Consider the following 72,089-nt stretch of genomic DNA (forward strand, 5'->3'; position numbering starts at 1 on the left):
CTCGCCAAGAAGTTCCTCACCAGGTTCTCCATTCAAAAGGATAAGACCAAACATGCTCTAAGCCTTCTAAGAATAAAACAAGGAGACCGGGAAAGCCTCCGCAACTACATGGAAAGATTCAATAAAGCATGTCTCGACATACAGAACCTCCAAACAGAAGCGGCCATTATGGGACTCATCAACGGACTACAAGAAGGACCCTTTAGCCACTCCATATCTAAGAAGCATCCGACATCTCTAAACGAGGTACAAGAACGAGCCCAAAAGTACATCAATATGGAGGAGAACTCCCGATTAGGAGAAACCTCCAAAACCGGATTCTCCTATCCACCTCAGGATAAGGATAAAGAGTGTAGGAAAAAAGAAGATCAATCCGCAGAGAAGCTCAGAAAATACCACAACTACACCCCTCTTCGGGTATCCCTAGTAGAAGTCTACCGGAAAATATGCAACACAGAAAAGATCCCACCTCCTCGCCCAATTAAACACAAGAGAGGAGGAAATCAGACCGAGTACTGCGAATGCCACCGAGCGTACAAACACCCCACTAATGAATGCTACGACTTGAAGAACGTCATAGAAAAACTGGCCTGAGAAGGAAAGCTAGACCGATTCCTAGCCAACAGAACGGACGAGCCAAAGAAGAGAAGAAGGGATGAAGAAGAGGGACGAGCTGAACGACCTCCTCACACCCCCACAAAGGCACGTTCATATGATCAACGGAGGATTCACGGGAGGAGGAATCTCCAAATCATCCTGGAAAAGACATCTTAAAGAAGTATACCACCTCGGGGAAGGGAATAGGTCATCCAACCTCTCCACCGTCGCCTTCACCAAAGAAGACGCCGCCGGCATCATCCCCGGGCATTATGACCCCGTGGTCATTACCATCATACTCGCCAATGCCAATCTCCACCGAACACTGATCGACCAAGGAAGCTCTACGGATATCCTATTCAAATCCGCCTTCGACAAACTCGGACTACAAGAAAAGGAACTCAGAGCATATCCCAACAACCTGTTCGGACTGGGAGATGCCCCAATCCAACCACTCGGGTACATCCCACTGCACACGACCTTCGAAAAAGGAACGCGGTCCAGAACGCTGAGTATAGACTACATCATAATCGACGTGAGCTCCGCATATAACGCCCTCATAGGTCGGACCACACTAAATTAGCTCACGGCGATAGTCTCCACTCCACACCTATGCATGAAGTTCCCAACTCCAGAAGGAATAGCCACCATCAAAGGAGACCAAAAGCTCGCGCGGTGCTACTATAATGAAAGCCTAAACCTAAAAGGCGACCCCAGAGGAAAATAATCCAATGCCATTGAACTCGGAGGAGCCCGAGCTCGAGAAGAACTTCGTATGCAACCAGAAGGCGAAGCAGAGGAGGTCCAAATCGGAGACTCCCAAGACAAAACAACAAATATAGGTGCAAACTTTAAGGAAGGTCTAAAGGAGCAGCTAATAAAGTTCCTAAAGGATAATTTCAACCTTTTTGCATGGAAAGCAGCGGACATGCCTGGCATAGACCCCGGATTAATGTGTCACAAACTGGCAGTGTACCCTGGATCTCGGCCAATACAACAAAAGCTCAGGAAGCTCGGTCCAGAAAGATCCCAAGTCGTGGAAGAGCAAGTACAAGCCTTACTAGAGGCAGGGTTCATAAGGGAAGTCAAATACCCGCTATGGCTAGCCAATGTCGTATTGGTCAAAAATCCAAACGAAAAGTGGCGGATGTGTGTCGACTACATCGACCTCAACAAAGCCTGCCCAAAAGACCCCTACCCCCTCTCGAATATTGACACCCTAGTCGACGCCTCATCGGGATACAAGTACCTTTCCTTCATGGACGCCTACTCGGGATACAACCAGATCCCGATGCATCAACCTGACCAAGAGAAGACCTCATTCCTAACCTTGAAAACAAACTACTGCTACGTAGTCATGCTGTTTGGACTCAAGAATGCGGGGGTTACATATCAGAGGTTGATGAACAAAGTATTCGCCAACCACATTGGGAAAATGATGGAGGTCTACGTAGACGACATACTGGTAAAAACACAAAAGAAAGAAATGCTATAACCCAACCTCGTTGAAGTATTCGGCACCATAAGAAAGCACAGGATGAGACTAAATCCCACAAAGTGCACTTTCGCGGTGGAAGCTGGCAAATTCCGAGGGTTCATGCTCACCCAGAGAGGGATTGAGGCAAACCCAGACAAATGCCAGGCTATACTCAACATGAAAATCCTGACCTACATTAAGGAGGTATAGTAGCTAAACGGAAGGCTAGCGGCCCTATCTAGGTTCCTAGCCGGATCAGCCAAAAGATCTCTCCCTTTCTATGCAACCCTGAGGAAAGGAAAAAAGTTTGAATGGACCCCAGAATGTGAACAAGCCTTTCAAGACTTCAAAACATTCCAGGGGCAACCACCTATCCTGAACCGACCAAGACAAGGAGAAGAACTAATCCTATATCTCGCCATGGGGAGTCGGGCGATAGCCTCAGCCCTAGTCAGAGAAGATGAGAACAGACAACAACCCATCTACTTTATCAGTAAAGCTTTACAAGGGGCCAAACTAAACTATCAAAAAATAGAAAAGTTTGCCTACGCCCTCATGCTTACTTCCCGACGACTTCGACCATATTTTCAAAGCCATACCATCAGAATACGGACCAACCAACCCATAAAAGGTATCCTGCAGAAAATCGACTTAGCTGAAAAAATCCTACAATAGGCGGTCGAGTTGTCCGAATTTGACCTTAAGTATGAAGCTCGGACAGCCATCAAGTCTCAATACCTGGCCGACTTCGTCGCAGAGTACACCGACACCCCAGGAACCCCCATTGACTGGAACCTCTACGTTGACGGCTCATCAAACAAAGCCGGAAGCGGAGCAGGCGTTATTCTAGAAAGTGATCAGGGAACCCAGCTCGAACTCTCCTTAAGGTTCAAGTTTCCTACTTCAAATAACCAAGCTGAGTACGAAGCCCTACTGGATGGTTTGAAGCTGACTAGGGAAGTCGGAGCCCAAAAGTTTACCATCTTCAGCGATTCACAAATAGTCACCTCACAAATAGAAGAAAGCTACCAGGCAAAGGATCCCACCATGAAAAAGTACCTAGACAAGACCAGAGAACAGCTCGAAAAATTCATAGGATATGTAATCTGACATATACCTCGGGAATAAAATGCCCGAGTTGATACACTTTTGAAACTAGCCAGCACCAAACCAGGGGGCAACAATAGAAGCCTCATCCAAGAAACACTACAAAACCCGTCAACCTTGGAAGAAGAGAAGGTCTTAAACATATCGGACCAGGACCAGGGGTGAATGACTCCCATAATCAACTACCTCAAGTCCAAAACACTCCCCACAAATAAAAAGGAGGCAAAAAGGCTTGTACGAGAAGCACAGTATTACACCATAGTGCGCGACATCCTATACAGAAGAGGGATCTCAACACCCCTCCTAAAATGCGTCTCGACCTCTGCCACAAAAGAAGTCCTAGAAGAAGTCCACAGTGGCATGTGTGGCAACCACCTCGGGGTGCGAGCTCTTTCTGAAAAGCTACTACGAGCTGGTTTTTACTAGCCGACCTTGCAAAAGGAAGCAACAGAGTTCGTCAAGACATGCCCCCCATGCCAGAAGCACGCCAACTTTCATATCGCCCCACCCGAAGAGCTCATCTGCGTCACTTCACCCTGGCCGTTCGCAAAGTGGGGGCTCGACCTCCTTCGACCATTCCCCCAAGGATCAGGGCAAGTCAAGTTTCTCATTGTAGGAATAGACTACTTCACAAAGTGGATTGAGGCAGAGCCATTGGCCGCCGCCACCGCCCAAAGAAGTTGGAAGTTCCTATACAGAAACATCGTCACAAGGTTTGGGGTCCCATACTCCATCACCATGGACAATGGTACTCAGTTCACCGACACGGGCTTCAGAAACCTGGTAGCTGATCTAAAAATCAAGCACCAGTTCACCTCAGTGGAACACCCACAAGCCAACGGACAGGCAGAAGCTGCCAACAAAGTCATATTGGCAGGGTTAAAATGCAGACTTCGGGATGCAAAAGAAGCCTGGGCTGAAGAGCTCCCACAAGTCTTATGGGCATACCGGACGACGCCACACCCCACCACCTAAGAATCACCCTTTCGACTTGCTTACGGAACGGAGGCAATGATTCCCGTAGAGGTAAATGAAAGATCCCCTAGAATGATCTTCTATAATGAGGATACCAACTCCCAAGGAAAAAAGGGAAGAGCTCGACCTACTTCCAGAAGTCCGAGAAAAAGTTTGGATTAGAGAGGAAGCGCTAAAGCATCGAATGGCTTCAAGGTATAACCGGAAGGTAATCCAACGAAGCTTTGCTACCGACGACCTCATTCTAATCCGAAATGATATCGGAGCAGGTCGGTCAGGAGAAGGGAAGCTAGCAGCTAACTGGAAAGGGTCATACCGAGTCACAGAAGTACTAGGAAAATGTTACTATAGGGTGGACGACCTCCAAGGGCGGGAGCTCCCGAGGTCATGGCATGCCTATAACCTAAGAAGGTACTACGGCTAGAAAAAAAGTCTCAGGCCAAGGCGCGCTCTTTTTCCCCCTAAAGGTTTTTTTTAATGAGGCACCAGGCCGAGACCTAAAAGCTGCCCGACTAGTAGGGCAAGCCCTCATATGTACATACTCTTATTTACATTTTTCATTTTGCTACTTGAATAAAAATTTAAGATTTCCTAAAAAGTTTCCTACCAAGACGCATTAATTTACACTCAAAATAAACGCAAAATTCATCGCCTGACCAGGAAAGGTCGGCAAGGTGAAGCGATAAAGCCCAAGTTAATGCAAGAAGTTATAAGAAGTAACCCATATAAAGCGGCCTGACGAGGTCAAACTAAAATGGGATTACTAAAGGCCAAAAAGGTTGAAAAACCTAGGACCGAAATGCTTAGCTAAAGGGTACAAGTCCTAAAAATGGACGCTACTTAAAAAGCAAAAGCGCGACCTCGAAACAGGGCTAAAAAGTCACCCAAATAAACTAAAAAGAAAAGGTTCCACATGAGAACACTACCTAAAAAGTTATTGGAAATCGACTAAAAAGCCCGGAACGAGCCGTGAGGATGACGTCGCCAAAGCAGAAGGTTGTTAACACAACTAAGACAAGGCGTAGTCCAAAAGGCAAAGGCAGAAGTTCATAGAGTGAACACTACCTCAGAAGATGTCGGACCAGAGAGCTCCGACCATCTAAATCCCAAAGGCATAAGAACCCGCAAAGGGATGCCATCCCCAAACGTAAGGTCGTACGAAGGTAGAAGAAAAAATAACATAAAGACAGAGGTACTTCGCCAAAACCGGATACCCACAGTCAAACACAAAAAGATTTTGAAACATTAAAGACTCAAGGGCTACCCCACGGTAACCCATGAGTAAAAAAGTGTTTTGATTAAAGCAAAAAGTTGCTAAGAAGAAACTATAGAGTGTCAGGAAACCATCTAAACAAAATTACCAAACCAGGAGTTCAAAAGGTCTACAGGTCAGACCATATCAATACATAGTGAGAGAGAGAGATAAAAGAAGTCACAAAGGATCCAGCTTTGCCCCAGTCGCTGCGTCCTGAGGGCCAGGAGGGATGACAGAGATCGGGACAACACCGACCACACCGTCAGGTCCATTCAAGATCTCCAAATCATGCTCCATCTCGGGCTGGGACGTCTCGGCAGGAGGGGCTATAGAAGCTTTAGTCGTCGACACGGAAGGAGGGGCCTCGTCATCATCAGGGGCAGGCACAATCTTGCCATCCTCCACAACATTATCCATGCTAAACAGACTGAGGTTGACGTCACGAGCAATAACTCGGACATGGGCCTTCAGATTCTCATATAAAGTAAACCTACCATTCACCTCATGGCCCTGAAGCTCGGCATAATCATCATAAGCAGACTGAAGCCTCTCCTTAGTCTCCAACAGCTCGCCATAGATCCGAATATAGCTCTCCTTAGCCTTCTTGGCCATATCCTCAGCAAGGTTAGCAGCAGCCTCCGCGACAGTAGCCCAAGCCTTCTCCTTCTCTACATCAAGCTCCAGCCCGACGTTCTTCGCCTCCAGCTCAAGTCTCAACCCCTCTACCCTATCATACTCAGCCTTGGCCTTCTCAAGAAAAGCACTGGTAGCATGGATAGGAGACTTCCAAAGATCCCGAGACAAAGCGGCACTAAAATTAGCTATTCGGATGCTATTGCTGGCTATGAAGTCGAGGTGATGGAGGAAAGACACATCATCAGTCGGAACCTTGCTATAAGGAGCGATAAGCTATGAAGCGAAAGCCACGCCATCAAAGTCTTTATCATTCAAATCATAAGTCCCGAAAGTCCTCGGCTTCTTCGGAAGAGGGCCTGATGAAGTCGGAGAGGAGGCAGCACCAGAAGTCGTCAAAGGTAGGTCTACGGACGCTGCCCGAACTCTCGGGGTCGGGATGACCTTTCTCGGACCACAAGGATCAGATTTCGGCTTCTTCGGCAGGACCTGAGAAGAACCCTCCCCCGAAGCCTTCTTCTGAATATTCTGGGCCGCCACCATCTTCTTAGTCTTCCTAAGAAACCTCATGGAATCAGAACTGGCAACCATCTTTGAAAAAGAAAAAGGAGACCACAAAAACAGTTATGCAATGGATGGATACAAAAAATGCAAACAAATAAACAAAAAAGACTGCCTTATAAAGAAGTCGGGCGCTACCTAATTCGGAACGAAGGAGAGCAGGATCTCCTAAAAACTTTTTCGTATCCAGATGAGGAGGCTCTCCCCAGTGCTCCCCCAAGACACCTACAAAGGCCCTATCTACCTCATTTAGACTCTTCCACGAATACTTAAGGACTACAGTATCTTTTTGCCACCAAAGGGGAAAGGTCGGTTCATTGTTCTCGTCTAGAAAAAATGGGTGAACATCCTCAACAGCCCGAACTTTGAAATAAAAGTTTTTAAAATCTCAGAAAGAGTCATCAAACATAGAAAAGACTTTCTTTTCCTGAGCATCCCGGAAAGAGATCCAAGAATCCTTCTTCTTGGCCGCCCCCGACTTGGTTATCACAAACAGATAAAGGAAAAGAGAAAGGGTAGGTCAGACACCAAACTCTTGACATAACAGCTGAAAAATCTTCATAAAAGCCCAAGAGTTTGGGTAAAGCTGAGAAAGGGCCATGTTACAGTTCCACAGAATATCGGTCTCAAACACGGTAAAAGGAAAGGTAATACCTAATTGGCTAAAGAAGCAATCATAAGCATAAAAGAAGGGATGTTCTGCCCGACTTAAGGGAGGAAAACTAACCCTCTCCTCGGGATCGGGCGACACCAGGTCATAGTTCTTTTCATCATCCCTACTACCACAGATCCTATGAAACCTCCTAAACTTCTCACAATACTCTGCGTCGGCCACAGTAACACACATTAACACTATAGAATCTAACCAGTCAACCATACCAGGGGAGACCTTCGTAGACATCTCAACAATATTCTTACGTGAAGACATAGAAAACTACACCTATAGCAAGAAAACGGAAGAAGGGTCACTTCCAAGTAACTCGGACAGAATCAGAATGCAAAAGCAAACTAGCAACCAACAAAGTACAAACAGCAAAAAGGGCACCCCAAGGCTCGAAGATCACGATTAAAAGCCCAGGGACACCCTTTGGAGGCAACAATACAGAAAGGAAAAAATCAAAACCCTAACCCCTTCACAAGAAAAACACAAAGAAAAAAAAACCAAGGCTCCAGTATTTCCCCAAAGATACAGTAAAACAAAAGAACAAAACTTTTTCAGAAAAACAAGCATGCAAACAGGAGCCAACGCAAAGAGGAGCGCAGCCATCAACAAACCATAAAAATAAAGGAACTTATGAAACAAAGCACCAACCTGCGACGAAGAAAGAAGAAACCGCAACAAGAGGTGCAAGAACACAAACGATCCACGCCGAAAGCTTCAGGGAGAGAAGAAAAGCTTGGGGGAAATTGAAAAAACCAGATGAAAGGGTTTGTTGCAGAGAAACAAGGAACAAAGACGAAGCAGGAAGAAGCAAAGGAAACTGAAAACCCTTTCTTTGATTTCAAACAAAGTTTAAAGAGGGAAAATGAAACGGCAAAGCAAATAGAAGCCCAATTAATAGGCTTTAAAGACGCACGCATAGTCCCAAGGAACTAACGTCCTCAAAAGCAATGCCACAATTAAGGAGCTAAAAACACCTCGCATTAATCAAAATGGTGCAAAACTTACGCGAGAAGGAGCTAATCAAAACGCGATCGGACTGATGCTTGAACACGACTTCTCCAAAAATGAAAGGGGTCGAAGCTTGAAAGCACGACCTCGGGGGAAGGCCGAAGCTCAAGCAGGGACACTGTTGATACCCTGGACTAAACTGTAAGGTCCGGGTTGGACAAAAGACAAAGTTGACCGACCTCTTTAAAGGTTGGGCAACTGGCCGACCTCTAAAGGTTGGCCCGTGTCACGATCTCTTCATACAAAGCTCGGAAAGAGCACCCCAGAGGCCCGCAGAGGCCCAAAATAGAAGGACCGCCGACTGCTACAAGGTGGCTGGCCCAAAAAAGATTATCCCACTCAAAAGATAAAGATAAGATAGCGAACTTATCTCAAAAAACGATCGTCGAACACCAATATAAATACACTGGAGTACCAGGGTATAACTCATACTCTAATTCTACAAAAAATCTGCCTAAAGCCCGTACTGACTTAAGCATCAGAGTCTCTTGCAGGTACCACCACTCCCCGGCGAGCGAGGATCAGCAGCACCCTCCACTCCAACAAGTCGTGCGCGGCTATCTTGACCTAATCAAAAGATCTCGTTCGAGATCGATTTCCCTGTTTCAAATAACCCCTCGGAATAATAATAATAATAATAAATCAAAGCAGCAGAATAAAAGAATACAAATAATAATAATAATAAGAAATATCAGAACATAATAATAATAATATTAATAATAATAATAATAATAATAATAATAATAATAATAATAATAATATTATTATTATTATTAATATTATTATTATTACAATAATTATAATAATAATTATAATAACAAATCACCTTATCAAAATAAATATATATTAAATTAATAACATTAGAGTGATTTAAATAAAGGACAAGCACGTATATACTTTAAAATTTTAACATAATAAGAGTGATTTTATTTATAATTATTTAATTTAAAACTAATATGAATATATTGACTTTTTTCTTAAAATTACCGATTTTAAATAATTAATTTTTTAATAAACCGAGTAATATAATTAATGGTACAAGTATAATAATGCGATTATAATAATTTTGAGCAAAATAAATTAAGTCATTAATTTAAATTATGCTAATTTTAAATTTTAGGTTAAAAATTCTATACGTAATGATAAATCTGTGTTCTATATCATACCTAAAATTTATGCATGTCTTTTAATTAATCAATGTTATCTCAACGATGTAGTAATTATGATAATAGACAACACTTCTTTGAGCAGTTTTACTATTTGGGGATATATATTTATATTCTTTATACCATAATTACATATTTAGAAAAAAAAAATGTAAAAGCCTTGTATTCATTGGAATCATGTCTTCAAACCATTCTAAGTTACAAAATACTAACTAGGGTAACTTAAGTTAATTTGAGTTCAATCTCCAATAAGTTCATTGTTACTTCATTAAATTCAACATCCAAATACAAGGTCATATCAGTCACTGAATTCAATTCAATCCCAATTTTTCAGGAAACAAGTCCAAACAAGATCCGTCAGAACTCAAAGGTATCTAACAAAATCAAATTAAAGCCCAAACACTTAGTATCTAAAACCCAAGTCAAAATATCAAACAAACAACATGAGTCAAAATACTTCATTCTCTTGTAGTATTTTATTGAGGTCAAAAGTTAGAATAGAAGCATTATGTCCAGTAGAAATAACCTCATTAGAACTATCGGCTGGCACAACGTCTGCTTCTTGCATTGCATCTTAAACTAGGGGTGCACAGGTCCGGTCCGGCCCGAAGACCCGGCCCGGGCCCGAAGGATTTCGGACGACGAAGACCCGGACCCGAAGTGACCCGAGGTGGACCCGGGAAAAAAAATGAAATCAAGCAAGGAAGTGAAGCCGGGACCGGGCCATGGCTCGGGTCACCCGGACCTGGCCCGGTGGCCCGGCCATATACACAAAACACGTTACAGATTGCAAATTAGGGCACAACACACATTCAGTCCATTGACTCCATTCTCCATTCACTGCCTCCCTCAGCAGCTCAGCCATTCAGGCTCACTCCGGCACTGGCTGTCCCCACTCCCCACTCCCCTGACCTCATCTACTCTCCCCACGACCCACTCCCAGTCTCGCAGCACGCACCACGCAGTCGCCGACTCCTTCCGTTCTCGTCTCTTCTCAAGCCTCCATGTTTCACCCCAGTCACTGGCGAAGCTCTTCGTTCAACGGACGACGGTGACGACGTACGGTGCTGCCCTGCTTCTCGGTGACGTGACGTTTTTGTGCTTGGCTCAGTCGTCCTCTTCTCTATTACTGCCCCGCCGTTGCTCTACTCTGCTAGTCCTGCCTGCTCCCTCTGCTCTGCTCTCTTCTCCGGTCTTCTTCTCAGGTCTTCTTCTCAGGTAAGTAATTAATTTTATTATTTTATTAATATTCTGATTAAGGATTAGGGTTTTTGATAAACAAAATTTGTGAATTTTGGTTGTAGGTGTTGATTTTCATTATTAGAACTCTGATTAGGTGTGGGTGTTGATGTGTGTTTAGCTAATTTTTGTTCTGATTCACTGTTTACTATTTAGCTGATTTATGGGTTTACTGATTCTTTACTGATTTGGTGTGGGTGTTGATGTGTGTTAAATGATTTGTTTAGCTGATTTTTTTTTTTTTTTGAGTTGTTCTTGATTACTGATGTATTCACTGATTATTTGTTCTGTGTTTACTAATTTTTTTACTGATTACTTGTTTTGTGTTATGATAATTAGTTACTGATTATCTTGTTCTTGATCACTGTTTACTGTTTAGGTGATTGTTTACTGATTTTTTACTTATTTCTAAATTATTACTTGTGTTTACTGTATGTTTACTGATTTGTTTTTTCATGTTTTATTATAAGATTTCTATCTTTCTGATTTACTGATTATTGTTGAATTTGTTTGTTTAGGTAACGAACAATGGGAGGAGGAGATAATTGCATTCCTCCAGAAATTATGGAGGAGAATAAAACAATGGAAATTGAAGCTGAAAATATTGTTGTTCCTGCTATTGATGTTGCCACAACTCCTGCTGAACCACAAGTTAATGAAGAAAATAAGGATACAAACCTTGAGAATCCAGAAGCTGCTCGTAGGGGAAAGAAATCGTATGTTTGGCAGCATTTTACTCAACTTTCGTTAACTGAGACAAAGGGACTGCACCAAGCTAAATGTAATCATTGCCAGAAAAAATACGGTTGTCATCCTACTAAACATGGCATAAATTCTCTAAATAAGCATTTAAAGAGTTCTCATAAGTGGATATTTACTAAAGCGGGGAAGAAAGGGACACTTCATTGCTACATGCCCAAAATTGAGGAAGAAGAGGATCTATGCAAGGCTTTTAAGGGTTATAACTTAGAAGATTGTAAGAAGTCTGTAGCTGAGTTTGTTGTACTTGATGAAATGTCGTTTAAAGTTATCGAGGGGATTGGGTTTCGTAAGATGTTAAATCGATTTGAGCCAAGATTTACGGTACCATCTAGGATGACAGTCTCAAGAGATTGCTTTCAACTTTATTTAGATGAGAAGAAAAGGCTACAAGAATGGTTGGAAAATTCATGTGCTCGGGTTTGTTTGACAACAGATTGCTGGACATCAAATCAAAATTATACTTATATGACCTTGACTGCACATTTCGTTGATGAAGAATGGAAGTTACAAAAGAGAATTATAAATTTTTGTCAAATTGAGAACCACAAGGGTGACATTGTTGGAAGAGAAGTCGAGAAATGCTTGAGAGAGTAGGGAATTGAAAAGGTTTTCACAATCACGGTAGATAATGCAAGTTCGAATGATAGAGCTATTACTTATCTTCAAAGGAAATTAGGTGCAAGAGGTGGGTTGGTGTGTGGAGGAAAGTATATGCATGTGAGATGCTATGCTCATGTTCTTAATTTGATAGTGAATGAAGGAATTAAAGAGCAACACACTTCAATTGAAAGCATTAGAAATGCTGTAAGGTATGTTAGGTCCTCTCCTCAAAGGACTAAAAAATTTAAAGATTGCATTGAGGCTGAATTAATTGAATATAAAAGTCTTGTGTGCTTGGATGTTCCAACTAGGTGGAATTCTACCTATCTAATGTTGGAACATGACGAGAAATTTGAAAAAGCTTTTGATAGAATTTATGATCAAGAACCTGATTTTCTTAGATGGTTTGGAGAGGATAGTGGGGGAAAAAAGAAATTTGGTCCACCTACACCCCTTGATTGGCAACATGCTAAGTTATTCATGGATTTTTTGAGAGTCTTCTATGAGATAACTTTGAATTTCTCATCTTTCTTGCATGTTACATCTAACATATGTTTTCATGAAATTGCATCTGTTGCTTCTCAATTAACATCTTGGAGCCAAAATCAATCTGATTTGTTAGGAAGTATGTCATGCTCTATGAAACATAAATATGATAAATATTAGGGACCGGTTGACAAATTTAATCCATTGTTACTTGTTGCTGTTGTATTGGATCCTCGGTACAAACTAGATTATCTCTGTTGGTGTTTGGAGGATGTTTATGACAAGGAAGTATCTACTAGCATGACTGGTGTTGTTAAACTCACATTAGATACATTGCATAAGTTTTATGAAAAAGAGGTTGTCGATAATAAAGGAGTGGATGATGGTGGAGATTCAGCTAGTATTGTATTGGATGACAATATTAAAATCTCAGCCGGTGCCAAGGGCATTTCTGAAAATCGAGTGAATATGTGGAAAAAACAAAAAAGAGAGAAGGCTAATGCAGATAGCAAGTCAGATGTGGAGAGATATTTGGCCGAGGATACTGTGGAAGATGAGAATTTTAATATATTGACTTGGTGGAAAGTGAATGCTTCAAAATACAGGATTCTTTCTCTCATAGCCCGTGACATCTTGGGTATTCCGGTTTCAACTGTTGCTTCTGAATCATGCTTCAGCACCAGTGGACGTGTGCTTGATGTCTTCCGTAGCTTTTTGTCACCATTAATGGCTGAAGCTTTGATATGCATCAAAGTTGGTTGTGCCCTTCTAAACAAGACGTTGGAGATCAAGAGTTTGATCAATTTGATAACAGTCAGAAGATTGTTGAAGGTACATTTATGATATCTTTATTATTTTTTACTTATTTATTTCAAGTAATAATCTTTTATATGAAAAATGAGTAATTTTATATGTTTTGTAGGTTTCACTAATGCATCCACATCACAAGGAACAAGTTGACAACATTATTGTCTATTGATAGAGGATGATTATTCTTATGAATTGTAAACCTTAACATTTTATGTTTAGAATGCATAAGACTTTAGACTAATGCATATTATTGTGTTATTTGTATTGACTTAAATATTTAGTGTTATTACTTATTAGACAATATTAGTATTAAATTATTGATTGTGGTAATGCTTTGGTATTGATTGTGATCATGTTTTAATTTTGAAGAAGGGTTGGTTCTTGTTATAATTTTTTAAGTGAATTTTACCATGTTAAATAATGGTTAGAGTTTTCGAAATTTGGATATTTTTACATGTTAGCTTACAAGAAGGTATCAATGTAATGTACTGTTAATGGCCCGGTTTTCACCTGGTATAACTGTGGCCTGAAAGAGTATTGGTTTCATCGGGTCTAGGGCCGGATTCGGGTCTAATAAATAGACCTGGTCTATATTTCAGGCCGGGTCTGGGTCACCTCAAACCCGGCTTCACCCGGCCCATGTGCACCCCTATCTTAAACTATCTCCCCTGTTTCTTTTGGAGTCTCTTGAATCTTGTCCCGATCTAAACCTAAAAGATACATCATAGCCAATCAAGTCCAAGGTATTACAAATTATACAAAAAAACATGGTTAAGCTTAACACTATAGACATCTTGTTTGGTTTACGTACCCAAAGTCGTGCAAGACCTCTTTCTATAAGAATGAATTCTTCCCAGACGCAATTTCAAGTTCAACAATAAGACTATCCTCATAGCATGCCTGCACAATATAAGACAGTGCAGTTTGAAGTAGTGTAATAATTGGAAACTATAAGTCATCAACACAACTAACCAGAGGCACTTTCCATTCAACATCAGCAACATTTCAAGCTTCGGGGCAACTAAAGAATATGCCAACTGGAAACCATGGTCACTAATTAAATAATAAAGTGCGAAAAAAAACCATAACAGAAATTGAGAAGCTCATTATTAGTTAACAATTATATAATATGAAAAAATCATACTCATCTCTCTCCCTCTCTCCCAATGTCCTCCCCCTTTTTATTTCTACCCTCTCTCTGCCATATTAGGACAAAATCATTTTCTCTGCCTAAGTGAGATGGAATCCATCCTTCAATGTCTTGGGATGTAGTTAAATCACAAAACAAGAAATTAGAAGGCTATAGAGGAATTTTTCTCTAAAATGCAAATAACTGATGATCAAAGAAAGCAGAATTTGATATGGACTAAATTACAGTTCAAAGAAAGCAGAATTTGATATGCAGTTCAAAGCTTCAAAGGTAAGGACTAATACATTCACTACCAATAAATTACAATAGCAAGCTATGGATTTCAAAGTATGCCATTTGTGTTATCAGGTATGAAAATCTCTATAGTCCATTATGTTTCTTCTGTTTTCCTGTGTCCACTTTTTTGTTTATATTACAAAAATGAAAAGTTGGAGCTGAAAATTCATACAAATAAAATGGAACCAATACTTTCAACATGAAATCAAGAGCATGTGTTATGTGTATCAGATCAATAAAAGTAGTAGATTTTAACATGTATGAAACTATTTGTTGGAACTGGAGACAGAAAGTAAAGTACATTGATGAATCACAAGAGTACAAGATAGAGAGGATTTTAAGAGACAGATGTCAAATAACCTACTTTATACACAATTACTTCTAGTTAAACTACTCAGTCAAACCACATTCTAAAAAGAGGATCCTAATCCTAAGACTAATTTGAGATTACAGTATTAGATATAATTGAATATAAATAGGAATTTCATAATTTGGCTTTGCTAAACTATTGAGGATCTAAAGCACTTTTCTCCTATAGAAAAAGAACAGGAGGTGAGGCAATCCTCATTGTTCCTGAATTGAAATAGTAGGAAGAAGTCAGTCAGTAAAAATATATTTGTTTCAGTTTTCATAAATTTGAGTTGGAAAATATTGAAAAAAGCCAGTTGTGGTATCATGATGAATTTATATAAGACTTGATCATCAAAATCTTGATAATTCATACACTTGGTCCTTAAATCCAGATTTTACCTTCACCTCCTCCAATATTTGGTGTGAAAGAAATATGTCTGTGTTTGTTATGAACCCAAAGCTAAATTTCTTGCGGTACTTTGTTCCGAATTGAATCAATTCCTACAATGTTGAGAGTCTCAAAAAATGTAAGACCTTTGGCTGTGTCTTTTGTTTACAAGATAATAAAACCACCAAAATGACTATGGCAGTTCAAAAAAGTAACAGACCCTTTTTTTCTGGTCAGACATATGAGATCGTACCATCCTAATTTCTCCAGTCACTATACTAATAGCATCACCTATATGCCTGTGTGCTGAGAACGCATCCAACCATGAGTTAATAGGCAATTTGTTGAACTAAAAGTCTCTTGCGAATGATGTTGCGTGCTTCAGCGAAGAGAATAGAGATGCCTGTTTCATCGTCTTGCAAAATGAGATGCTAGAGCCGCAAAGAAAGAGGTCCCTCTCTTCTAATTTCCTTGATAAGTCCAATCACGTCAATCAATATATAACTCCAAGTACAGTAGGTTAAACAAATGACAAATGAGAAAAATTTAAGATAAAATAGATTATTAATATCACTTTCCAAGTGGATCAATAGTCACTTGTAAGTAATATAATTCAAGTTTTTCCATGTTCTAATTTCTATTATATGATAGTTGCTAATTAATAATATTGCAAGTGTCTAACTCTTATCTAGACTATACATGGAGTAATAGTATACATGTCTTATATTGGTAATTAAATACATCTATAAATCAACAGCCTCTTCGCAAGTATCGATGGCATCAATGATGGATTTTTCTAAATCATCATCCCTTCTCAATGAAAAACCCTCGACGTCACACTCAGACAACCCAGTCAAATTCGGTTGGGGGGAAGTTTGATCTCACAATGTTCATTATCTTCACCCATGTCCAACAAATCTCTTGGCTTCACATGGACTACTACAATCTATTCCTTATTAACTTCATCATCCATATAGTATACAAGGTGAGCCTCGGATGCAAGAATGTATGGTTCATCAACTTCTCAATCACTGACTTGAATCGGATGAGAGAAATTGACCACTGTGTCCCAAAAAGTCCTGTTTTATGCCTCTACCAGAGGTGGTGTTTGTCCAGATACATCTAAACAAGATGACTGTGAGTTGACCACTGTAATTTAACTTAATGATGTTCACTAGTTTTCCATAATACAAGACGCTGCCAACAACATTACTGTCGCGCTTGCTTGCATAACTCCTAGTGTCAGAAGTGACATAAACCCCGCTATTCTGGGTTTTCAACCCTTCTTCTCTCAACAAAGTTTTAAACTTAAATCCATTTACGTTGTAAAATATAAAGTGACTAACTTGAACATTGGGGCCACATGCAAGCCACTGCAATTCGTTCGAATGCCTGATGCTTCCCAATGGAACTTGGCAGGGAACAATTATGTGTTTCATCAGTTTGGGATACAAACGACAGAACACTATCGAATATGTAATGGATTAATCATAACAGGATTCACCTCATGCTTGAACCACTTGGGAAATTCTCTGTGCACAATGCTGTCTATGTGAGACTGAGACCTTGTCTTACTTCGCAACTTTTTCTTTGTGATGGCCCTAAAATCACTGGATAGATCACAACCGTTTCATGTCAGGATCTCCAACTATAGCAGGATCATTTTCCTATTTCATAATTTCATATGCACTTACTCTAAGAATTTTTTCACAGCCGAGCAATTGACCAATACGTGACGATGAGCTTGAAATTTTTCAGTTGGTGTGAGAGTGTAAAAAGAAGCAGCCCCCATAGCCTTTCTAACATCTGGGAATATGGTTACACTTTCACTAGGCATAGGTTCACTCGGTCGATCGTCAACACGCATTGGTCGATTAATCCGACTCTTGACATTATCTAGATATCTTGAACAGAATATAAGAATCTCTTCAGATAAGTATCCCTCTACAATTGAGCCCTCTGGTTGTGATCTATTATGCACGTACTGCTTGAGACGACATAGGTACCTTTAAGAATATAACACGTGACTTAGTCTGTGAGGGTTATCGGAAGAAAAAACGTAAAAACAAATTTGTTTGATAATTATCTTTCAATTGGCTACATTGACCGATAATGCACTGGGCCACCAAGGTACACCTCCTTGACCAGATGCACAGTCAAGTGAACCATGAGGCACAGAGTATAGACCACATGTTCCTTAAGAAGATGAAGTTGTTGAAGGTCTATAGATTTGCTGCATATTCGGCAAAAAAAGGATGATAAATTCGCCAGGACAGAAGACACTGGGGCAGGCAATGCATTTCTTAATGCAATTAGCAGTAGATGTTCCATTAGAATGTGACAGTCGTAACTTTTCAATCCCGATAACTTGTGCTGTGGTAAGTCAACACAGCGAGAAATATTGCTAGAGTACCCATCTGGAAAGACTACATTCTTGATAGTCCTTAGAAAGGCATCCTTCTGTGGATTGGACATAGTACAGACGACAGATGGGTACTTTCCATCTTCCCGTGGCCACAAATCATGCTTGATTCCCATCAACTGGAAGTCTTTTCGAGCTTTAAAGTGGTCTTTAGATTTACCTTTCTCGTTCAGTACGGTAAAAACTATGTTGTCACACACATTCTTCTCTATGTGCATTACCTCAAGATTGTGACGTAGTCCATTGTTCTCCCAATATGGAAGCTCAAAGAATATACTCATTTTCTTCCAAGGAGACTTGTCTTGCATGGCAGTTTGCTGTCTGCGTGTCCTTTTCCCAGCAACCAAGTGCACCTTGCCAAGTTGGACATGCACATCCTCTAATTGTCTCATAATGTCTCCACTAGAGAATTTGATAGGTGGACCTCTATTCTCTATCTTTCCATTAAATCTATCCCGGTCTTTTCTATATCTGTGGTCATGATTCAAAAAGCGACGATGAACTATGAAACACTATTTCTGACTGTGTGTGAGCTGGTTAGTCTCATCATCCAAATTACATCCAAGACAAGCTCTCCCACCGTACATATTCCACCCAGATAAGTTGCCAAAACCTAAAAAATCGTTGATTGTCCACATCAATGCAGCATACATCTTGAAGGTTTTTTTTCTTGTTAGCATCGTATGTTTCAACACCAACCCACAACTACTTCAACTCATCGATCAAAGGTTATAGGTAGACATCTATATCATTTTCAGGCATTTTAGGACCAGGAATAATCATAGAAAGGATAAAGGTGGGTTTCATGCAAATCCAAGGAGGTAGGTTGTACGGAATAAGAACCACGGGCCAAATAGAGTACTTCAAGCTCATGTTTCCAAAAGAGTTGAAGTCATCACTAGCTAAGGCTAAGCGAACACTGCGCAGATTGCCAGAAAAGTCAGAATATCTTCTATCAAGTGCCTTCCATGCCTCGCCGTCCCTTGGATGCCTATACATACCGTTAGAGTTACGACCTCTCTTATGCCACAACATGTCAAAGACTATCTTACTAGACGTGTATAACCACTGCAATCGTGGAACAAGGGGGAAGTAACGAAGAATCTTCGCCGCTTGCGGTTTTCCATTCTTCTTAACAACCATGATGATCCTCACTCTAGAGTTCTTCTTAGTCTTTTGCTTCCATCTCGATGTCCCACATCATTTGCATTTAGACAGCTATTGGTCGCTGCCCTAGTATAGCATGCAGTCATTTGGACATGCATCTATCTTCTTGTTCGCGATACCAAGCTTTCTAATAATCCTCTTGGCATGGTGCATATTGCTCGGGTACTTGCATGCTCAAAGGCATCCACCAGTAACTCCAATATCATCCCGAAGGCCTTGTCGCTCACTCCGCACATGGACTTTATATGATACAGCCTCACAAAGAAAGACAGCTTAGAGAACCTTGAACATCTTGGGTATAACTCCTGCTCTTCATCATCGAGTAGGTCATGAAAATTGCGGGCCTCGCAACTAAGTTTATTGTATAAGTATGGCAACTCTTCCACATCCCCTCTAGCATGTTCATTCTCTGAGTCTTCTTCATCGCCATGGAGTCTTGGAAAGTTGAATGCCTTGTGTACCATGTCAACATTGGGGCACCGAAGTTTCTATCGGGTTCTGTTTCTTGACCATCAATAAAGTTCTCTTCTACGTGTCTCTCACCGTGATGTACCCAAAATGTATAACTAGGAGGGAAAGATTTTATCAGCAAATGATCGTACGCATCCTCTCTAGTTTGGAAAAGGCAGAACTCACACTTCGGACATGGACAATGGATCATCCAATCGGATGATGCATTGGCAAATGCGAAATCCAAGAATCTGTTCAAATTGTTCCTATATTCTGCGCCATCTCGTGGCTTTGAAATTCAACTCTTATCAATATCTAATTTAATGAAATAATAGAACAACGAATATTCAAATAATAAAGTCAGACTACTAGAAAAACTTAACAATAAATCTTAATTAAAAATGAAAATATATACTATGATATAGTCATACTATTTGAAATAAACTGGGAGAATAACTCTTAAAACGAAAAATAGAAAATACAGTTACTAGCATCCAGGATAATACGCAACTCACAAAATTATTCGAAAAAGTTGCTTACTCATTGAAAAATTCTGCACTTTCTAAAAAAATTACTAGAAAAAAAAAACTCTGTTCCAAAGCCAAAAAATTGAAATGAAAAAGAAAACTTTCTTACAAAAAAAATAAGAAAAGAGGAGTAAAAGTTAAGAAAATACTTAAGACAAAAGCATAATATAAGCAAACAATCCAACTTAAAAAAATACGGACTTAAAAATTGTTATAGTTGGATAAATAAAAAAATAAATAGACAACTATAATTAGATATAAAAACATTAGTGACTAAATTAGTTATCCACGTCACACTTATGTTAAATACATATCAAATAACCCCAACCTCTATTTAAAGAATCTATATGCCGAATCTCTATCAGGCAGTCAAAGATGAAACATATTTGTGATATGTCTAATTCTCATAATTTGCTGTGAATTATGATCTTAATCCTTTTGCTTCTCTCTTAAACGAGTCAAGCTTTTCCTAATATTCTGAGAAAAAGTAATATTAATTAAGTGCAGACATTTCTTTTTTTTTTATTTTTTCATGTTTTAAAAATCTTTTAAACTCATGCAGTAGTGAAACATAGACCAAAAGATTACATGAAAAGATTATATTCCCACAGATAATACAAGGCAAAAAGCCTTTGACAAAATAACGAGGAAATTAAAGAAACACCTGCAAGACTAGCAATGGTATGGTGTACACACGAACACAACAGAGTCACAAATTTATACCCAAATTCTTACATATGGGCACTAATTAAAGCCTCAGAATTTATATAAAGATTTGTTCAGGAAAAAGAAAGATGCTCAGGAACATCATTTAGGGAATTGAAATCGGAGCAAATGAAATTTCACAACAATAGCAAAGATAGTAATCACTAATAAAAGTCATAGACAATGATTACAATAAACAGAAAATAAAAGTTCAACAGTGAGCAAGGGAAAGAAATGTTTCACAATAAGCTAATCTGCTAATTATATATTTCATTTTTTCTTTTACCATTGAAACATGTATGTTTGCGAGATTGTGTCAAAATCATGCTACTTATATGCATCGAGCAAGTAACAAATATGCACAGCATCAACATCAAACTTAGTAAGTGTTGGGAATAAGACACGATTCCCCCTTGAGAAAACACCTTTGACAGAGAAATCTCAAAGCAAATATCTAACTACACCTCCCAACACTCTCAAATCAAAGAGTACAGAGGAAAAGAAAAATCAGATACAAGCTTAAAGTGTTTCTGACTGGTGCAAAAACAAATGGAGAACTTAGCCTCATATTTATAGTTTAGGCCACCCACTCCATTTGCTATCTTAAGCAATGTGGGACTAATTCAACCAAATCCTAACAGTAAGCTACTGAGCTTGCATGTAGAAAGTAAATAGCTCATAAAGGAAAAAGTGAGTAAGTTAACAATGCTAAGATCTTTTATGAAGTGCAAAGAGAAAAAAATTTAGAAAGTCAAACATTAGGTAGATTGCATACATACTAGATTGCCTTAAGTAATAGTTTCGATCGTAAATACATGGCATGCCATAACACTTTGATGAATTACCAATGCCGCCGCTACTATGACAATGACTAATTCAGAATAATTTCCAGCACTAGTTCATTAAAATAATTCTGCACATTCGAACACATAAATATAGCCCCCTGGGCATGGGGAAGGAGGGTCATTTGCTATTCAATCAAGACAGCGAGAAGAAAAAATTCTAACAGGTTCCATACAAGGGAATCTTGTGAGGTAATTGCTCAACCGGATTCTTTATCTTCAACAAGTTTTCTTTCTCCCTATTACTGCTTTTTAGAATCATTTTGTCTCCCTATTACTGCTTTTAGAATCATTTAAGCAGATGAATTAGTATTAAAAGAACCGAATCTAATGATAGATCAATCAAAGATAATGCAACAAAGGAAATATTATACTCAACTAAACATAAAGAAGAAAATGTAAAACTTCAACTGCATACATAATCTAATTGAATTAGGCATAAATTGCCAGCCCTGAAAAAGATCACTCATTTGATTCTTAGTAAGATAATTTGATTGAAAAAGCATTGTCAATGCAGAAATCAAGTTATAAGCAATTCACCATATCTCCAATACATTACCCATGAAACATAACACTATTGTAACATTTATAATGATTCCTACTATAGACGAGTTTTCAGCAAAAAATATTTTGGAGAGAAAGAAAAAAGCATAAAAAAAACCTATAATTAAAAGCATTGATATACATGACTAAAAATAGCAACTTATTGTTAGCAGTTTCAAGTTACAATAGTAAATTTAAGGAATAAAAGGTGAAGAAACTAAATGAGGTCAATCATCATATGGGACAGGTATTCCTGTAAGCATTGATTGCATGCCAAGAACATGTTTCATAAAATGGCACCAAAGAGAAACAGGAACAAATTTTTAACATCCTTTTTAACAATTCCAAGTAGCAATATGAAATAACATGCAATATCACTTTCAAAACCATGACAGATAAAAGAAACAAGGCAAATACAATGAAATTTATGGACAAATAAAATAAGTTACAGTCGGAAAGAACAACCTGCTTTGAAAGTTTTAGAGAAATCATAAGGAACTATATTTCCATCTTTAATTATCAAATAACAGCCCAAACTTTAGCATAAACAAGCTCTTTGATTATTAACAGAATTTTTATATTTCAATCAATATAAGGATGTCGAAAACACAGAAGGATCCAGTAACACTTCACTCAATTTAATTCGTGTTCAAAGTGTTCCAACAGTCATATATAAATGGGCTTCAAAGTTGCTACTTTTCTGTTCATATATTTGATAGAATACACAATATTCTTTCAATATAGAAGTGGATTCTACTAACTTTATTCAATCACACAATCATGCAAGAAGTAAATTCTTTATCGCCAAATAGAAAAGGTAAAAATGGATACCAAGATCATATTGCATAGTAACAAAGAATTTTTCATGAGACTTGAGCTGAAGAATTAGGGTAAATCACTATATTAACCCAAGGGGATAAAAAATTACACAAATCCGCCAAATCAAAAATTATTTCATGAATCAACCAATGCATATTTCTATATAATTTGAATTAGGTTGTTTCGAACTTGATTTACATGTAATTCAAATCACCTTGATTCGAATTACACACACGCATACACTTACTAATTCGAATCAACCTGATTCGAATTACACACATACAATAATTCGAACTAGGGTGATTCGAATTACACTCTAATTTATTAAAAAAATTAATAATTTATTAAAAAAATTATTAAAAAATTAATAATTAAAAATTAAAAAAATATATATTTTATTTCATGCATTAAAAAAAAGCTAACAAAATATTTAATTACGAGACTTCTTTAAAATATTAATGAGCTATCAATTCGAATTCCATACAATACTCTTTTTATCTATTTTTAATAGCTCATGAATATTTTTTAATAAATTTTTTTAAATTATATGGTGAGATATTACATGATTCGAATTACACATAGAGAAGTTCGAATCACTCTGATTCAAATTATATGGTGAGCAATTCGAATTATATATAATACTCTTCTGCCATTCTTGATAGCTCATGAATATTTTTTAATAAATTTATTTTAACTATACCACAAAAAAATATTTTATTCTATGCAAAATAATTTAAAAAATTGATTAAAAAAAGTTAGGAGTACTATAAAAATTTGTAATGTTCTAATAACTTAGGTAAATACATGCATGTATAAAACTTTTAAATAAAATACTCTACATAGTCAACAATAATTTAGAAATTAAAGAAAACATTTTATTCCATCCAAAATAATTAAAAAATATATTTTATTCTATACAAAATAATTTTAAAAAAATGGCTTAAAAGATGTTATGAATATTATAAAAGTTTGTAATATTCTAGTGATTTAGGTAAATACATGATAAAAATATATTTTCTTTAATTTCTAAATTATTATCGACTATGTAGAGTATTTCTTTAATGTCCTAAGTCATTACAAATTTTTATAGTACTCCTAACATCTTTTAAGCCATTTTTAAATTATTTTGCATAGAATAAAATATTTTTTTATGGTATAATTAAAATAAATTTATTAAAAAATATTCATGAGCTATCAAGAATGGGCAGAAGAGTATTTATAGAATTCGAATTGCTCACCATATAATTCGAATCAGAGTGATTGAACTTCCCATGCGTAATTCAAATTATGTAATATCTCACCATATAATTTAAAAAATTTATTAAAAAATATTCATGAGCTATTAAAAATGGACAAAAGAGTATGGTATGGAATTTGAATTGATAGCTCATTAATATTTTAAAGAAGTCTCGTAATTAAATATTTTGTTAGCTTTTTTTAATGCATGAAATAAAATATTTTTTTATTTTAAATTATTATTTTTTAATAATTTTTTAATAAATTATTAATTTTTTTAATAAATCAGGTTGTAATTTGAATCACCCTGATTCGAATTATTATATGTGTGTAATTCGAATCAGGTTGATTCGAATTAGTGGGTGTGTGTGTGTGTGTAATTCGAATCAAGGTGATTCGAATTATATGTAAATCAAGTTCGAAACAACCTAATTTGAACTATATAGAAATGTGCATTGGTTGATTCATGAAATAATTTTTGGTTTGGCAGATTTGTGTAATTTTTTGCTCTCCTTGACTTATTTAAGTGATTTGCCCGAAGAATTATGCAAAAAGAGAGATAGAGAGTAAGGCAGAGAATATATTCAGTCACTACTGATCCAAATATCAAGACTCAGGAGGTTCAAAAATTGGGACAAATTTTTATCAGACTAGGATTCGAACTAAAATAGTAAACAAATTGGAAACAAGTAAAATTAAACTAAATTGGTGCAAAGATATTCGATCAACAAGCAAAATGATTAAATTGAAACAAACGTACAAAGACAAAAGATGAAATTGAAAAAACAGAAAAAGAGGGAAAAAGTGAACCAGGAAGAGGGGAGAGGGAGCGTTCGAGCGGTGCACAACAGGGCAAGGGAAAAAGATGACGACGACGACACCGGGATGGTTGGGAAGCCACGCGACGACACCGGACGTGCACAGCAGAGGGATGAACAACGGACGTGCCTCTCCACCTTCCTTTTGCGCGCGTGAGCTCTGTGGTAGCTTGAGCAAATCCGTGACGAGGAAGGATGTAGCGGCAGCAACTAATGAACAGAAGGTATACGGCAACAAGGAGTCTTGAAACTGGTGATTCACGCCTTTGCCCCATTTTGGGTTCACGCGAAAATGAGGAGAATGGCCCTGGCTTCACCCAATTTCGAATATGAAATCAAATTGAGCAAAATGTTATTTGCGGCGGTTGATACACAAAACCACCACTATCTTGATCAATCTTTGACAGAGACAAATAATGCTACCAGAATTGCAGCTACTCAATCAATTTGTGGCGGTTCGGAAAAATGCCGGCAATTTTTCGCTGCAATTTTCCGTTTCCCTTGTAGTGCCCTTTAGTCCATAATGAGAAATTACAAAATGAAGATGGATCTGGAGAGGTAGATGCTTCGCAATATAGAAGTCTCATTGGAAGTCTTCTTTATCTAACTACCACAAGACTTGACATCATGTATACAACAAGTTTACTATCAAGATTCATTCAAAAGTCAAGTCAGAAGCACTATGGGCTGCAAGAAGAATTTTAAGATATTTACGAGACACAAAGGATTATGGCATTCATTATAAATCTACCAAAAATCTAAAACTACTTGAATATACCGATAGTGATTGGGCAGGATCAATTGATGACATGAAAAGCACTTCTGAATATGCATTTATACTAAGATCTGGAGTATTTTCTTGGGCATCAAAGAAACAAAAAACTGTGGCTCAATCATCTGCTGAAGCTGAGTATGTTGCAGCCGTAAATGCTACTAGTCAAGCATTATGACTAAGGAAAATATTCGAAGACATAGGAGAACAACAAGAAGAACCAACAAGTCAGCAACAGCAATAGCAATAGCAATAGCAATAGCAATAGCAATGGCAAACAATCCAGTCCATCATAGTAGAACCAAGCATATAGCTACTAAGTATCATTTTATACGAAAAGCTACATTGAAAAAAAAAAAAAGATAAAGATCGAGTATTGCAACACAGATGAGCAACTGGCAGACATTTTCACTAAGGCACTATCAAGATCAAAGTTCGAATTATTTCGAAAGATGCTTGGAGTTACACAAATGTGCATTAAAGAGGCGTATTAATAATGCTTATAGAACTTTCTAGAATTTTCATGATCTTATTTCATAAAAATAAATCTAGATATTATGATGGAGAAGTCTAGAAGTTAAGTAAATAAATCAAATATTAAAAATATCTAAGATTAGTATCTAGAAATATCTAGGTTAATATCTAAAAATATTTAAGATTTAGAATTATCTAGAATCTAACTTATGAATCTTATAGATAGGCCATCATGAAGTTCTTTATAACTAATTAACAAACATATCAAATTCTACTAGTCTTTGTACTCTCTCCTTAACCCATTAATAATATAGGTAATGGTAGGTAGACAAAAAAAAAACAGACAGAATTTGTCTTATTTAACATTAATTAATTGTCGCAACAATTAATGAATGCTAAATAAGGTAAGTTATGGCTATTTTTAGCTGATTTTCTTTGGTTATCAAACATTTCCGTAATAATATAACTACAAATTTCTCAAATCATTCATCCAAACTATTTATTTATCAAAACTATCCTTACTACAATATTCAAGTCCATATACACTAAACCAACATCAAACTATTTCATAAAACTAACATGCTCTATCCCCACTATACTTAGTCTCAAATAAACACGTAATATATAGTTTAGCCTGTCTCTTTATTTCTTTGAGTGTACGAATAGTTGCTTGATTCGTCACACCCCTAATGTTTCAAGCTATAATAATCATAGAAACATAAAGCTAAGGAAAAGAAGAATTATACTCTTCAAAGAGAACAAGGGTACCACTGTACCAGGGCAGGCTGCGCCCATTAAGCACATTGCATACCCCCATTTGTAATGGAGGGTCTTTCTCTATCTGCACTGCTCCATATTCTTCCGTACCTTCACCTTTTTTCATATCGAACCATTGCCTCAACAAATTTACTTGAGTCAAGTGACTCAAAATTAGGGGGTGTAGGATCAGGAGATTCCTCTCTAGAGAGGTTCTGGTTATTGTCTATCATCAGTTTCAGGTATTTCTGGTGTGGAAGCGGGGCTTAGTGAGCTATTATTTGTCCAATTCTCTTGGTAATGGGCAAATAAATTCTGTTTTTGTGGGATGAGGTTGGTATTCTAGGTCTGGGAGAGAGGTTGGCTTTGCGCAAAGGTGTTCTGGGCTGTGTTGTTTTGGGCTAGTATAGTACTGATTTGTTGCTATGTTTGGCAGTGTTTTTACCTAAGTTAGGTTGGGTTTGGGCATTGTTAGAACTGGGATGGTGCTTTGGGAATTTTTGCTTGTGGTTGAGTTGCTTGAAACTAAGGCCCAGTTTGGATAAACAATTTAATTAAGTTACTTTTGAAGAAATAGTTTAAACAATAAATGCTTATATTAAAAGTAACTTATAAATAAGTTATTTTGTATTTGGTTTTTTAGTTCTAAAAATACTTATTTTAAGAGAAAAGTGATAAAAAGCTTTTTATTATGAGAGAAGTCATTTTTTTAACTTCTCCTTAAGCACCAAAATAGTTTTTTAAAAAGTTGTAATTTTGTTTTGAAAATTGTACCAAACGGACCTATCCAAACGGACCCTAATTCCTATTTAAGCTGAATAGAGAACTGAGGCCCACAATTGTGGATCCTTGTCATATTTAACCCATATAAGCTATAACAGGCCAAGGAGGACAAGTTGGGATAACTCATAGTTTGTTGCCCAATGTGAGACTAGCATTTCACTAAACCAGAAGTTTATACTAGAAAGTGTTGGGCTACACGATGATGGCTGTTCTTGGCCCATGCCAATCTAGAAAGCATTAAGGTAAAAGTGGTAGAGCAGGCAAAGATTAAAGCAAAGCGAAACTCAACGTTTGTAATTATTTTGTCCCTCATTTTTTTAGTTTTTCCAGGATCTCATAAATAGCAACACATGTATGCTATATGAACAAATAATAAAATGCAGTGTTAAAGAGAGTTTCTTTAACAAATTTCAACAAATAATAATGCCGTGAGAACTCACTTTTAGTGAGTGGTTTGGATACGGCTGTTTAGCATATTCAGCAATCTCAAATGCACTAGAAAGTCTATAAACCGCTTGATAGGCATCCACTTTTGAAACCCATCACTCGTTTTTTTTTTTTTTTTTTTAACTTTCTTAGCTTCCAAATTCCACAGCCTCTAATTGCCCTTTGCCCCTACCTGGGCTTTCCAACCTTAATGAACCTTATCTGACACTCCACACCAAGTTGCTTGCTTATACACGTGTGACACATACCCGAAATTTAAATTAAAATATAAGATATAAGATACAAGGAAAAATATATGTAGATACACACACTTGCCTAAACTAGGTAGCTAGGGTTAGGGCTTTCTTCTTTTTAATTTTTACACTTTTTGTTGTTATGATTTTTGATACAAAATTATCCCACCTTTATATTTTATTTTATATTCCTCCTAAACTTTAACCATATCTTTATTCCTCAGGAGACCCAAAAATACATCTTTCTTATCTTACTTTCTCTGATGTCTCTCACAGTTTCTCTGTTTGAGATTTTAAATGTACTCTCATCCATGCTGGCAGGAACATATATGCATACGAAACCAAATCATCATGAGTACTGCAAATACAACAACAACAAAAACACTAATATTTTTAAAATTTAAAACCCTGGGATGAAGGTGTAGATAGCGAGTGAGGAATTAATGGATGCATAGAGAAGCTTTTTCTGGGCACTTTACCCGTATAGGGATGTAGGACTATGACAATGCGACCAGAAAAGAAGACCCAAACTAGAAAGAGAAAGATTCACGAACTTGCATACATTATTGTTCGATGTTCACTGTTCACCTACCGGTCAAACAAGCAAAATATAATAATAACATAAAGTTGGAAAAATTAAAGGGTGAAAAAAAACGTAAGAGAAGACCCTGATGAGTAGTGTGGAATCCGAAGAATAGTGGTATGCTGTGAAAACAGTATATATATTATATATATTCATCAGATGACTACTCAAAGTGGGGAAAGGCAAATGTATGAATCTGCTGGTCCTCAGAAGAAGCATAGAAGAAGCCTTGATAGAAACATATCAAACATCATTTTTAGTCAGTTTCCCCTCAAATTTCGCTTTCATAGAATAATTCACATCCTTGTTCTTTTCTTAAAGAAAATGTTCACTTTGGCTTCAAACTATATATTGTTCATTTCTTTCCTTCAAAATATACTTATTAACTTTGAATTAAGAAGAAATATAATATTTTTAACATATGATATTTAATTCTTTGTTATTATTGAGGGTGAGGGAGCGGATAGGGGGAGTTTCTCTCCCTGGCCTTCTGACAGATCATAAATGCGACAAGTAGAATTCTAAGTCCATGAACATATACACGTCATGATAACCTTTTTTCGTAACAATCGTAAATCATAGTTCTACTATGATCTATCTAGAGAAATAGTAAAAGATGATGATACAAAGAATAATGAAATATTAATTAGTATAGAATGTTTTGAAACAATGAGGACTAAATTAAACTAAACCAATAATGGTGTTTTTTATGAAACAAATGTGTGAAATGGTGTCAGCCTCCTTTATGGCATAGATCTGTTGTAATATCACTGGTCATTTCATGGGTTTTTGAAATTGAGAGACGACGAAGAAAGAAGACGATACAAAGTATTTCGTGTTGTTTCTTTGGCTTCGAACAAATTCGTACATGGATGCCATTAATTATTATCAATGTGGCTTCGTCAAAGAAAAGCCTTTGGAAATTTTGTCTTTAGGCCAGCCAGCCTGTTACATTCTCAGTTCTCAGCTTTTTACCCAATAAAACCCCTTCTCTCTCTCTCTCTCTCTCATTAATGAAACTGAAGCAAGCATGCAGAGATCAAAATTAGATGAAATAAATGGAGATCATGAACTAGACTAAAAGAAAATGATATGATCACACACAATGACACAATAATAATAAATTGCACCGGTGATGAAATAGGAGTTAAATAATAATAATAATTGATGGTTTAATCTAGTTGATACTAAAACCCACCTACACCAATGGATGGGATGGGGGAAACTGAAAGAAAGATAGTTTTGGGCACTAAGTTATATGTACACAGAATCACAAACAGTCACTCATCTCACGCACACACACGTACGTTTCCATCAATATCAGGCTACTCAAAACTGATGAAGGATCTCATTTTGCCTTAAAAGAAAGAAGAGAAAATTAAACAAACAAGACCATATAATATAACTAATATAAAAAAAGAAAGAAAGAAAGAAAGAAAGAAAGGAACTCTAGCTTTGGATTTTGAAAGAAGCCTTAGCTAATTAACAAGTAGTAGAAGGAGGCATGAGATTCAAGCCAAGGTCATCCTTCTCCAAAATCAAACGCGCCTTGTTAGTCTCTGAATTAGCGAGGTTGTTAGACCCATACTCAGGGTGCACCCTTTTCTTGGACTGAAGCGGCACTCCAAAAAGCTTGGTCTTACAGGGTGGTGGCGCTTCCACAATCGTGACGGAGCTCCTTGCCGTGTTGCTTGGACAGTTTTGAGTTTGAGAATAATACCCGAGAAGATTGTTCATCGGCCTTTGCAGCATTGAAACGTTACCATTAGCGGCACCGGAAGAAGCATATGAATGTGATGATGGCGTGTTACTGCAAAGAAGCAAAGAAGAAGAACAAGTGTTGCTTGGAGGAACTGGCTTCACATGGTTCTGAACGAAGTAGATTATGTCATTGTAGAGCTTCTTCATGTGTGCAAGCTCCGACATGAGCATGGTGTTGCTCCGCCTCAGCCTCTCATTGTCCTCCGACAGCGCCGTGACGGATGAGGTGTTGTAGCAGGGTGTGGCGGTGGGCGGCGGAGAGTCACACCAATTGGCTTGGTCATCGGAGTCGTTTGGCGGCGAGATGCTGAGCCTGCTTGAGAATGGAAAGAAAGAAGGAATCGGAGAGTGGTGGTGGTTGATGGCGGTTATCTGTTGAGGGTGGTGTGCGGTTTTTCTTCTATGGATCTCACACAGCAAGTGCTTCTCTCCCTTCTTGAAGAATTCATTAGCAAACTCCCACCTATCCGGAACAATCTTTCTGAAACCCTAATTTCATTAAACAAGTAAATTAGATAAAAGAAGTAGTAGTAGTAGTTGAAACAAAGTAGCATGTATGTGTGTGTGTGTGTACATACATAAGTATTGAGCTGGCGAACGAAACTTGAGAAGTTATTGTGTTTGAAGTAATTAGGAAGAAGATCTCTAGCGAACTCAGGAGGACGCCAAACGACGAAGGTGCTTTGGTCTTCTCCCCATGACACTATGTGATCGGTGGCTGGATCGTCCACCAGCTGGTACGTCTTTGTCAGAAACGGCGCCGGCACCGACTTGTTTGACTCTAGCGACAGTAGAATGCTCTCGCAGTTGTCTAGCAGAAGAGCCATTCCTAGTGACTCTGAGAATGAGAATGAGAATGGTGGTGTGGTGTGGTGTGGTGAGGTAAATAGAAGAGAGACAAGTACTAATTAGTATACTTACTTGCTAGCCGTGGTGGTGTGTGTGTAGTTAAAGGGATATTTGTCTGATTAGATAGATTTTATTATATATAAATATGGTTTCCTACATCGGTTATGGAGTGAGAGAGAATATGTGTCTGTCTGTCTGGGACTGTGAAATAAGGGCCTTTCAAGACAAACCCGTGACTCACTACTCACTACTCTTTCTTTCTTTCTATGTGTTTGTGTTGTGATACAGAGAGGGTTCTGACATTGATCCCGCGCACACCCACTTATAATCACGCACACCACAACACCAGGACCAACAACAACCTCCTCACACCAATGCTCTCATCCTTCTTCCCTTTTACCAATTGACCATTCCGCCCTCTCATCGCCTCCTTTATTCCATTGCTATTAGTAGTAATCAGTCAAACACTAACACTTACCTTCTTTTCACTCTTTTTTACTCTAATCATTTTCCCCCCAATCATTCCATTTCTCATGTTTCAGACCATAAAGTTCGTTTTACTACCATTATTTTAGTGTAACGCTCCGTAATATATTTATCTAACTATTGCATTACTATACAAAAGTGAACATGTAAGCTAAGTTCTACTATAGCTATTGGAATCAACAAGTATTTTAATTTTCAATGTATCCTGAAAATTAAGCGGGTGATCCAACCGATAAAATTAAAATTTTAAAAATTTTAAAATTTAATCGAAATTCAATTAGATATTATAAAAAATTATATTTATGCATAAAATATATAATTTTTTTCAAAAAAGCTTCATTAATTTAAATTGATTAACTTTTAAAAAATTAAATTGATTTAATTAGTTAAAATATTGTTTGACCAATTATTCTAATTTTTTGACTAATTCACTTATAAGATTTTATTTTAAATCGGATCAATTTAATAATAGATTTTTAATTAATTCGGCGGTTCGACCCGGTTCTCGTATCCAATTCCAATGCTGAAGATAAAAATCTCTCGAGAGAACGGATAATTCTGAAACAAAAATGATATTGACACGTTATATATCTTTGTTACGGGAATAAATTATTGGAATCAAGTAACCAGGGGAAGGAGGGGTTTGTTTTGTTTTGTTTTGTTTCATCACTTCACGTCAAACGAGTGTCCTCTTTTTCACTTTGTAGCTTTCCTTTTGTTGTTTAATGCCACCAACCAAACACAGTCTCTAGTTTCGAATCCCTATCAGAAAAAACATATTTCTATTGCTACAATCTAATCTCATCTCATCTCGTCTAGCTAGCAGGCAAAGGATACATCGAACAACGTGATGGGAATTAATTAAAGACTGTTCTGAGTTACGACACTACTTCCTTCTGTTGCTTCTCTTTTCTTCTATATCTTCTTCTTCTCCCTTCTTTCTTTTTTAATCTTATATATTCATCATCAATCATAAAAAATAACATTTTCAAACTTGAATAACCAACATCATGTGTGCTAGCTACAGACGTATGCTCTCTTCTTTGACCCGCTAGTACCTTAGCTTTTACTCGCTAGTCGCTACCATATAATATACAAATAAATAACACACAAAAAAAACCTATTTAGGTCTCTATAGAGCTACCCTTTTGAGTTTTCAACTTTTTTTTTTTATCGTATCTTTTAATTAGCCACCACAATGATTAAATTATTGTAAATTTAAATTTTATTTAAAAAAAATTATTAATCAATAAATTACTATATATATATATATAAAACGAAATTCAAATACCTAATACTTTTTTAAAAAGACAAACCATTCAACTAATTTAAATTGATCACGCTTATTTTTTAACGGTGGAGCTGATTGAATTATTGACCCAAAAGGCCATGAATGAATAACACAATGGCAATCTTTTGCACACCTTTCTCACCACCCATTAATTTGTATAATGCAAAGTAGTATTGTGTAACATCTCTTTATTCTACTCATCATTTTAAATTATAATGTGATTCTACTTTAAATGAGATTTAACTTAAATTCTATTTATACGATGATAAAGAGAATAATGAATGAAAAGAATATCCTTCCATCACTACTATTAAAGTGCTAATTAACATAATTAATACCGCGTTTTACCATATTATACAGTCTTATCATGACGATTTCGCATGAACAATAACACACATTTTGCTTTCATTGGTGGGTGGGATGGTGTTTGCATACTAAGCTACAGGCCAGGTTTCATAATTTGAAAGAAAAGAGGAGGTAAAAGACTGAAGAAAGTTGCTTGAAAACCATAGAGTGCAATAAGTAGTGGAGAGTGAGAGGATCCAAATAATTAAAAGAAGAAGCGCATTGGTTTTGTGATAATAAGTGAAAGTAAAAGAGTATGTAGTAGGGACGCAGAAGCAGATAGAGAGGGCCAAAGCAAAACATAAATGGCAAAATGATGACTAATTATTTCGGATAGATACCAAAACTGATTATTTTGATAGTGTTCATGATTCTCATTATTGGAAAAACAAAGCTAATCTGTCCCGGTTCCCCACCCAGCTAGTAATTATTTCTCACTTTACAATTTTCTTTGCTTTTCTCATATTCAATGTGAATATTTTTACATAACAATATCTAGAAAAGGTTCTACTCAACACTCAAATGTAGCTTACTAAAGAAGCTGCATCAATTAACTATAAAGTATAAGCAGTTGTAAGATAACAAAGATATACTGCTATATGCTATATATTATATGTACCAGTAATAATGGGAATTAAATTAGGGTATTAGGATCCAGGGTGGGGTCATAGTTTTGCATCAATATGGAAAAAGTAACACTACTGAATCAACCAGCCACCAATAACACACTTATTATTTGTTACGGTTAAGAATATAAAACTGGACTCCACATGAACTTGTAACAAAAATACTACTTTCCGGGTCTAGCTAAACATACAAGTCATAATTAATTTTGAGTTAAGTAAGAGGTGAAAATTAAATAAGCTAAGGTAGGATATATGGGAGCAGAAAAAGAGGAGGGAAGTAGCAATTAAGTTAACGCGAGCATCATCAGTTTCAAGTCCCGATAATGAAATGAGAAATAGAGAGAGGGATTCTAGTTTGTTTTGCATTGCATTGCACCCTAGAAAAGAAGCTATGTTATGTGATCTAGTTCAGTAGTCTAGTCTTGTACTATTATTATAGTGTGACAATTGATGAAGCAAGAAAGGGACGAAACTCATAACTATGGATAGATAGATAGATGGATGGTATCTGTCTAGCTAGCCAGTAAGTTCTAACAATCATGCTGCTCTATCTTGCATTATCTTTTTTCTTTTTTTCTTTTTGCTTCCTCTTCTTCTTCTTCTTCTTCTTCTTCTATCTTGTTCTGCCTCTGCTGCCGAATATGTGCTTCACAACCTTTTCTCTTATTCGCAGTTACCTTGAATATAATACTAATACGCACCCCTCTCTGACCCGCTTTCGCTGTACTCTTCTACCACTGCACCCATTGCAGCAACAGCAGCGCCTGACATGGAGACAGTACTAATAGTCCTTTTTTTATTTTATTTTTTAAATTTTCATGCATCATCCTTCTGTATCTGTATGCGAGTATTACTAGTCTCGTGATACTTGTTTTGTTTTTTTCTCCCTCAGTATTACATATCCCAACTTATTTATTACCACCACCTTATTCTCTTAGCTTCTTCATGTTACATGCATATTTATGGGAATTGAAATAATTAATAATGAAATTCACGGACATATATATAGAGTAATAGATAGCAGGTTTAATTTTCCTTTCGGGATCTTTCTTTGTTGTTATTAAGCGTAAACGGTCAATATGTTATGTGTCCCGTACTATTCGAACTTAATAAAGTATATATTTTTTTAAATTTATTAAAAATATTCTTACTTTTTATGTTATTTAAAAAAAATTAATTTCTATCAAATATATCTCTAATAATTAAATTTTTAAAAATTTTAGAATTAATTTAGCAATAATACATGTATCTAGTTTATTTATATTAAGTTATTCTTATAAAATTGATCTTAATTTTTTTTTAAAAAAAAAAATTAGTTGTCAAGAATATATTTGATACAAATAAAAAAATTAAGATAAAATTAAAATAAAATAAAATTTAAAAATATTTTCAAAATTTTTAATAAATTTTAAAAATAAAAGAGGTAATTTACGCATTTAAATTGTTTAAAGAAAAACATTACCAAATTATAACTTTTTATATATACAGATACAAATGCAACTTTCGCAATTATATATAAACTACGGTAGGATACCACAGTTTAGGGTATTACACGTAAATCGCTACAGAATCAGAGTGTAGCAGTTTACGTTAATTTGTGTGAATACAGAATCCGCTATACCCTATAGCGGTTTCTGAAGGAGTTCTGTGCATGAAGAAACCGCGATATCCTATAGCAGTTTCTTCACGACGTGGCTGATTGGAAAATGCCTATAGCAAGAGAGAATGATGTGTAGAATATCATTTTCATTCAAAACTTTTAGAATGGAGAGTGAGAAGAGCTTTTTAGTTCTAGTGCATTGCTATAAAAAAATTAAAAAAAAAAAAGCACGGTGTAAAGTTTACCGATAGTGCCGATAGAGAATCACCGAGTGTTTTTATCCAATCGTCGAATACGCTATTAGATCTGAAAACCAGTATATTGCAAAAATTCTGTTAATATAGTTTTCTTATATTCACTATTAATATAAATTTTATTCAAAAAGAGAAACAAGTATGATCATTTATATGAAACTATACAACGAATGATGAACATTACAACAACTAACGAATGTCCAACTAAAATTTAAAGTTTAAGATCTAAATCTTAAATTTCAAATATTAAATCTTCAACCTTTAAAATTTTAAATTTTAAATTTTAAATTTTAAATTTTAAATATTAATTTTTAAATACTAACAACAAGCCATAAATTCTATATTTCAAATTCTAATCTTAATTTTTAAATATCTAACTTCAAATTCTCTACATTTATTTTTAAATTTTAAATTTTAATTTTTAAATTCTAAACTACACACCTTAGGTTCTGTTTTCTAATTAATATACATTGAATACTACATAAACATACGTAAACTCTGATTGTGCTTATTCCTAAAATTGATAACCCTACCTTTATGAAGAATTTCAGGCCTATTAGCTTGTGTAATGTTGTTTATAAAATTATCACCAAAGTATTGACTAACCGACTTCGGCCTTTTCTTCCAGATATTGTTAGTCCTTTACAAGGAGGTTTTATTCCGGGTCGTGGTGCTCCTGATAATATTATTGTGGCCCAAGAAATTCTGAATTTCATGAAGCACACAAAATCCAAGAAAGGTACTCTTGCTTTTAAAATTGATCTTGAAAAAGCTTATGATAGGGTGGATTGGAGGTTTTTGGAGAGTACTCTCATTGCTTTTGATTTTCCTATCATCATTGTTAATTTGATTATGACTTGTATCCGTACATCATCTCTTTCTATTATGTGGAATGGGAATAGATTGGATAGTTTTGCTCCTAGAAGGGGGCTTAGACAGGGCGATCCAATGTCTCCTTACTTATTTGTGCTTTGTATGGAAAGACTTGCTTGCTATATATCTCATAAGGTGGTCGAGAGTGTGTGGAAACCAGTTTCTGTCACTAGGGGTGGCTCAAAATTTTCTCATTTGATGTTTGCAGATGATCTCTTACTCTTCTGTCAGGCTACAAAAAGTCAGGTCCAAATGGTCATGCATTCTCTTAACATTTTTTGCAAGGCATCTGGCATGAAAGTGAATATTGAAAAGTCTAAAGCTTTTTGTTCTAAAAATGTGACTGCTCGTAGAAGAGATATTTTTACTAGTATTTTTTCAATACGTTTTGCTTTGGACTTAGGAAGATATCTTGGAGTTAACCTTAATCATTCCCGTACCAGTAGGGCTTCTTTTCATTCGGTGATTGAAAAGGTGAGGGGAAGATTAGCTAATTGGAAAGGAAGGCTTCTAAATAAAGTAGGGAGACTTTGCCTGATCAATTCTGTTGCAGCATCCATTCCTGTCTATCATATGCAGGTATCTTTTTTTCCAAATTGGGTTTGCGATAAATTATCTTCTATGATGAGACAGTTCCTTTGGAAGGGTCAAGTTGATGGTAGAGGTCTTTCTCTTGTTAATTGGAGGACCGTGATCACTCCAAAAAATTTGGTGGCCTGGGTGTTAAAGATCCTGCGTGTGTTAATATATCTTTACTTGGTAAATTGGTGTGGCAACTTTTTTATTGTCAGGACAAGCCTTGAATTGCTCTATTGAGGGCGAAGTATCTGAGGAATGAGGGAGTGTTAGATGGCCCTGTCCCTTGCAATGCTTCTCATGTTTGGAAGAGTATCTCAAAGGCTTTTGGTGCCCTTAAGGATGCCTTCTCTTGGTGCGTTAGGTCGCTTGAATCTTTTTGGTTTGACAATTGGAGTATTGAGGGTCCAATTGCTCAAGATGTCCCTTTTGTACATATATCTGACTCTAATTTAACTATTAGAGACGTTTGGAAAGATGATCAATGGAATCTCCATGATATTTTCTCTATCATTTCAGAAGATGTCAAACAGCGTTTGAATACTTATAATCCGGATTTGAATGCTGGAGAGAGTTCGGGTTGGCCGTGGGGTGTGGCATCTTCTAGACTCTACTCAGCTAGAAGTGGGTACAGTTGGCTAGCCAAAAGAAAGTTTGACTGGAATGAGCATGATAATTAGTTGTGGGTATGGCGACTGCATATTCCTGAGAAGTACAAGTTCTTGATTTGGCTCAGTCTTCATAATGCTATTCCTACGGCAGAGTTTCGTTTGGGTCGTGGTTTAGCTTTATCTAGCACCTGTCATCGGTGTCAGAATGGTTCTGAATCCATTCTTCATTGTCTTCGGGAGTGCCCTAGTGCTAAGGAGGTCTAGAACCTTTTAGGCCTGTACTCAGATAACTCAAATTTACATGATTGGCTCTACAGAGGTGCAAGGAGTGGAGATGTTTTTCTTTTTTTTTTTCGACCATCTGGTGGATTTGGAGAAGCATGAATCATGACTTATTTAATATAGATGATTCATGGAGTGCTAGTAAAGTGGTGAGTTTGATTCATAGTTCAGTAAGGGAGCTTCGCACTATTTTTGCTATGCATCAATCTCTGTCTCCTCCTTCACTTTGTTTGCATTGGGTTCCACCTCCAGTTTATTCTGTTAAATTGAATTGTGATGCTAGTTGGTTTGCTCCTTCTGGCTATGCTGGTTTTGGTTGTATCATTCGCAATCCTGATGGATGTTGGTTGAAAGGTTGCACTGGGAAAGTCGAAGTGCGCAGTGTTCTTTTTGCTGAATTGTATGCAATTTGGAGAGGTTTACTTCTTGCTTGGGAGAGTGGATTTCGTGAGGTTATTTGTGAAACAGACTGTTTAGAAGCTCTTTTCTTGGTAAACCAAAGAATGCTTGGTAAGGATATTCCGGAATAGGATTTGGCAAAGCATATACAGGAGGTTATGAATTGGAATTGGAGAGTCTCTATTCTTTTAATTCAGAGGATTGCAAATAGTGTTGCAGATTGTATGGCTAAAGCAGCTGCTTCTGTCGTGGACATTCACTCGAATTGGAGCCAACCATGGAGTGAGCTTCAACATCTAATAGATTTAGACATGACCCTAGCCAATTAATTTGGTTTTGTCTCTTTTCTTTCTTTCTTTTCTATTTAGTCACAAAAAAAAAATATACAAACGAAAGAAAACAAACTTACCTCTTCATTGATGCCGCCGGCAACGTGAGCAATGCGGTTGAGACGATACAAGAGTCCTTCATCTGCCATGATCCCACTTGAAGAGATTGCTCCAAGAAACTCAAACTATCTCCAACTGCTCTCTACCTTCTCACTACTTTCTCTCCCTACCAGACTTTGAAAATTCTCCAAATGAATAATCCGCTACTACTTCAAGCGAATTTTATACGCATGCCATTTTCAAATAAACCGCTAGAGGATGTCGCAGTTTTGTCACGCACTAATCTCTTTATAAACCGCTACTGGGTGTAGCAATTTTTACATTCACACTATTCAACGTAAACCGCAACAGGGTGTAGCGGTTTACGTGCAACCTAATTCGTAGGAGGGTGTCGCGATTTATATATAATTGTGAAAGTTGTAATTGCGTCTGCATATGCCAAAAGTTGTAATCTGGTAATGTATTTTTCTTAACAATTTAAATGCGTAAATTGCCCAATAAAAAATATAATTTATCCTTATACGAGCTTGTTTAAGAATTATCAGATATACTACATATGTAAGCTTTATTGCCATCTAGGTCCAATCAAGCAGGCCTAACACCAACAAAAACTACTCTCATTAAAAGAGCGTGTACATACACTTGAAATCCCCCAAACAAATGTTATTCTTCGCGCTCTAATATGAACAACCGTTCTTCTCTGATACTGCATCTTCTTCTTCTTTTTCTTGTTCGTTATCTTTCTCTTTCGTTATCATCATCACAAACAACACCAACATTTTGCTAACAATTTCGGTTCATTTGTGTGTTAATTGGGGTTCACTTGATGCTGTTGATAAGTATTGACTAAATTTTTTTATTTCTTAAGTAATTTCGGTTCATTTCTTAGTTTAATTGATGTTTATTTGGATCTAGAAATGAATTCGATGTTTTTTTGTTGATGATTTAGTCTTTTTGACTGCTTGTTCAAATCTGAACTAATTTCGATTCATCTGTGTATTAAATGAGGTTCATTTAATGCTGCTGATAAGTATTCATCAAATTTTTTATCCGTTAAGTAATTTCGGTTTATTTCTTAGTTTAATTGAGGTCATTTGGGTCCAAAAATAAATTCAATTTACTTTTGTTGATGGTTGAGTCCAAAGAAGAATAAAAATTATTCATTATCACTTTATTCAATTGCATTTCCATTCCATTCAATTCAAAATTGTTGAAGATGATGATAACAAAAAAGAAAGATAACGAAAAAAAAAGATGCGGCATTAGGGGAGGAGGAGGAGAAGAAGAAGAAGAAGAACCTCATTCTGTAAATTCAGAAACTCCAGCATTCTATCCAAATTCTATTCATTATCACTTTATTCAATTGCATTCCATTGCATTCAAAATCATTGAAGAATGAATCAAAAATATTATCAAAATGAAACTATTATATCATACCAAGTGAACCAAAAATTTGTCCATTATATAAATTCAAATTTAGAAATACTTACGTCTCAAATGAACCAAAAATACTATCAAAACGAAACCATTATATAATACAAAATGAACCGAAAATGGTGTTTCATAAACAACTGGATTTAGCGATTGTATTCCATTCCATTGAATTCAAAATTGAATAGTCTAAATCCCGTTCACTTGATTCAGTTCAGAAGAATAATTCAAATAGCTCTCATTCAACTAATTTGAACTTGAATCATTTATTGTTTTGATACGCTATTGAAATCTGAAAACGAAAAAGAAATCTAAAATCTGAAATTTGAAAACGAAGAAGAAAATGAAGAATATAAATGCAATGCAGATCAAAATCTGAAAATGAGAAAGAAAATAAAGTTTAATGTTAAAAAAAAACGAAAAATAAATCAAAAAATCAGAACAGAAAAGAACGATAAAAAATTCTACGTTAAAGAAGAAGAACAAAGAGAAGTTTTATATTAAAAAAGAGAAGCTCTATATTAAAAAAGAAAGTTTTATATTAAAAAGTGGTAGATACTTGAATTAAAAATAATTTAGTTGATTTAGTTAAAAAAATTACATAAATGCAGAATATTAAAGAATTATATATGTTCAGTTGATTAAGGGCCTTGTCTTACTCTTGACCATAACAGAATTTAGACCCAATAATGTAATGTAATGTGATTATAACAAGTATATGATAAACCATGAAAGCCAAGTTAGATAATGGACCAATCTAATTAAGGGGATGGGTATAGCTATAGTGTGGGACCCTTCCATTGTTTCTTTTTACGGTAGCATATAGTATGAGAAACACGAAATCAATTTGCTGAATAATCCAACATTAACAATTCTTGAGAAGATGATTATAATTAATAAGAATTATGTATGGATAAAAAAAATGATGAAACAGAGAGGGGACCCCTGAGAGTAAGGGAGGAAATCTAGAAAGGAGAGGGTGATTTTGCCATTACAAGTTGTCAGCAACTGAGACAGATCCTAGCGAGCCCACCACAAAACCCATCAATACCCAAATTCACCCAACAAAAAAATTAAATGAAACTCAAATCCTCAATAATATATAGATATCTCTACTCTCATACATACACGTTGAAGTAGAGGCAAGAAGATTCTATTCTAATTTCTAAAACAAACGCAGTGAAAGTGAAACCCAACCCCACCTCTCCTATCACATGACCACCGCCGCTACCTTTCAAATAAAAATCATATCATATTTCTTATTATTGGACACCACGCCCATGGGAATTTCAAGGAGAGACAACTTAAAAACACCCAATACGGATAAAACCATTCAATAAATAATTATTACACACTAACGTTACGTTGATAATAATAACCATTATATGTAGGGTCTTAATTAAGATAACCTAATGACGTTTGTGGAAAATTTCAGTATGATTATATTATAATATGATTATATTATAATAATTTTAATAATTATATAAATATTATTAAAATTAAAATGATATTTTTTATGTTTTAGTAATATTCTTTTAAGTAATACTTTTAAAAAAATATTATTTAATAATAAAAAAATATTTTAATTTTAATAATATTTTTTAAAATATTATAATTATTGTAATTACTCTAACAATCATATTAGAATGATATTTTATAATATATATTACTGACTTGTTACTTATTTCGCTTGTGACAGCTTACACAATATTTTTTTTTCTTAATTTTGTAGTTTGTATCTGTAAAACAAGTCTGTACTAGTATAGTAATATATACAAAGACATACATAAATATAATTTGTTTACGCAATTCAAAATTAATGATTTTTTATTTAAATAATTAAAAAAACCGTTTCTTCTTCTGTCTCTTTTTGAACTCTCTTGTCTGTTACACTGAACCCGTCTTGGGTTTCCAGAAAAACGTAACACACCATTTATTTAATTTAAAAAAAATATATATATATACAGATAACAGGTAGGTAGGTATACACAGATGGAGCTGCTAGTACATACACTATATATACTATAGGGCCAAACAATCTCAATTCAAATTAAAAGGATCCTATTTGTATTCAGCGTTACTATATACATTGCTTATTAAATTGGAGGGTCACGAGGGACCATGAAATAGAAATATGAGTCCCACGAGGAATTTACATTCAGATAATAATGTACGAGACAAGATGCCCGTTTGTCATTTTTCATATATATATATATATATATATATATATATATATATATAGAGAGAGAGAGAGAGAGAGAGAGAGAGAGAGAGAGAGAGAGAGGCACATGAATTGAATTGAATTTACATAAACATAGCAGCGTATCTCATATATGTTAAGACTCTTGTTGCTCGCTTCTCGTGTGTTCGCGCTCCATCATTGGCATATCTCGTCCCTTCTAGATCACACCACTTTCATAAAGTTCTTTAATTTCATAATGAATTATTTTCCTATAGGCATATAATAAATTTTCCATTGCTAGTAGGGCTTCCTTGATAGTATATATACCATATATATTTAATATAAAAAGTAATTATTAACGAGTTATACTTTAAATGACATACTCTTTATATATTCACTTAAAAAATCGTAGATTTTAACCTTTTTATTTTTGGTGAAAAAAATAGAAAATTAACATAAAATAATCTAAAATTATTTTATTTTATATTTTTAATTAATTATTATTTATTTTGTTTTTTTAATTATTATTAAAATAATTAAATAACATTAGATACAATAATAAATGGTGGATACTACAATGAAGATGGCATAATTGTCTTCATATGAGTATATTTCTTTTTGACCTTTGGATGATGGATTGTATGGTTAGATTTTGATATTTATAAAAGTGTTGTTTTTGTTTAAAGTGTGGCTAAATAAATAAACCACACTTTTAACCAAAGCATCTTCATGAGAAGATATTTTTGCCATCTTCATTGTAGTATCCACCATAATAAATATATAATTATAAATATTACGTGCGTGAAATTATAAATATTAAATTTATAACATTTTTAAATTATTATATTCCTGATATTTTACTAAACCAATATGAGATTTCGCAATAAATTCTATCTCCTTTAAGTTAGAAGCTAAATAGAGTAATGTTTTTCTATAAATTTTCTACTGTTAATAATGCTCATCCATCTTATTTAAAATAAACTATAGACCAAATACATCCTAGCTAAAATGATACCAATTCAGCTAGTTTGTTAGATCGCATTTTGATATGTAAAATATAAAAGTAACAGAGAAATGCGTATGTATTAGATAAATTTTGAAGCAAAAAGCAAAGGTTATATAAAGGAGATAGAATAAAGAGTATTTACAAGGAGGAAGTTGTTATCCATGCAAAAGTTAATTTGTCCTGAAAAAAGACGTCGTAAAGCATGTTCCTGGAAGAATATAAATTATTATCTCCATAATCTATGTAGTATTATTAGACATGCATGGCATATTTGCTATTGTTCATTCTCTTCATCATCAATAAAATAAAAAAGAAACCCCATTTTAAATCAACACTTTAGAGTTGCATTAAAAGGGGAGAACAACAAGAGAGGTCTTTTCTTCTCTACTTTTCACCCTTTCTTTTCCTTTTCTCCCTCTTTTTCTTTCCCTTTCTTTCTTTCTTTCTATATATCGTTCTTAAAAGTCATACATAGGACTTCTACGTGAAGAACCAGAAAATATAGGTAAATAAAAAGATCCTTTCATATATTTTTATGGTGAAAAATAAGATTTGTATTACTTTTGTATATATATTTTGTAAAAAAAAAAATATGTATACAAAAAATTAACCACTAAATTAATTATTGTATATTTATGTATATATGTGTTGTTTAACTTATTTTTAATGTATATTTTATATAAATAATTAATTTAGTTATTAATTTAATATACATCTAATATGATTAATTTTTGTTTTTTTATATTATAAGTAACAAATTTTTTTATTTTTTTTCTCACTTTTATCGATTATTTTAATTTTAATACCAATAGTAAAAGATGTAAAAGAAATATATTGGTATATATAATTTTTTTTATGTTACGTGTATGTGATGAGATTCGCTTTTGCCTCGTACCACAGAATAAGAATAGAACGAGTGTATATTCATGACCTACAACAACCAAAGCCATCACACACATGAATAGAGTAATTAATTTATAACTTAAAAGAAAAGTGGTTAGATGATTATCCATTGATTTGATGTGATGTTGGGGCTATAATAACTTCAATATGTGTCTAACACACTTTTAATTTGATGCATGGATGATAAAGCACATTATGCATGCATGCATGGCCGACCTCGCATGTCGAATAGTGGGACCCGAATTATGTTAAGATTTAAATGTAGCTAGCTTGCTTGACCTAAATATGATTAACCAAAAAGTCCAGAGATTCACCGAATGAATGTCAAAAAAGACAGAGATCGAAGGAATATAATTGCTTTGTGGATTTAATGGAAGGCTAAAGGAACAATAGTAATGAAGAAGAAGAAGAAGAAATTAAAGATAATAACTGTTGGAGTTATTAGGAAGGTAATGGGGAACATAAAGTCTGTTGGATCACATGTACATCACATACATTATATTCTTTTTCTTCTTCTTCTCCTTCTCTTCTTTTTATACTGTGGATGATATGAATTAATGTTTAAAGAGGAAAAAAACAAAAAATAAAGGTTGATTATACTAAGCAACAAGAGAAAAAGAAAAGAAAAAAAGTGTGTGGGAATGGTTAATTCCACCTATACATTCCATATTCCACAGTTAGTTTTGAAGGCTGTTTCAATTCTGATTATCTATCTGCCACATCCTCCTCAATCCAAGGGATTTTGTGACATGATGAATTGGTTATTGCTCCTTCTTCAATTCATTATTATTATTATTTTTTTTGGGTCCACCAATGTCATCATTTCATGCATATAGAGAGTTGTAAAGACCCACCACCACCACCTCTCTCACGTCCATAACTTTGTAAAGAGGAATAGTAATGTAGCATGCATTTTCCTTAAAGTCGCATTTTTTTCTGATGCCACTATCAATAATGTATTCATCACTACTACTATTGCATGTTTATCAAAATAAGGAATAACACATCGATTTTCGCCAAAGAATCAAATACCATAATATAACTGAATCGCAAATTGATCCCGTTTTATTATTATTGTCTTGTCATTATAAAATCATTTGCCTTGTTTGATAGATTCGAACACTAGGTACTACACTTTCCCGAATCTTGTAATTCTCATCCTATTTATTAATTTTTCTTGCTATATATATGCGTATGCAATTATTTTTTTCTCTTTTATTTTTCCACATATATAATATAGAAAAAATTATATAATTGCCACCTAATTTTCCACTAAACAAGAAAGATCCCTTTTGCATGACTGATTAATCATGTCTGATATAAAGTTCTTTTTGCTATGCGGGTCTCCTTCGATCAATTAGGGAAGGAAATGAACGTTTTGCATCAAACTCTATCACTCTTTTGATATTTACTTGCTCCTCTAATTATAGTAACGCATACAAATGCATGAAGAAAATTAATTAGTTTAATTATTACTCTAATCAAACTAAAATTTTTTTAAACTATAATAAATAGTGTCTGTTTCTAATTATTTTTCAAATTCTGGCTTGTATGTTCTTCGGACCACAAATATAGTACCTATTAAGATAGCCAAAATAGAAGGCCTATTCCAGCGTGCTTTTTAGGTAATCAATAATCCTCCTTATAGTTTTGGTAAAAAAAAAAAAAAGCATAACTCCCGTTAAGATAGAAACCGTAGATCTCTTAGAAATTAAATTAAATAGTTTTGAAAATGGTAGAGGGAGTGTTTTTATGTGTGTAATGCATAATTGAATAATAGTACTGTTGCCAAAAGTGGAACCAACATGTTATTATGGCCCGGAGCTTCTTTGGAGTTGGCTTTATTTACAAAAGAATAGTGAAGGTGTTTTCACGGCCCACGCACCCAAAAAAGTAAATTAATTAAAGGGTAAGGCACCAAACTTTGTAGATATATATGAGGATAAAGAAAAACAAGATATGCGTGCGTATAGTACAACGTAACCCTCTATGTGTAAGACAAAGCGTACGTCGTCCTAGTTTCCAACATCACCACCCTACTCCACTTCCATCATGCATGGTTGTGAATTGTGATGTGTATTCATTACTCTACTTACTACTTACAACTACCTTCTACTTCAACATTTAAATCACACAATTATATAATAAACATATAACGCACTTTCTTCTTCTTACTATTATGATTTTAACTTAGAAAAAAGTGACTATTTAATTATCCTCATTATTGTTGCACCTAACTCACTGATACAAAGTAAAATAAAAATTAGTACTCATTCATTATGCATTCTCAAATTAATAAGGACACAAGAAGAAGAAAAATTAAGGACAAGGACAGGGACATAAGTTGAGATATGTGTGTGTGTGTGTGTATAGTATTATATACTCCAGGTAGCATATATATTATAATGGTGAATAATGTACCAATAAAGCCACTCTCACTCTCACCTCCCAAAGTGAAACAGTGAGGAATATTGGGTTTTACATCAGCACAAAAGAAACAAATGTTCCATTTACGTGCGGGGAAGAAGCTTTGGATCAGAGCAATGCAATATATATCCCTCAAAAGCAGAAACTCGGGCCATAACTATCTACATTGTTCAGCTTAAAGAGGGAATAACTTTGACTGAGAAAAAAAGAAAGAAAGAAAAACAGAGAGAGAGAGAGAGAGAGAGAGAGAGAGAGAGAGAGAGAGAGAGAGAGAGAGAGAGAGAGATACTGGAGTCCTAAAATGAAATTCAGTAAAGCGTGTAAATATTATGAATAAAAGAAAAAGGAAGTATATGGTGATACAAAGTAGACACCAAAAAAAAAAAAAAAATGGTGATACAAAGTGGAAGGAAGCAGGCCTAGAGAGAAGGCTGGCCTCTGACCCCACAAAGAGAAAGAAAAAAAAAGAAAGTTTAAAAACAGCTTTATGGGGAATAAGGATAAGACCTTCCATGATTGAACTCAACTTATAACACTATATTCACGATAAAAGACATTTGCACCATGTAAATTTTGTAGACCATACTACGTGTTATATTAAAATCAACCTTTAAAATTAATTACTAATATAAAATATATATTAAAAATAAATTAAATAATATATATATTTAAACATAAATACACAAAATTAATTTTATATTTAAATAATATTTTTAAAATTTTTTATATATCTTTTTATAATATAAAATGATATGACCAATAAACATTGGTTACGAGTTATAGCTCGAAAACGTATGGTCCTCAACCATAACTGACCTTTCTTAAAAGGTAGCATTAACTTTGAATTGATAACGTTGGATATGCAATTAATCATCTCCTCAAGCATTACAGTTAAGAAGAGGAATAATCAACCTCGTCCGCACAGGTATAAAGAGACGAGAAAACAATTGAAGGTAAGATCATCTTTTCATGAAAAATAGCTTTCACATACATACATCCTTTTGCTAACTTAAGTATCGGAGTGCCTTTGCAGGTACTCATCCCCCTCCCCCCCGGTTCTGGTCAACCAACGTATACCACATTTCGCTGGGAAGGGTCGCCGACCTTCGTCAAGAACCGAGTTATATCTCTACATACTCAGGCAAGAACAGATTGGCGCTAGAAGGAGGGCCCTATATTTGAGATATTCTCTTTCGTAGGCCCTTAATTCCCTAACATTTGACGATGGCCGATGTACCTCCTCCCACTCCGTCCGAGCTTCTTCGAATGGTAACTGAGCTCCAGCAAGCAAATCAGCGCATGACAGAAGAGAATCAAAGAATGCAACAACAAATTCAACAATTGGCTAACGCTCGCCTGGAACATAACAATGATCGTCGCGAACGATAAGAGAATGATCAACGACAGTCCGAACCGACCCATGTCTCGGAGACACCTCAGGACGACAATGCAGATCATCAGAATGAGGACGCTATACCTGAGGACGAGAATGATGAACGCGATAATTCGGCAGGACCTTTTACAACTAACATCATGAATTTTCAGCTGCCCAAACAATTCACGTTACCAACAACCCTAACTCCCTATGACGGGCTAGGGGATCCTAAGCAACACATTAAAAAATTTCGATCTATTATGATCGTTAACGGGGCATCCGACCCCATTTTATGTCGTTGTTTTCCTTTTTAGATGGACCCGCACTTGACTGGTTTTGCTCTTTACCTGTAGATTCTATTTCACGCTTCCAGGAACTAGCAAAGCAGTTTGAAGACCATTTTGCAGCGTCAGCAATTTACCTGCATGATTCCGATTATCTGACTTCCATTAAGCAGGGTCCGCAAGAAAGTTTGAAGGACTATATTACCCGTTTCACAAAAAGATCGCTATGCGAATTTCTGATCTTCATCCGGAGGTCCACTTGCACGCCATTAAAAGCGGCCTCCACCCTGGCAAATTCCAAGAAGCTATTGCAGTAGCCAAGCCAAAGACTCTGGCCGAGTTTAGGGAGAAGGCCAAAGGGCAGATAGATATCGAAGAGCTCCGTCAAGCACGACGAGCAGAAAAGTCGGCCTTCGCAAAAGACGATGATAAACCTCGGGAGAGCAAGAAAAGTTTCAAACTCGTGCCCCGCTACGAGTCCTACACTCAGTTCAACACAAAGAGAGAAGACATTATGAAGGAGATATTAAATTCCAAGTTAATTAAGCCTCCCCGTAAGGCTGGCAGTTACCCTGAGCCAAAAAATATTGATAAATCCAAATACTGCACCTTTCACCAAAAACATGGCCACATCACCGATGAATGTGTGATTACTAAAGATCTCCTGGAGTGCTTAGCGCGGCAAAGACATCTTGATAAATTCATTGCAGGACACATGCAGAAACATCAAATTCCAAACTCCGACCAACCTGCAACAGCTTCGTCGTCCAAAGAGAAAGACAAAACCCCGGCTCAGCCTAGAGGGGTGATTAACTGTATTTCAGGAGGTTACACCGGCGGAGGAGAGACAAACTCGGCAAGAAAGCGCACATACAGAGCTATGTTGGCAGTTGAACAATCTGCCAGCAATCCTCAACCAACCCCAGACGTCCCTGAAATGACTTTCGGCTGTGCTGATTTCAAATTCGACCACGTCAACTTTGACGATCCCGTGGTGATCTCAATTCAATTGGGAGACCTTATAGTTCGGAAAGTGTTACTTGATCCAGGAAGCAGCGCCGATGTGCTATTCTTTGCCACATTCCAGAAAATGAAGCTCATCACTCATATTCTACAGACTTACTCGGGAGATCTAGTCGGATTTTCAGGGGAGCGAGTCCCTGTGCTAGGATCAGTGTGGTTACAAACCATACTCGGTGAGCAGCCATTAACTAAGACACAAGATATACAATATCTTGTATTCGATTGCTTTAGTCCTTACAATCTTATATTGGGGAGACCTTTTTTAAATAGATTTGCTGCTATTGTTTCAACTCTTCATCTTTGTATCAAGTTTCCTGTACAGGACAACATAGTTGCAACTGTTCATGGTGATCTGCATGAAGCTCGGCAATGCTACAATATCAGCCTTAAGCTGATTAAAAGAAGCAGTCAGGCGCGTGTCAATTCAATACAATCTGGACAACCAATGCTAACCGAGCTTGATCTAAGGGCCGACTTTGAAGATCGCCCTACACCAAACAAAGATCTGACAAAAGTTATCCTCTCCGAGGATCCAACCAAGTTCACCTTTATCGGAACATCCATCAACAATGATGAAAAACAAAAGCTGATCAATTGCTTACGTCAGAATGCTGACCTATTTGCTTAGACTTCGGGGGACATGCCGGGCATAGATCCATCAGTGATCACACACAAATTAGCAATCCAACAGCTCGGCCAATCTCTCAGAAGAAAAGGAACCTTGGAACTGAGAAGCGATTAGCATCCATGGCAGAGGTCAAAAAGCTCATCGACGCCGAGTTTATCCGAGAAATCCGGTTCACAACATGATTGGCCAACGTCGTAATGGTAAAAAAGAATAACGGTAAATGGCGCATTTGCGTCGACTTTACTGATTTAAATAAGGCTGCCCTAAAGATGCTTATCCTTTGCCGAGTATTGACACTTTAGTTGATAATTCTTGTGGCTATGGCACCTTGAGTTTCATGGATGCATACTTTGGTTACAACCAGATCCTTATGCATCCATTAGACCAAGAAAAAACAGCCTTTATAACTGAATATGGTAATTACTGCTATAATGTTATGCCTTTCGGATCAAAGAATGCATGTGTAACTTACCAGCGACTCATGAACAAGATCTTCGAGGAACAAATTGGCTGGAACATCGAGGTATATATTGACGACATGGCCGTCAAAACAAAGGTCAGCCACCCTCACATACAAGACCTCGATGAGATATTTGCACAGATCAGGAAATACAACATGAGGTTGAATCCCGAGAAGTGTGCATTCGTCGTCCGTAGGGGAAAATTCCTCGGATTCATCCTGACAAGCCGAGGTGTTGAAGCAAATCCAGAGAAGTTCCAAGCAATACTTGACATGCACAGTCCGACGACCATAAAAGAGGTCCAACGTTTAACAGGCAGATTAGCCGCTTTGTCCAGGTTCCTCCCATGCTTAGCATCTAAATCACACAGCTTTTTTCAATGCCTGAAGAAGGACAAAAAGATCTTTACTTGGAATGAAGATTGTGCAACAGCGTTCGCCAATTTAAAGCGACTCCTTTCAAAACCACCTGTTTTAGAGAAGCCCAAGCTCGGCCAACCACTGTATTTGTATTTATCTATCACTGATGTAGCGATTAGCTCTGTTCTCATTGCAGAAGAAGGCAAGCTTCAACGGCCGGTCTATTTCGTTAGCAAGTCATTACAGAATGCAGAACTTCATTATCCAAGGCTCGAAAAGCTCGCCTTGGCCCTAGTCTTCTCCGCAAGACGACTCCGACCTTATTTCCAAAGCCACACAATAATCGTCAGAACCGATCACCCACTTCGTCAGATACTCGGTAAACTTGAGTTGGCAGGCCGACTAATTAAGTGGTCCATTGAACTCTCAGAATTTGACATCCTATATCAACCCCGAGGATCCGTCAAATCACAATGGTTAGCCGACTTCGTAGCTGAATTAACAAGCTCATACTCAGAATAGGAAAGCCAAACGTGGACCTTGTTCGTTAATGGTGCCTCAAACCCTTAAGGGTCTGGAGCTGGCATACTATTGGAAAGCTTGGACGGAATAGCTCTGGAACACTCCCTTCGTTTCACTTTCAAAGCCAGTAATAACAAAGCGGAGTACGAAGCCCTCATAGCTGGGCTCAGGTTAGCAGCCGATTTACATATTACCAATTTAACAGTATATTGTGACTCTTTATTGGTTGTTCAGCAAGTAAATAAAAGTTTCCAGACAAAAGATCAGATTTTATTAAAATATCTAGACGTTGTTCAACAATTACTAGCAGATTTCTCAGAAATTGAAATCCTCCATATACCTCGGGAACAAAACCATAGAGCAGATGTTTTGTCAAAACTGGTAACTACGCAGGCACACACTGCCACACTATTGCAATCAACTCTAGATAAACCAAGCATTGATATGATGCACATTCTAAACATTCTGAATAAGGACAGTTGGCAACATTCTTATATTCAGTACCTCCGCCATGGATCCATTCCTGATGAAATTCAAGACAAGAAAAAATTTAAAAGACAAGCATCTTTCTTTACATTGCTAAATAACGTTTTATATAGGCGAGGTTATTCTCGACCTCTCTTGAAATGCTTGGACAGGGCTGAAGCCGACCTTGTTTTATCCGAAGCTCATGAAGGCATATGTGGAATACATTTTGGAGCTCGAAGCTTAGCACAGAAAGTTTTGCGAGCCGGGTTTTATTGGCCCACGTTGTGGGAAGACAGCAGAAAGAAGGTCAAGACCTGCGACAAGTGCCAGAAGCACGCACCGATTAATAACCTACCTGCCGAGCACCTTCATAACTCAGTAGTAAGCTGGCCTTTCGATAGGTGGGGCATTGATATCCTCGGCCCCTTCCCCACAGCCTCAAGACAGGTAAAATATTTGGTAGTAGCCATCGATTACTTCTCTAAGTGGATCGAGGCACAACCTTTGGCAAAAATAACATCATCACAAATGATAAATTTCATTTGGAAGTATATCATCTGTAGATTTGGCATACCACAACACATTGTTACTGACAATGGTCGCCAATTTACCGACCATAATTTCAAAGAATTTTTGCAGAATTTAAAAATCAGGCAACACTTCTCTTCAGTAGAACACCCACAATCAAATGGGTTGGCAAAGGCAGCAAACAAAGTCCTCTTACAAGCGTTAAGGAAAAAGCTAGATAGCGCAAAAGGGGCGTGGGCCGAACTTATTCCTGAAGTACTATGGGCATATAATACTACAGCACATTCAACAACTAAGGAAACTCCGTTCCGGTTAGTATATGGCTCGGAGGCGATGATTCCCATAGAAGTCTCACAAAGCTCCATGCAAACGCAAGCTACAAATCATGACCAAGCTCGGTCAGCCGAACTTGACCTAGTTGAAGAAATACGAGATATAGCAGCTGTTCGGCACCGAGCCTTACAACAGCAACTCGCCCGACGATATGCAAGAAAAGTAATTCCTAGAGGATTCCACATCGGTGACTTAGTATTAAGGAAAACAGAACAAGCTCGCCGACCTTCCACCCACGGAAAGCTCGCAGCAACTTGGGATGGTCCGTACCGAATATGTGAAGTTGTAGGGAGAGGCACCTACAAGCTAGAACATTTAGATGGAAACAAAATCTCCAGCACATGGAATGTACACTCACTAAAACAATATTACAGTTAAGAACAACAGCACGCTAGTACTCTTTTTTCCTATCTTGAGATTTTTTCCAAAAGAGGTTTTGCTCAGGAAGGTTTTAATGAGGCTAGCTTACCGACATATAAGATGTCAAGGTACTGTTTATAAGCAATTTCCAATATCTTTTATAAATTTTTACATATTTCTTTCAAGTTAAAGGCTATTACCGAATTATCAAACCACAACAACCTTTTCCGAAAGGGTTGCCGATCAAATAACAAAGTCGCATTATTCAAACACGAATGCGCAACATTTAAGCAAAACTGAATGCTTAAAAAATAGATACACACAATCACAATATCCTCATAAGGATAATCAGACTAAATCCCAGACAGAATCATAAACAAAATTTCAGCAGTCATAACCAAAGTTTCCAATTCATAAGTTACGGAAAACAAAGTTTTTGTTCCAAAAGTCAGAGGTAAGGAAAAGCCCTCTATAAACATAAGTCAAAATGATAAACAGACCAGCAAAAAAAACTAATTAGCTAAGTTGTCATCGCCTTCCTCGGCAGCTTCCTCATCGTCAACAAGTTCACCATCACGAATTATTTTGCCTGGGTCCATAGTAGAAAAATCCCCATCAGGCACAAGAAATTTTGCCTGGTTAACAGCCCGCTCGAACCCCTCTGCAATCACATCCAGGATGTCACCTTCCTTGGCATTCTCCATTTCTTTCATTTTTGAAGTCAGTTCAATAACTCGGTTACTTAAACCGACAAGTTCATCTTCCTTCTTTGTCAACAATTCAACTGTCTTTGCTCGACCCTCCTTTTCCACCTTCAATTCACCTTCAACCTCAGCAAATCTCTCTTTCAGATCAGACAAGATCTTTTCCTTTAATATAAGCTCCTCCTTTAAAGTAACAGTTACAGAAGTATCATGTGAAACCTTTTTGTGTTTCTTCTCTTGGCTACAATCAATACTGATAAGCCGGAAACCAAGTACCTGTAATTTATGAGCCAGTGATAAATAGATGTAATATTTTTTATAAAACCACATGATCAATAAAGAGCTCACCTACATAAACTGATCGACTCCTATATCCCCGACCTCTTCCACCAGAGAAACATCTGCCGACGATTGAACAACCTCATCAGCAACAACATTAAACGGAAACTTCGGACACCAAACAGAGGAGCTCTCTCCTTCATTATCAAAAGCATGCAACTTTTCCTGCTTCAAGGTAAAACTCGACAAATCCTCTAGTAGCAACATCTCCTCCTTACTTCGTTCACCATCCAACCCAACCAAATCTGTTTTTCTCTTTTTAAACACAATTCCTTTTTTCCTTGGAGGTTGGTTAACCTCGGCCCCACCATCCACCTTTTCGAGGTTCGAGGACGAACCTTCGAAATTCTTAGCCTTGAACCGCGATCTTAAGCTTGAGGCTGACACTCCAGGGTACTTCCCAGCTAAAAAAAAAAGCAATATCAATGATTACCACAACAAACATGTCCAGCATGCTAGAAAATACCTACAGTCAAAAAAATTCCTCACCTAGATAATCCAACACATCCGATCTATTATCCTCCCAAGGGAGTAAGTCAGATACAGACACTAAACCACCCTTATCCACCATTTCAATCAGAAAAGATATTATGCATTCATTCCGAGTAATAATAAGTTCAGGGCCTAGTATATGATGTGGCTGACAACACCAATACATGGGAAATTTCTCCCCTAAGTTTTCATCAAGATAAAACGGGAACTCCTCATCTACCGACTTACTTTTAAAAATATTTCTTTAAAATCTTTGAAGGACGACTTATAGAGTTTAAAAACAGAAAAATCTGGAGTGCTATTCAGATTTATCCACAACCCCTTCCAGACCCCCTTGGCCTGAAATAGTGAAAAGAACAATTCCAGATCTGTTTCCACTTCGAGGAATTCCATCAGAATTTCAAAGCATTTGATAAATGCCCAGCCATTAGGGTGAATTTGAGAAGGGGCACAGTTCATCTGTGTCATTACATCACACTCAAAACTCGAAAATGGAAGCTTAACACGCAACTCTTCCAACACGCAACTGTACATATAAAAACTCTCAAAATCTTTCCTTCTATGGAAGACCCGATTGGAACGGTTGCATGGCAACAACTCCAGACGAAACCCTGGTTTCACTATCCTGGATAAACTCACTCTACTCACACTATCTCTATCTGAGAATAGCGAAGCACGTATCTGAACGTCACTATCCACCAAGTCATAAGACCCATTGTCTTCCACCTTAGGTAAAGCTTTCTTCTTTTTCTCACTCATTTTCGCAACCAAAAGCAACAAAACTAGTTCTGATAGTAAGAAAAGAATGAAGTTTCACTAACCTCTAGTACTCATTCTCCTTAAAAGCTTCTATTGATATCGCCCAATGCAACGAAATAAAAATGTAAAGATTACTTGCCACCCATTTAATCTAACTTTTCAGTTCCGTAAACCAATCTCCACCGTTCACAACCAGCCACTTTCAACGGTTGATGAAGTGCGTTGGAAATAGTGCACTGTTAATTAAAACAATAAATAAACCAAACCTTGAAAAACAGAAGCATTAATTACTACTAAATTTCCATCTCCTATGCCTTTTCATACATAACAGATAGACTTAAAAGAGCCACGTTAAATTGGGGGCTCCATGTGATGAACTATAACTCGTTAATAACTATTTAAAAGCTTAACCTGTCTCTTTTAAGTCAGGCCAAACTTGGGGACTGTGATATGACCAGTAAACATCGATTACGAGTTATAGCTCGGAAACGTATGGTCCTCAATCATAATCGACCTTTCTTAAAAGACAGCATTAACTTTGAATTGATAACGTCGGATATGCAATTAATCATCTCCTTAGGCGTTACAGTTAAGAAGAGGAATAATCAACCTTGTCCGCATAGGTATAAAGGGACGAGGAAACAATTGAAGGTAAGATCATCTTTTCATGAAAAATAGCTTTCACATACATACATCCTTTTGCTAACTTAAACATTGGAGTGCCTTTGCAGGTACTCACCCCCCGTTCTGGTCAATCGACGTATACCACATTTCGCTGGGAAGGGTCGCCGACCTTCGTCAAGAACCGAGTTATATCTCTACCTACTCTGGCAAGAACATAAAGAATATTTTTATTTTGTCTCATTTTATGACCGTCATTTTAATACTCACAATTAGTAATTTTTAGCCAACTCTCTTACAGATAAAAATTAGTTATTTTTTTTAGGGTAAAGTATACTTTTTGTCCCTAAAGTTTGCTAAAAATTTTAAAAATATCCCTAAGTTTTGATTTGTTTCAATTTTGTCCATCAAGTTTTCGATTTGCATCAATTTTACCCTAATTACTAATTCTTTGATAATTAATATTTTTCTTTCCAAATATACCCCCTTCCTTATACTATCATCATCATCACAATCCTCTGTCTCTCCTTCTTTCTCTCTTTTCATCTCACCGTCATCTTCACCATCATCATCATTATTGAGCAACACTGTCAATCTCCTCCTTCATCGTCGCCGGCCAAACCCCTCATTCTCCTTCTTTCTCCTTTCTTCTCCGACCCTCCATCTCCATCACCACCATCTCTGTTGAGCTCCATTCTCGATGACCACCACCATTTTTCTTCTTCTTCGCGGAAACCCAGCACCGTCGAAGCCATCGCTCTTCCTCCTTCTTTATTAGCAAACCCAGTTTCCTATCTTTTCATTGCATGTATATATTCTGTATACCCTAATCAATAATTATACCAATTACTATTATTATTATTATTATTATTGTTTGGGAGATTGGGTTGTTGAAGATAGTAGTTTATGGTGGCTTTCCTTGCTTGAAGCTGCAACCTTTTCTTCTTCATCCTCTTTTCTTTGTGAGCATTTTGGTGCCCACCAAGTGCTTGTAAATTTGTAAATTCCTTCAAACAGTATTGACACTCAAACTTCTTCTCATTATTATTAGTGGTTGTGGTTCTTTGATCTTGTGCTGTGATTTTTTTCCCTAAGCTGGGTTTGCTAACAGAGAAGGAGAAAGAGTGATGGTTTCAACGGTGCTGGTTTCCGCAAAAAAGAAGAAAAAGGGTGGTAGTCATTGAGAATGGGGCTCAACGGAGATGGTGGTGATGGAGATGGAGAGTCGGAGAAGAAAAGAGAAAAAAAGAGAATGAGGGGTTTGGCCGGCGACAATGAAGGAGGAGGTTGACGGTGGTTGCTCAATAATGATGATGGTGGTGGAGTTGACGGTGAGGATGAAAAGAGAGAAAGGAGAGACAGAGGATTGTGATGATGATGATAGTATAAGGAAGGGGGTATATTTGAAAAGAAAAATATTAATTATCAAAGAATTAATAATTAGGATAAAATTGATGCAAATCGAAAACTTGATGGACAAAATTGAAATAAATCAAAACTTAGGGATATTTTTGAAACTTTTAGCAAACTTCAGGGACAAAAAGTATACTTTACTTTTTTTTTAACATGTTAACTAGTTATTGAAAAAATTCAATTATATTATCATGATTAATATTAATCATATATCTTTAACTTAAGTTTTAAAAACTAAATTCATCATTATAGTAAAACTATTTTTATGAAGTATAAAAAAGTTTAAATAAGTCTCAATTTATAATTTTTAACTTTTTATTAAACTACTTAATTTATTAGTCAGTTCTAGAAAAAAAAAAAAAAATCAACAGATGAAAACAAAACATAAATCAAATCACAGCACTCACTTTACCGGTTATTCGATCTCGCCTTTGAGGTATATATAGGAGTAGCATGTTGTTGTAATGTATGCATACTCATTAATAGTTATGAATTTGAATTTTTTGTATTGTTCTCTTAATTTGTTTGGCACAAGCTAAGGAATCATGTTGAAGTAGTTCTAGCACATATTATCCTAAGTGCGATCATGATGTTGTTTACCTTTGACACATGTTCTACCATGGGAAAGCAAGCAAGAGATATGAATCATTTAAGTTCTTTGACCGACACTTTTTTTTTTCATTTTTTATTTTTTAAATTTTCTTTGTAGTTAGAAGTGAATAATGAATTGGATGGTTTGGAAAAAAAAAGTTAAAAGTTACAAATTAATAAAACATATGTAATTTATAGAAATTTTTTTTATTATAGTTAAATAATTTGGTTTTTAATAAAACTCAGGTTAAATAAATAATTAGTGCTAATTATAATAATATAGTTAAATTTATCTAATAATTATTGAAGAAGTCATACAAGACAACTAACCCCTTATTTATAAAAAAAAATTAGCTAAAAATCACCGTACAAATACAAAAAATAATGCTAAATCATTAACAAATTTATCATTTTAAGTCAATAATTTTTAGTCAACAAACATATTTTAATATATAATATTGCAAAATATGATATTAACTAAGCTCTAAATTATAAATTTAAATATTAAATTTTAAATTCTAAATCTTAATAATACAAAAACATAATATTAGATCAAAGCTAAGTGTTGATTAATATTATAAAAAATACCGACCCTCTAACATTTTCAAAGAAAAATATACAAAAAATTATATATAATATTTTTTCTATACTCACACGCTATTTTCCATTAAATTGTTATGTACATATACTATGTGTATACACAGTTATACACTAATATCTCTGTCTACCATCTAAATGAAGGTGACTACTTTACTTTAAAGAGAGAAAGAAGAGAGGTAGAAAAAAGAAAGGAAAGGGGCATGAGTACGACAGGACTAAGAGCTGGGAGGGTGGTGGAAGTGGAGGAAGTGGTGGGAGGAATCATTATTCTTATAATTATAACAATAATGGATTGCAAGATAGATAGATACATAGTTTTAGTTATAATCATGGCCGACGCATATTCACTCTCCTATTTGTCATCACTTTCTAAGGCATGATTAGAAAAAAGTTCATCAATCTTCTCCACCTACTTCAAAGAAAGAAAAATGGTAAAAAACGAAAAGCAGTCTTCTCTTAATATTTCGTCCTTTCTTATGGGGGAAAAAAAAAATAAAACTTACATCACAAGTATAAAGTATTAAAAATAAATAAAAGCCAAAATAATCCTATGCTTCTCGTTCGAGTATTTGACCACTATATTAAATAGTGGGAAAAGTTTGAGCTAGTTTTATATCAGTATATTAAGTATAAACCTGCAGGAACCCTAAAAAAAATTACTTCTCTTACTTTCATGTTAAAAAGGTTTGAGATCCCTGAACACGTTAATAAATGTGTTCTTGAAAATTGTTTGTAAAGGAAGATTGGAAAGATATAGTGATATGTAGTTCCCTACCACGTTTCAATCTAACTAATTAGACCCAACATTCAGTGTTCAACACATATCTAAGGCATTAAGGTCATCATTAGATTAAACAACCTTCAATTATTTCGATGAAACTTGATTTATATATGTTGCTTCCAACCTATGAAGCATTGGAGATTTTGCTGAGTTACCGTATTCACGTGTCGGACATATTTTGAATACGACATTTACCGACTCGTTCGACAAACGTGTTTGTTGTCTCGAACCGTGTTTTAATAAAAAAACAAAAAAAAAATTCTTTCAAACACGTTTGAACACACTTAAATATCATCACGTGTCGGTGTGTCCAGTCTTATTCTTAATATATATTATTGAAATAAATTTAGATATAGTATATATTATTATTTATTAAAACAAAAATATTTTAAATACTTGATATAATTAAAATAAGATATTAAAAATAATTAAAAAATTAATTTATATTTTAATATCAATATAATATTAAAATATTATTACGATTTATCTAAAAACTATTTTATATTTTATATGTATGCATGTCCCTGTATCTTATAACATTTTAAAATTCGTATGTCGGTGTGTCCCGTATCGTGTCGTGTTCCATGTCAGTGTCAATGTCCGTACATCATAGCTTCCAACGGTATGTATTATCGGTAATATGAGTGAAACAATAATTCAAATATTTAATTTAATATTTATAATCACATTATAATATTTATAATTATATATTTAAATTCTAATATTATTTAATTATTTTTGCAGTAATTAAAAAATACAAAATAAAATAATTTTAGACTGATTTATTTTCTATGTGATTAAAATATTTTTTGCTATATTAATATTAAGAATTTAATTAGGATACTTGTTAAGGCTATTATTAACAACAAATTTTAAACTTTTTTCTTTTAATAAATACTACTAACAAAGACATTGGCCTCAAAATAAGGATAATAATTCCTTAAACAATCATGGATACAAGATCAAGCTCTTTTAAGATGAAAAAATTGATAGGGTAAAAAAATAAGAATCTAATTACTATTGAATTAAATAATATAACTTAGACATAATAAAAATTATAAATAGTTAAATACAATGATAATTGATTTAATTTTTTACTTTATTACTTTACCCATTTGGCAATACGCTCTTTTTAAAATATCTTCTTCCAAGTCATGAGAGTCGATTCACCATATCTCAGTAATGGTCAGTTAACCTTAATGATGAAGCTGTTTACCAATAATTCTTCCAGGTGTGTTTGGTTGAAAGATAAAAATGAGATACAATTTTTTGTGAATACATTGTGTTAAAAATACACAAACTAATTTATGAAATTTCATCTTACAACAATGAAGCATGCTATTTTATTTGTATGAGAATGCTCTTTCTTCTTATCTCATAATAAGAGCTGCCTATAAATTTCAATAGCCTATTGCACCTCAAGCAATGTGTGATTGCACTAGAAATTTCTTATGATTTTTCTTTTAATATTTATTATGTGTCACCCCTCAACTTTAACATTTTCTGTTCATTTTGTCTGTTCTTTTAAAATTTTCCTTCCATATGTCATCCGTAATAAAACAGAACAATGTTAAAAGCCAAAGCCCAAAGAAGATGTTACCCAACTATAAGGACCGATCCAAAAATCGAAGCCCAAAATTGAAACCCAACTATAAGGGCTGAAGGGACGCTAAATCTATGGGTTGGTAACTGGAAGGCAAACACCAAAAAAAAAAAAAAAAAAACACTGGAAAGCATTTAACTACAACACATGAAGTTGAAGACCTAGTTCAGTGGTACATCGTCATTGTCCCAAAAAAAAAAGCGGTACATCGTGTGCATTCCAAATAGCCACTTCCGGATTCGAATTTGACTGAAGGCAGAAGTGAAAAAGGAACTATTTATTTATTTATTTTTTCGGTTAACAAATAGGAACTGTTTAGTGTGTGTACTAAAATAAAAAAACAAATTCAATTTAGTTTTGGATTAAGCTTATTTTCTATTATTAATGGTTATTTTTTAATTGTTGATTGGTTTATCTTGTTAGCATGTAAAGTGGTTGAGAATTTCGAGTTGATTCTCTCAATGGATGTCTTAGTGTTTCACAAAATGAGTGTTTAAATTATGGTAATATTCAGGGATTAAATTTGTTTGATGACTCAGCTGAGGACATTCTCGGTAGCAGCAGACTTGGAAACAAATTCCGCGGCTTATCTAAGATCTAAATCCTTAGGAGTTCCTCATTAGATAAAGAGAGAGCAAACAATGTTGCTAAGATCAAAGTTGTTTTATGCTTTGTGTTGCATGTTTCTCTTCTATGCTTCTTGTAGTTTGCATTATGTTTGATGCTAATCAATGTTCTTTTAGTTACTTTAGCAGTTACATGTTGATTGAGAATGCTACTTGCTACATCAAGTTCTTAATCGGTAATGGCTTGGCTAGTGTCAACATGTATAGATTGTAAACTTTAAAGTTTTTTGAATGTGCAATCAATGAATTAATTGATTCTAATTTGGATTTGAATTTCGTTTGATGTATTTTAAGTTGTAAAATGATGCAAAGCAATGAGTACTACTTTTCTTTATTATGTATATTTTTCTTTAGTGATTTGATTTAAATAGTTAAGCTTATTTATTGACGCTAAATTAAAAAAATAGTTGGAACTAATTTCAATGCAACATGAGAAAACTATTGTAAATAAAGAATTATATCATTACAAAAATTCGTTGTCAAAAGTCACAAAAGAAAACGGTGTTAAAACCGTTGTTTTAGACGACTATAAAATGACAATAGTATTAAAACCGTTGCCAAAAAATGACACCAACAATAACGCTTTAAAACCGTTGGTTTTGTGAATAATAAAACTACAACAGTTTAAAACCGTTGCCTATCAAGTTATAGTTTTAAACTGTTGGATCATGAAAGAGAACGGTTTAAAACCGTTGCTTATCGAGTAACGGTTCAAAACCGTTGTTTAAAATTTTCTTTCAAAACCGTTGTCTATGCCAGTAACTATGGCAATGGTTTTCGGTTGTCGTTGCCTTAGGTAAAAAACCGTTGCCTATGAGCATTGGCAACGGCCGCATATACCACAGGTTAAAAACCATTGCCAAAAGTTTTAGGAACGGTTTTTCAATCTACGGTAACGGTTTTTGACCGTTGCGAAAACCCTTATTTGTTGTAGTGTAAATTCAAACCTTCACAAAATTAAAAAGCCCATTCCAAATTCTAAAATCCAAAGATAGGAAGTGTATAAATAGAAGTTAGTTTGATTTAGAGAGGACTTCTTTTGAGACTTTTTTTGGACACTTTTAATTATCATTTTTCATTTTCGAGTTGATTTTAGATTTTAGCTTTGGGTTTGGGAAGGGGGATTGAGAATTGAATTCTCTTCTTCTTTGTTCTTACTTCTACACTCTTCACTCTTTGTTTTGAATCTTGGATTGAGAATTGAAGGAATTCTATTTCATTCTTGATATGAGATCTCTCTTTGTTTACTTTCTGCATAATTTCAAGGAGTTGTGATTTGGATCTAAGTTTTCTTTGCTGCTTTCATCTTTATTTGTTCTGCAATTACTCTCTGTTGGATCAAGGAAGGAATTGAGATCTAGACTTGTTTTCTAGTCTCATTCAACCCCTGAGATCTTCAACTTCTCTTTTAGATTTTACAATTGAGTTGAATCTGTATTGCTTCTTCAAGTAATTCTTGTTTTCTTTTTGAGATCTGCTGCATTTCAATTCATCTTTTACTTCTCTGTTGATTGCTATTTATATTCTTTTGTTTAATTTCTGAGATCCCAGCTCCCAAAGCCCTTTACTATTCAAGCAATTTACATTTCTTGCACTCTAAGCTTTAGCTATTTACATTTCTTGTAATCTAAGCTTCTGTCATTTATATTACTTGCACTTTAAGATTCAGATCCTTTACTTTTCCTGCCATTTAAATTTCTGTCAATTCTCCCTCTCCTTTTAAATTTCATGCAATTTAGCTTCTGTTGAATACAAATCACTCAAATCAAAACTTGTTTGCTTGACTAAATCAACCACCTAACTAAAATTGCTCAATCCTTCAATCCCTGTGGGATCGACCTCACTCATGTGAGTTATTATTACTTGATGCGACCCGATATACTTGTCAGTGAGTTTTGTGTTGGATCGTTTTCCACACATCAAGTTTTTGGCGCCGTTGCCGGGGATTGATTAGATTGACAATGATTAAGTAAGGTGGTGGTCTAGATTAAGCACTTTTTCTTTATTTTTGTTTATTTCCTTTATTTCTAACTAGCACACTAACTATTTTAAACTTTGTCTCTACTAACTCTCATTGCACTCAAACTACAGAGTGCTCTTGTGTTTCTTGTTGTTGTGGTTTTATGACAGAAGCAAGGAGAGGGATCCCTACCTTCTGTGAAACTGACGAAAGAACCCTTAGGAGATTAAGAAGAGAAGCAAGAGGGAAAAGTGTTGTTAGAGAGGAAGAATCTGAGGAAGAATACCATAAAATGGAAGGGAACCCCTCCAATTCCAATCCACCAGAAGGAATGGCCAACAACAATCCACCTCAGAGAAGAATTTTGGCTTCTTACACGTTTGCTAACCCAAGGCATTGTGGGAGTAGCATCCTTACCTCAAATGTCAATGCAAACAATTTTGAACTAAAGCCACAGCTCATCACTTTGGTACAAAACAACTGCTCCTATGGAGGAGGGCCACTTGAAGATCCAAACCAGCACTTATCCACCTTTCTGAGAATTTGTGATACTGTCAAAACTAATGGAGTGCATCCTGACATTTACAAGCTGTTGCTATTTCCATTCTCCCTCAGAGACAAAGCTGCTCAATGGTTGGAGACATTTCCAAGAGAGAGCATCAACAATTGGGAGGACTTAGTAAGTAAGTTCTTAGCCAAGTTTTACCCTCTCCAAAGAATCATAAGGCTCAAAACAGAGGTCCAAACATTCACCCAGATGGATGGAGAGTCATTATATGAGGCATGGAAGAGGTACAAAGCTCTAATCAGGAAGTGTCCACCAGATATGTTCAATGAATGGGATAAGCTTCAAAACTTCTATGAAGGACTAACTCTGAAGGCTCAAGAAGTACTAGATCACTCAGCAGGAGGCTCCTTACAATTGATGAAGACTGCAGAAGAGGCCCAGAATCTTATTGATATGGTGGCAAACAATCAATATTTCTTTGCTCATCAGAGACAATGCCAACCATCACAAAGGAAAGGAGTGCTAGAGTTGGAAGGAGTGGACACAATCCTAGCTCAAAACAAGATGATATAGCAGCAATTTCAGCAACAATTTGAACAAATGGAAAAGAGGATTGATAGCTTACAAGTTGTATCAGTGAATGTCACAAGCCAACTACCAACCACATGGGGGCAGAATAAAGAGAACCAAGAAGATCAGCAGCAAGAACAAATTCAATATGTGCACAACCAAGGTTCTGGATCAAGTGAAGTTTATGGTGATACTTACAATCCATCCTGGAAGAACCACCCCAACCTTAGATGGGGAGATAACCGCCATCAAAATCAGCAGCCATGGCAAAGAAATTCAAATCAAAACAACTCAAGGAACAACCAGCAGAACAATAACCAAAATCCATATAGAAAACCCCAAAACAATTACCCCAATTCCAACCAGTATCCATCCAATAACCAGACCACCAACCTAAACAACTATCATCCACCCTCACCAGCTCACAACCAACCACAAATCCCACAAGACTCTCAGAGAATCTCCCACTTGGAGATATTGATGGAAAAAATGATGAAACAGCAAGAACTTACAAATAAGAACAATGAAGCTTCTATAAGAAATATAGAAAGGCAGATTGGACAGCTTTCCAAGCAGGCTGTGATTGAAAGGCCATCAAGCTCACTCCCAAGTGACACCATTCCAAATCCTAAAGAAGAATGCAAAGCCATACAGCTAAGGAGTGGAAAGATCTTGGTGAAAGGCGAAGAGACCAACAAGAAGCCTGTGGAGAGTGAAAAGATTGTTAGCACGAAGAATGAAGCTAACAGCAAGGAAGAGAATGTACCAAGCAAACAAACTCAAGAGAAGCCTAAAGAAAAAGATGACCAGCCACAAGATCCAAGGAAAGGGAAGCAAGTAATGGAGGAAGCATCTCAAGGGCAGAAGCAAGGAGTGAAGGCTTTTATACCCCCCTTGCCATATCCTCAAAGGTTCAACAAGGAAACCAAGGATCAACACTTCCCCAAGTTCCTTGAAGTCCTCAAGAAATTGGAAATTAATATCCCCCTGGCTGAAGCATTAGAGCAGATGCCTCTATATGCAAAGTTCTTGAAGGAACTCATTAACAAAAAGAGAAGCTGGCATGAGAAGGAGACCATTATGCTCACACAAGAGTGCAGTGCTATAATTCAAAGAGGTCTCCCACCAAAGTTCAAAGATCCTGGGAGCTTTTTCTTACCTTGAACCATTGGTAATATGACCATAAAAGGGCACTGTGTGACTTAGGGGCCAGCATCAACTTAATCCCTTATTCTATGATGAGAAAGCTATGCATAAAGGAGGTAAAGCCTACACAGATGTCATTAGAGCTCGTGGACAAATCGTTGGTGTTTCCCAAAGGAGTAATTGAAAACCTTTTGGTCAAGGTGGACAGGTTCATATTTCCTGCAGACTTCGTGATCCTGGATCTAGGAGAAGAAGGAAATGAATCTATTATCTTGGGAAGACCATTTCTGGCCACAGCAAGAGCCATTATAGATGTTGAACAAGGAGAGTTGACTCTAAGGGTACATGATGAAAGCATTACTCTGAATGTCTTTCCAGAAGTACAACATAATGAGGAAAAGGTAATATGCATGGAGGTTGAGAAAGAAGACTTGCAGAGGAAGGAAGAAACTAACAAGATACTCATTAATTCCCTCCTGGAGCAAGAGATAAGCAGCAAAGTAGGACAAAAGGAGAGTGAGACTCTAAAGAATGATGAGAAAAAGCAAGAAGGAAGTGAGGTGTTAGCCATTGAGAAGACAGATTCCAAAACACAGCCCATTGTCAAAGGAGAAAAATCATCAAGAAAAGGGAAGAAAAGCAAGAAAAAGGGTCCAAAAGGGTGGAAAAATAAAAAGATCCCAAATGAAGGATTTTCAAAGGGGGATAAATTGCAGCTAATTTACCAACAGTTGGGGACAAATCAACAAGCTGATGACTACTACATTATCAACAGAGTACTTTCACTGGAGCATGCAGAGATTGAACATCAAGGTACTGGAAGGAAGCTCACAGTAAGGGGAGACAAGCTGAGACACTACAGTCATCAACCATCCTAATGAGGGTCCAATGTCAAGCTAGTGACAATAAAGAAGCGCTTGTTGGGAGGCAACCCAACCTGAGGTAGTTTTCTTTTCATAGCTAATTCAATAAAAAGGTTGAGTGATTTTATCTGTATTGCAAGGAGCTAAGTTTGGTGTTGCACACCAAAATAATTTAAGGGAGAGTGAAGGATGCTAAGTTTGGTGTTCCACCAAAATCTCATTTAAAAACACATTCTCACCTTCTGCATAAATGGTTGCTAGCTCCAAGCAATCAGATAAACCATTGAACCATTGTCTATCTTCTAGTTTTTAGTCTTATAACCTTTAGCAAAGATAGAAGGGTTTCACACGTGGTTAATTTGATGCATGAGAAGCATTGCCAAGGGACTAAGTTTGGTATTTACACACCAAAGTAAGTTTAAAAGCCCACAAATAATCTTTGCATACTAACCAGTTGCCTAAGGGCTTGAGAAACAAGCAACTCTTGAGGATTATGCAGGAAAACATTCAAAGTGAAGAGAATCTGCATCATTGTCCAAAGGAAGTACAATAAAGAAAAAAATATAATGATGACAGAAGGAAAAGCTGAGGGACATTCCCCTCAGGTTGTATTGACACTTAATCCTTGTTGCTTTGAAGTATTTCAATTTGGAAAGCCCTATATGTCTTGTTGAAGTATTCAATTAAATGCAAGTGAAAATGTTTGCTGAGAAATACTTGGATCTGCATAATTTTGTCATCCATCATTAGCTTGAATACTTTGTTTTGTTTCCCTGCTGCTTGAATAAAAGAAAAAAATGTTTCATTTAGAAAAGTGATTGTCCAATGTTGTAGAAATTAGAATGAAAGTCAGTGGTGGTACTTGTTTGACTCAATTGTTAGCTCATAAAATAAAAGCTGCATAATGACATGTTCCTTGAAGTATGAACTAGCTTGCTGCTATAAAGTCTACTATAAATGAAAATCCCTTGATAATGAATCAAAACAAAAAGAAAAAGAAAGAGAAAAGCCAAGAATTGGCAAAGAAACAAATAATAAGGCTAGACACCAATAGCTTGGACCCTAGGACATATGCCTGTGGTATTTTTGTACTAGGATATGCTTGGACAAGTAGGTTCTGAAGAGTATTTTGAAACTTGGCCACTTAGATCAACTGATTTGGGATTGCCAACCAAAAGTCCACTATCAAGAGCAATGGTGCACGAAATTGTGATCATCAATGGCGCCAACAACTTGGTATGCACAATTATAATCTCAACTCTTTATCACAACTCTACACAACTAACCAGCAAGTGCACTGGGTCGTCCAAGTAATAAACCTCACGTGAGTAAGGGTCGATCCCATGGAGATTGTCAGCTTGAAGCAAGCTATGGTCATCTTGTAAATCTCAGTCAGGCGGATTCAAATGGTTATGGAGAATTGATAATTAAAATATGAATAAAATATAAAATAAGATAGAGATACTTATGTAATTCATTGGTGAGAATTTCAAATAAGCGTATGAAGATGCTTTGTTCCTCCTGAACTTCTGCTTTTCTATTATCTTCGTCCAATCATTCATACTCCTTTCCATGACAAGCTTATGTTGGGTTTCATCGTTGTCAATGGCTACCTCCCGTCCTCTCAGTGAAAATGGTCCAAATGCGCTGTCACCGCACGGCTAATCAGCTGTTGGTTCTCGATCATGCTGGAATAGGATCCATTGATCCTTTTGCGTCTGTCACTACGCCCAACACTCGCGAGTTTGAAGCTCGTCACAGTCATCCATTCCCAGATCCTACTCGGAATACCACAGACAAGGTTTAGACTTTTCGGATCTCAAGAATGCTGCCAATTGATTCTAGCCTATACCTCGAAGACTCTGATCTCACGGAATGGAAGGCTCAGTTGTCAGGCAAGGCAACCATGCGTCATGAACCAGGAGGCTAAAAGATACGCACTCAAGCTATTGCAAGTAGAACGGAAGTGGTTGTCAGGCACGCGTTCATAGGTGAGAATGATGATGAGTGTCACGGATCATCACATTTGTTAGGTTGAAAAACGAGTGTATATCTTAGAAAAGAAATAGGTTTGAGTTGAATAGAAAAACAATAGTACTTTGCATTGATTCATGAGGAACAGCAGAGCTCCACACCTTAATCTATGGTGTGTAGAAACTCCACAGTTGAAAATACATAAGAACAAGGTCTAGGCATGGCCGAATGGCCAGCCCCCAAATGATCTAAAGATGAACTAAAGATTCCAAGATAGGTCTAAGGACTGAACGTCCAAAGATTCATGAAAATACAATAGCAAAAGGTCCTATTTATAGAGAACTAGTAGCCTAGGGTTTATAGAAATGAGTAAATGACGTAAAAATCTACTTCCGGGCCCACTTGGTGTGTGCTTGGGCTGAGCATTGAAGCTTCCATGTGTAGAGACTTTTCTTGGAGTTAAACGCCAGCTTTTGTGCCAGTTTGGGCGTTTAACTCCAGCTTTTATACCAGTTCTGGCGTTTTGACACCATAATTTTTATGCTGACTTGAAACGCCGGTTTGGGCCATCAAATCTCGGGCAAAGTATGAACTATTATATATTGCTGGAAAGCCCAGGATGTCTACTTTCCAACGCAATTGAGGGCGCTCCAATTGGGTTTCTGTAGCTCTAGAAAATCGACTTCGAGTGAAGGGAGGTCAGAATCCAACAGCATCTGCAGTCCTTTTTCAGCCTTTGAATCAGATTTTTGCTCATGTCCCTCAATTTCAACCAGAAAATACCTAAAATCACAGAAAAACACACAAACTCATAGTAAAGTCCAGAAATGTGATTTTTAATTAAAAACTAATAAAAAAATAATAAAAACTAACTAAAACATACTAAAAACTACCTAAAAACAGTGCTAAAAAGCGTATAAATTATTCGCTCATCACAACACCAAACTTAAATTGTTGCTTGTCCCCAAGCAACTGAAAATCAAATAGGATAAAAGAAGAGAATATTCAATGAATTTCAAAAACATCTATGAAGATCAGTCTTAATTATATGAGCGGGGCTTTTAGCTTTTTGCTTCTGAACAGTTTTGGCACCTCACTTTATCCTTTGAAGTTCAAAATGATTGGCATCTATAGGAACTCAGAATTCAGATAGTGTTATTGATTCTCCTAGTACAGTATGTTGATTCTTGAACATAGTTACTTTATGAGTCTTGGCCGTGGCCCTAAGCGCTTTGTTTTCCAGTATTACCACCGGATACATAAATGCCACAGACACAAAACTGGGTGAACCTTTTCAGATTGTGACTCAGCTTTGTTAGAGTCCCCAATTAGCGGTGTCCAGGGTTCTTAAGCACACACTCTTTTTTTTTTTTGCTTTGGACCATGACTTTAACCGCTCAGTCTCAAGTTTTCACTTGACACCTTCACGCCACAAGCACATGGTTAGGGACAGCTTGGTTTAGCCGCTTAGGCCAGGATTTTATTCCTTTAGGCCCTCCTATTCACTGATGCTCAAAGCCTTGGATCCTTTTTATTTTACCCTTGCCTTTTGGTTTAAAGGGCTATTGGCTTTTTCTTTTTCTTTTTTTTCTTTCATTTTTTTATTTTTTTATTTTTTTTTTCGCCATTCTCTCTCTTTTTTTTTCTGCAAGCTTTTTATTCACTGCTTTTTCTTGTTTAAAGAATAATTTTTTATGATTTTTCAGATTATCAATAACATTTCTCCTTTTCCATCATTCTTTCAAGAGCCAACAATTTTAACATTCTCAAACAACAAATTCAAAAATATGCACTGTTCAAGTATTAATTCAGAAAACAAAAAGTATTGCCACCACATCAAATAATTAAACTATTTTAAAATTTAAAATTCATGTATTTCTTTTTCTTTTACAATTAAAAACATTTTTTTATATAAGAAAGGTGATGGATTCATAGAACATTCATAACTTTAAAGCATAGACACTAGACACTAATGATCATGTAATAAGACATAAACATAAATAAAACATAAAGCATAATTTTCGAAAAACAGAAAAATAAGAACAAGGAAGTTAAAGAACGGGTCCACCTTAGTGATGGCGGCTTGTTCTCCCTCTTGAAGATCTTATGGAGTGCTTGCGCTCCTCAATGTCTCTTCCTTGCCTTTGTTGCTCCTCCCTCATGACTCTTTGGTCTTCTCTAATTTCATGGAGGAGGATGGAATGCTCTTGGTGCTCCACCCTTAGTTGTCCCATGTTGGAACTTAATTATCCTAGGGATGTGTTGATTTGCTCCCAATAGTTTTGTAGAGAAAAATTCATCCCTTGAGGCATCTCAGGGATTTCATGATGAGGAATTTCCTCATGCTCTTGTTGAGGTCCATGAGTGGGCTCTCTTGTTTACTCCATCCTTTTCTTAGTGATGGGCTTGTCCTCATCAATGAGGGTGTCTTCTTCTATGTCAATTTCAGCTGAATTACAGAGGTGACAAATGAGATGAGGGAAGGCTAACCTTGCCAAGGTAGAGGACTTGTCCGCCACCTTGTAGAGTTCTTGGGATATAACCTCATGAACTTCTACTTCCTCTCCGATCATGATGCTGTGGATCATGATAGCCCGGTCTATGGTAACTTCAGACCGGTTGCTAGTTGGAATGATTGAGTGTTGGATGAACTCCAACCATCCCCTAGCCACGGGCTTGAGGTCATGCCTTCTTAGTTGAACCGGCTTCCCTCTTGAGTCTCTCTTCCATTGAGCGCCCTCTTCACAAATGTCTATGAGGACTTGGTCCAACCTTTGATCAAAGTTGACCCTTCTAGTGTAGGGGCGTGCATCTCCTTGCATCAT

At 36.1% G+C, this 72,089-nt stretch overlaps 2 protein-coding genes across 3 annotated transcripts; one reads left to right on the top strand and one right to left on the bottom strand.

The window, feature by feature from the left end:
- Positions 1 to 30,223: 30,223 nt before the first annotated feature.
- Positions 30,224 to 32,114, bottom strand: LOC112765738 (heat stress transcription factor B-4). Of its 2 annotated transcripts, XM_072223456.1 has the most exons (3): positions 31,765 to 32,114; positions 31,422 to 31,681; positions 30,224 to 31,332 (listed from the first exon to the last, which is right to left on the bottom strand). In XM_072223456.1, exons 2-3 carry the CDS (start codon positions 31,668 to 31,670, stop codon positions 30,565 to 30,567), a joined length of 1,017 nt encoding a protein of 338 aa, XP_072079557.1. In that variant the 5' UTR covers positions 31,671 to 31,681; positions 31,765 to 32,114; the 3' UTR covers positions 30,224 to 30,564. The 2 variants fall into 2 exon arrangements, with proteins under 2 accessions (XP_072079557.1, XP_025667384.1); XM_025811599.3 differs by having other exon boundaries at positions 31,422 to 32,113.
- A 17,144-nt stretch (positions 32,115 to 49,258) lies between these two features.
- Positions 49,259 to 50,683, top strand: LOC112763745 (uncharacterized). Its single transcript, XM_025809338.1, has one exon. It carries the CDS (start codon positions 49,259 to 49,261, stop codon positions 50,681 to 50,683), a length of 1,425 nt encoding a protein of 474 aa, XP_025665123.1.
- Positions 50,684 to 72,089: the final 21,406 nt, after the last annotated feature.

The sequence above is a fragment of the Arachis hypogaea genome, chromosome 17, assembly GCF_003086295.3.
Source record: "Arachis hypogaea cultivar Tifrunner chromosome 17, arahy.Tifrunner.gnm2.J5K5, whole genome shotgun sequence".
Classification (NCBI taxonomy): Eukaryota; Viridiplantae; Streptophyta; class Magnoliopsida; order Fabales; family Fabaceae; genus Arachis; species Arachis hypogaea.

Excerpts from the sequence above, each read along its gene's own strand:
- LOC112763745 (XM_025809338.1), top strand. The coding sequence starts at position 49,259 with ATGCGAATTTCTGATCTTCATCCGGAGGTCCACTTGCACGCCATTAAA.
- LOC112765738 (XM_072223456.1), bottom strand. The coding sequence starts at position 31,670 with ATGGCTCTTCTGCTAGACAACTGCGAGAGCATTCTACTGTCGCTAGAG. Across the intron at positions 31,333-31,421 it reads TTCGCCAGCTCAATACTTAT|GGTTTCAGAAAGATTGTTCC; the intron begins GTATGTACACAC and ends TAATGAAATTAG.